We start from the raw sequence: 71892 nt of genomic DNA, 5'->3' as shown, positions 1-71892 counted from the left end.
CAAGTACCACATGAGTGCACCAAGAGTATGTTACCTGAAAAGACGCCACAATGATGCTACTGTCTGAATCTGTCTTGAATATAACGATGAGATTAACCAGTGAAGCATGGTAACATGCAACGTAGCAAGCTGGATAATGTCAATAAAGAAAGAAACTGGAGTTGTCAGACCTAAAATAATTCCAGAGACTGCAATGCCTTGAATTATATGCCTCAGGTAGCCTCCCACGAAGAACCAAAGGGTAGAGTAAATTTGAACAGCATTAAGAGAAATCATGCCTAAGAGCTCTGCTAACTCTGTATTCAGCTTAAAACCAGCTGGAACACCCATCAGCCACACACAACCAGATCTCAAAATTCCTTCTGTCATGTGGTGGACGAGAGCAATAGTCCAAATACAAATAGTCTCTGTATTTAACAAGAATGCTGCTCCAAGGACAGAACCCATCAGGAGATCCACAATGATACTTGACCACAAAGCATGCTTCCGTATTGCAGCTTTGTGTGCATATTCGACATTCACAGTGGAGCTGAGCCGATAATAATTAAGTGAAGCTTAGTATTTTCAATAATCTGCACTTGAGTATATGATAACTACTATGTACTGAATGTAAATGCACTTGAATATTCATAATACAAAGATTACATGAAACAACAAAATGGAAGTGAACCAGTAAACTCTCTTTTGCATATTAAAATAACCATGTAAGATTAGTAATAACAGAATCACTATGTTATTGCCTTGGTATATGTTAACTTATAAGGATAGCACAAACTTTTATGCCAATATGACACAACAGATTAAAACGGCGACTAAAGTTACAGTACAGATTAAGAAGCTATGAATCCATTATTAATTTACCTTAGGGAAGCATCTTGGAGGACAATTGGCCAGTAGAGAATTTGACAGCTGCGAAGATGAATGTTATTCCATGAATGTCTGAAAACCTTATTTAGCATCAAGTACTGGGGCATATGGCTTAAACATTTCCGGAACATTAGAATCATGATGTAGAGAATAGTTGATGCTGAAGCCAAAAATATCCCCACGCAGTGCCATGTTACTTGAACTAAGACATCATATCTGAATAAGCAAGTAACAAGGTAAGAGCAGATAAAAGGAGCAGAGTGGAGAAGGTTAACAATAGTGCTTACACAGATGCAAAGATGAAATAAGCCCCAGAGCTTGTGGTAGAACATTCCTGAGTGTCTGGCAGTCTAGCTGCATTTGAACAATTAAGCGCCAAAACAATTGAATCCTTCAAACAAACATGAACTGGACTTAATAGACCATCTAACAAAAAAAAAGGAATAAATAACAAGCAAAACCACTCATGCACATACCAAATCAAGAAATGCTGGTTGCTTTTGTAAATCATTTATCCAATTTGGCTTTTTGAATGAAACATTCAACTTACGAGGTGCATCCAAACCCAGTGAAAAATGGTTTCTGCCGATGGTCGGAACCTCATATAGTATGACCTAGAATAAATTGGAATAAAATATCTCATCAATTTGTCAGAGCAAAAGGAAGAATAACTAAAGAGGCGTAAAAACATGACAGTTCAAAAAATTGTTAATACAAGGATATTATAAACAGAGCCTTGACTTACATACGTGGCAACGATTGTTTGCAATCTGTTGGCCATCAAGATACAAATGGTGAAGAACTGGAACTTGATTCAGGTTGCTCTTAAAGTTCTTTCCAAACTTCCAACACAAGTGCACCCAACTGCCCTCTTTGACTGCAGACTTTCTGCAAGCATCCAGAAAACCATCCAACACATAACAATCGCATCCCCATGTTCTATGATCATAACTTGGACCCTGATCCCCATTCCCAACTGATCCAATCATGGCATTATTTCTTCTTGTGCCAAAATGTTCTTTCTGAACAAAGTTTGCATCCAAGGGCAGCTGCTCTAATTTATTAAAGCAGTATTCTTCTAACTCTTTAGGGGGGTGTCGGCCACAATCCCCAAGAATGGTAAATGCAGCAGATTCTTGCAGGCTTACTGGCATCCTTTTATTTGAGGAAAGGACGATGGTCTAACATGAGAGACAACATTGAGAGAAGCTGTGAAAAATATAAGCAACCAAGATAAACATACTCTAGCAGCAGTTTTTTTTTTCTTTTGGAGAGTTTTAGCAGCTACATCAGTAGATGAGCAAAAAAAACAGAGGTTCTGCCTTTCAACATGCATGTTGCAAAATTAAATGAAACAGATAAACATAACATGATTTCAGCAGTAGATTACTAGAGTTCCCCCCAAGCAAGGAAAAAGGACAAGCATTACATAGCAAAGCAACCTCTGGAGTTGATGAGATGGGCCTCAAAACAAAATCTTTAACAACTCAAGAAAAAAGTAAGTTAGTACAGATGCGTGGTAAAGATAGGACCAACTTTAAAAAAAAAATGCTATGTGCTAAGCGCCGCCTAGACACCACTGCACCAGAGTTCATGGAGGAAGCAGGGGAGGACCAGAGGAGAGGAAGGAGGAAGGTGACTAGGTGAGAACAGAGAAGAGTGAACGAGGGGATGTAGGATGAAAAGGAAAGACCATGACAAGGAGGAAGTGGCACTTGCATGAGGAAAAGCTATCACCAGAAGAAGCGGCTAAGTAGTATTTGCATGAGTAGAAGTTATCACCAGTAAAGGTAGCTAACTGTCACTTTCTAAAATTATTGTAGCGCTAGAGCTTCAACGTTTTTTTCATGCTAGAAGGAACCAAAATTCTGCTGAAAAACACAAGTTTGGAGGATTTGATTTATGCATGTCAAAATAAAAAACAACATACAGGACAGGAGCCATAGCCCTTACGATTCCTAAGCCACTTAATTCCCTAACCCCCTCCCATACCTCGACTGTTGTGAAGCACAACTCTTTGTTCTTTAACAGCAAATCAACAAATATAACAGAACATCAGCTGTAGACACTCAAGCAACTAGCCAAATCAACTTGGCCTTGTAGTAGCACACAGTCCCACTTTATTCTTTTATTACTGATGGTGGGTGGCTTTGAAAGGAACAGAAAACTCCTCTTGGGTGCACATTTACAATAGATACCAGAATTCGCCCCTTTGAACCTTATTACAATAGGTCTATTTCTATATTAGAGAAAAAATAACTATATCATTAAAGAACCTACAGTAAACTGGATTGGACATCTAAATGACAGCACAACATTTTTAATGGCTAATTTCCTCTGAACAGAAACTAAACTTATAACCGCACCCAAAATCTTCATCAGTTACATTTAATATTTTAAATTGGATTAAAGCAGTTCGTTACTTTGGGATTAAAATACAAAATGGACCACTTCCTCACCTTCAACTAAGATTTTACAAGAGAATCTCACAATACTGCATTTGGCACATAGATTACTGGAATATGAGTTCATGCATCTACCAAAAAAATACCCAATAATGAAGCAACAATGGTAAACTATGTTTAACCTGAATCATCAATACTGACCTGGAGGGTGTCGAGTGTGGCAAAAGAGCGCAGGATGTGATCTTGGGGCACAACTGCAGAGATGACGATGTCGATAGAACCAGCACTGCTGAAGAACCATCCGAACAGGACGAGCCTCAGTGAGAAAGGCTTGTGCTTGAGCTTCAGCTCCTGGCGTGGCCACCATATCCTGCATCGCTCAATGTCCATCGCTGCTGTATCTTGGGGCTTGGGGCTTGGGTCCTGGGTGAATACCATCAATTACGGCAAAACAAAATGGCAACAAAACCAACCTAGAGGTTTGCATATGTGCATCATCCCAGACAAACTCATGTTTATTGTTTATTTATTGGATAAATATGATGGGATAAGTCTATATTGGCTGGTCTTTGTGAGGCTGCAGCATATGGTCCTTGTGGCCCATCAAGGACAGCATCAAGGACAGCATCCTTGACTAGCTAGGATAGCATCTTAGCATCTAGGACAGCATCTTAGCATCTAGGACAGCATCTGTTTTTAGGACAGCATCTTAGCATCTAGCATCTTGGCATATGCTTGGCTAGCAGCCTATAAATATGTATCCCGTCCCCTCAGGTTGATATGGCATTTGTGTGAGAAATAAACCAGAAAATTGCCCCAACTCCTAGTGTCATCCTCTCTCGATGAGAGTAAGAATTCTGCTACTACCAAAAATAAGAATTCAGCGACTAACAACTGGTATCAGAGCCGTACTATCCTGTAGCCTGAGCATCTCCTGCTCATCTCCTTTCCCAGCCTCGCAACAGCCCCAGCTAGGAGCAGCAGCAGCTCCGGCCGCTCCTGCTCACTCCTCTCCCTCTGCGCAGCTCGTCTGAAGCAGCCCTCTCCCCACGCAGCAGTCCCCCGGTAGCGCGTCATGTCCGCAGGACAGTCTCAGCGCTCGGTCGCCTCGAGCACGCGGCGTCGGCAGGAGGCCGAACTTGCCGCGGCAGAGGAACACGAGCGAGCGGCGGCAGAGACCGCTGCGGCGGCGGCAAGGGCGTCGAGGCTGGCAGCGGCGAAGCTGGCAGCAGCCAGAGCGGAGCCGGAAGCGGCGGCGGCGGCGGATGCAGCGCGTGCGGCGGCAGCGGAGGTCGAGGCTCTGCGCGGCAGCATCAGCAGCTCCATTTCTGCTGACGACAGCGCCGACGCGGACCTCGAGCTGCTGGGGAGGGAGGCAGCGCGAGCGCGGGCGGCGCAGTGGGCAGCCGCGCACGCTCACAAGCGCGGCGGCAGCCCAGACAGGCGCGGACGCGCCGGCGGCGCTCCTGGAGTAGGCGCGCACGGCGGTGGCGCTCCTGGAGGAGGCGCGCACGGCAACGATGGCGGACGGGTCGATGGAGAGCGCGGCCTTCACAGGCCGCGTGGCTCTCTCTCCCCAGATCGGTACCGTGGTTACCACGGGCTCCAGGCTGTTGTCAGGGACGTCGGCCCCGGCGGTGGTGGCCTACCCTCACTAAGACCAACTACGTCGAGTGGGCTGCGGTGATGAGGGTAAAGCTCCAGGTGCGGCACATGTGGGAGGCAGTCCGGTACGGCGACGTCGACTACGACCAGGATCGACAGGCGCTGGATGCCCTCATCGCTGCAGTCCCGTCCGAGATGCAGTTCTCGCTTACCAACAAGCGGACTGCCAAGGAGGCTTGGGACGCCATCGCTGCGGCACGCATCGGCAGCAACCGCGCCCGCAAGTCCACACTGCAGGCACTTCGCAAGGAGTGGGAGAACCTGGCCTTCAAGCCAGGTGAGGACGTTGATGACTTTGCTCTCCGCCTCAACACTCTGTTGCAGAAGACGGTGCAGTTCGACGATGATACCTACGGCGAGGAGAGAGCTGTCGAAAAGCTCTTCCGCTACGTCCCAGAGAAGTACAAGCAGATGACTCGCTCGATTGAGTCCCTGCTGGATCTCTCCACGATGTCGATCGAGGAGGCGATAGGTCGCCTCAAGGTCGTCGACAGCGATGAGCCACAGTCTCTCTCGGGGCCCATCACTACTGGCGGGAAGCTCCTTCTCACTCGGGAGCAGTGGGCTGCCTGCCAAGGTGACCGGAAGAAGGGGAGCCTTCTTCTGCGACAGGCGGCCGCAAGCGTGGCAAGCCGCGCAAGGTGCGCAGAGACGCCCAGGCCGGGGTGCGAGGACGTGCCGAGGGTGATGCCCGCGGAGGCGCCCAGGGCGGCGCCGCCGACAAGCACAAGCCGGCACGAGACGACACCTGCCGCAACTGCGGCCAGCTTGGCCATTGGGCCAAGGACTGTCGACAGCCACGACGCGGCCAGGCCCACGTCGCACAGGCGAAGGAGGAGCCGGCTCTGTTCATGGCACATGCAAGCATCGAGCTACCTCCAGCGGCACCGGCAGCAGCGGCTCTCCACCTTGACGAGCCAAAAGCACACGCCCTCCTCGGCGACGGCTCCGGCAACGACAAGACTGACGGGTGGTGCCTCAACACCGGCGCCACCCATCACATGACCGGTCGACGGGAGTTCTTCACCGAGCTTGACTCTAGCGTCCGAGGCTCCGTCAAGTTTGGGGATGCCTCCGGCGTGGAGATCAAGGGCGTCGGCTCCGTCATCTTCACCGTCGTGTCTGGTGAGCACAGGCTCCTCATCGGAGTCTACTACATCCCCGCGTTGAGGAACTCCATCATCAGCTTGGGACAGCTGGATGAGAACGGTTCGCGCGTGGTGGTTGAGGATGGAGTCATGAGGATTTGGGATCGTCGTCGCCGCCTTCTTGCCAAGGTATCCAGAAGCGCAAATCGACTCTACGTCCTTAACGTGCAGGTGGCACAACTCCTCTGTCTCGCTGCTCGTCGGGATGACGAGGTGTGGCAGTGGCACGAGCGCTTCGGGCACCTTCACTTCGAGGCCCTGAAGCGGCTCAGTGCCACGGAGATGGTGCGAGGCCTGCCGTGCCTCGACCATGTGGAGCAACTCTGCGATGTCTGCGTGTTGACGAAGCAGAGGCGACTCCCCTTTCCCCAGCGGGCGACCTTTCGAGCCAAGGAGAGGCTCGAGCTTGTGCACGGGGACTTGTGTGGCCCGGTGACACCGGCCACACCGGGAGGACGACGCTACTTCCTCGGCAGCAAGGGATGGTCCTCGGCAGCAAGGGAGAGGCTGCGGACGCCATCAGGCGCTCGCAGGCTGCTGCGGAGGCGGAGTGCGGCCGCAAGCTACGCGTGCTACGCACCGACGACGGCGGCGAATTCACGGCGGCTGAATTCGCGTCGTACTGCGCTGATGAGGGCATTCAGCGCCACTACTCCGCGCCGTACAGCCCGCAGCAGAATGGCGTCGTCGAGCGGCGCAACTAGACGGTTATGGGGATGGCTCGGGCCCTTCTCAAGCAGAGGGGGATGCCGGCTGTCTTCTGGGGAGAGGCAGTGGTATCGGCCGTCTACATCCTCAACCGCTCGCCTACCAAGGCACTCGACGGTAGGACGCCGTACGAGGCTTGGCATGGGCGCAAGCCGGCGGTCTCCCACTTGCGGGTCTTCGACTGCCTCGCGTTCGCCAAGGAGCTTGGCCACATCAGCAAGCTCGACAACAGGAGCACTCCGGGAGTGTTCATCGGCTACGCGGAGGGCTCGAAGGCCTACCGCATCCTCGACCCGAAGACACAGCGTGTGCGCACGGCGCGCGACGTTGTGTTCGACAAAGGGCGAGGATGGGCGTGGGACAAGGCGGTGGACGACGGCTCGGCTCCGACGTACGACAACTTCACTGTCGAGTACATCCACTTCGAGGGAGCTGGGGGAGTAGGCAGCTCTTCTTCGACGAGCGCGTCTACCCCAGTCCCCGAGCCTCCATCGACCCCGGCGCCTGCTACTCCGACAGCACCACGCTCTCCAGCCAGGACCTCGGCTACGATGAGTTCTTCGCCGGCTCCACCACAGCCGGCACCGCCACGCACTCTAGCACCGACAGGCACCTCTCCGGGCACGTCTACTCCAACACCAGCTCATGTCGAGCACAGCCCGGTTGAGCTCGCTACTCCGCTCTCTCACGACGAGGAGCGCATCGACGCGTACCACGACGGCGAGCCGTTGCGGTACCGTACGATGGAGAACCTTCTCAACGACCAGCCGGTGCCGGGGCTGGTGCCTCACGACCTAGAGGCACAGTTGCACCTTGCGTGTGACGACAGCGAGCCTCGGTCGTTTGCAGAGGCCGAGACACGCGGCATGGTGCGCCGCGATGCAATTGAAGATGGATGCGGTTGAGAAGAACCGCACCTAGGAGCTTGCTGACCTTCCTCGTGGTCACCGCGCGATCACCCTTAAGTGGGTGTACAAGCTGAAGAGGGATGAAGCCGACGCCATCGTCAAGCACAAGGCTCGCTTGGTGGCACGAGGTTTCGTGCAGCAGGAGGGGGTCGACTTCGACGACGCCTTTGCTCCCGTGGCACGGATGGAGTCCATGCGACTCCTCCTTGCACTAGCTGCCCAGGAGGGCTGGCGTGTTCATCACATGGACGTCAAGTCGGCGTTCCTTAACGGCGACTTGAAGGAGGAGGTCTACGTGCACCAGCCGCCGGGATTTGCGATCCCCGGCAAGGAGGGCAAGGTGCTCCGCCTGCGCAAGGCCCTCTATGGCTTGCGGCAGGCACCGAGGGCGTGGAATGCCAAGTTGGATTCCACGCTAAAGGGGATGGGCTTCGAGCAAAGCCCGCACGAGGCGGCCATCTACCGACGGGACAGTAGAGGAAATGCTCTACCGGTGGGTGTCTACGTCGACGACTTGGTGATCACCGGAACCAAGGATGCGGAGGTGGCGGCGTTCAAGGAAGAGATGAAGGCCACCTTCCAGATGAGTGACCTGGGGCCTCTCTCCTTCTACCTAGGAATCGAGGTGCACCAGGATGACTCCGGGATCACGCTTCGACAGACCGCCTACGCCAAGCGCATCGTTGAGCTAGCTGGGCTCACCGACTGCAACCCAGCTCTCACTCCCATGGAGGAGAGGCTGAAGTTGAGCCGCGACAGCACGACGGAGGAGGTGGACGCTACGCAGTACCGGCGTCTTGTGGAGAGCCTTCGCTACCTCGCCCACACACGGCCGGACTTGGCAGTCTCCGTCGGCTACGTTAGTCGGTTCATGCAGCGACCGACGACAAAGCACCAGCAGGCTGTGAAGAGGATCATCCGCTACGTTGCGGGGACTCTCGACCACGGCCTCTACTACCCTAGGTGCCCTGGGGCGGCACACTTCGTCAGGTACAGCGACAGCGACCACGCCGACAACATCGACACCAACAAGAGCACGAGCGGGACCCTCTTCCTCCTCGGCAAGTGCCTCGTTAGCTGGCAGTCGATCAAGCAGCAGGTGGTGGCCCTGTCCAGCTGCGAGGCCGAGTACATAGCGGCCTCCACCGCTTCGACTCAGGCGCTCTGGCTCACTCGACTGCTTAGTGATCTCCTCGGCAGAGACACTAGAGCGGTGGAGCTCAGGATAGACAGCAAGTCCGCTCTGGCCCTGGCAAAGAACCCCGTTTTCCATGAACGGAGTAAGGGGGTGTTTGATTGCCCCTCCTAAATTTTAATCGCTGTCCTATCGGATGTTTGGACATATGCATGGAGTATTAAATATAGACTAATTACGAAACTAATTACATAGTTTGCGACTAATTTGCGAGACGAATCTTTTGAGCCTAATTAGTCCATGATTTGACAATGTTTTGCTACAGTAAATATGTGCTAATGATATATTAATTAGGCTTAAAAATTTTGTCTCGTGGAGTACTAACGGATTATGTAATTTGTTTTTTATTAGTATCCAAACACCCCATACAACATCCTCCCGACACACCTCCTAAATTTTAGTAGCTGGATCCAAACACCTCTTAAGCACATCTGGATGAGGTACCACTTCATCCGAGGCTGTTTAGAGGAAGGGAGCATCAAGGCGAGCTACATCAACACCAAAGACCAGCTTGCGGACCTGCTTACCAAGCCTCTTGGGAGAATCAAGTTCCTTGAGCTCTGCTCCAGGACCGGGATGGTTCAACTTTCCCACAAGACGACGCACAAGACTTAGAAGGAGAATGATGGGATAAGTCTGTGTTGGCTGGTCTTTGTGAGGCTGCAGCATATGGTCCTTGTGGCCCATCAAGGACATCATCCTTGACTGGCTAGGACAGCATCTTAGCATCTAGGACAGCATCTGTTTTTAGGACAGCATCTTAGCATCTAGCATCTTGGCATATGCTTGGCTAGCAGCCTATAAATATGTATCCCCAACCCCTCAGGTTGGTATGGCATTTGTGTGAAATAAACCAGAAAATTGCCCCAACTCCTAGTGTTATCCTCTCTCGATGAGAGTAAGAATTCTGCTACTACCAAGAGTAAGAATTCAGCGACTAACAAAATAATCATCTGAATTCTTATAAACAAACGAGAAATGAAAGTACATGCAGAACAGGTGCAGTTTACTGACAAGAAATAGATAAAACATAAGTTATGAAGGGCAAAAGGAAACAACAAAAAGAAGAAAATCCTGACCATTGTATACAACCAGGGCAATCCATTTACCGTACCTACAGTAGTTTCGTTTCTATTTATCACACCCACAGAAATTATGTTTCCATTTAACACACAGCACAACAATTTTGCTTCCATTTTTATAGAAACAAATGAAAAATTTGTCATGCCAAGAGTACAGAACGGAGGGGAACAAGGGGGCTCACTGTGGGCAAGGCTTCGTCCACCACAGGTGTGGATGAAACCGTCAGGGAGCAACAAGCAGACTCAGGGAACTGGCGCCATCGGCTCTGCTTCTCAATCTGGAGGCTGCAGGGAGTCAGTTCTGAATCAGGGACGACGGTGCAGGGTGCAGTGGAGATGCCACCACGCAGTAGAGGTGCAGAATGAGGCGATGCGAGGGGTGAGGTCGCCTCAAAATGCTAGCCACCTCTAAGTTGGGTTTTGTTGCCAATTGTTTTGCCATAGCCAATGTTATCCACTCAGGACCAAGCCACAAGCAAAATGAGGACTGCATCACAGCAAGTATCTATTCACCGGTAGGCACAAAAAATTAACAGATCAACCAATTGATTTTCACTATAACACCCCTACAGTAGGTACCTAACAATTATACAATTTCTTGAAGTGTTAGGGTACGAAGAGCCAAGTCTCTTAATATATATAATAATTTGGTATAATCCAAGGAATATGAGTCTTATATAGTATCCTTTTGTGTTTAGTTGCAAGTAGATGTTTTCATTATAGTCTACGTTAATGACTTGACCTATATGCCAATTCAGGTGACTTTAAAAACAATACAAATATCATGCAACCACCTCATATGTAGAATATTTTTATGATAAAGTGGGGATTTTAGGCCTCACCTATGTGAAGCAGTCCTAATGGATGAATTTTGATTGCAATGCATAAGCAATTGCGGCTGTAGTTTTGTTCCAGAGAGAAGTAGTTTGCTGTTTTTTTGTAAATTCGGGTATATTGGGAATACCCGAACCTGAATTATCGGGTACCCGAAATTATGGGTAGTGTTTTTTCATGACAAATATCGGGTAACAGTTTCCATTACCCGAATTTTGAATTACCCGAATTATCCGACCCGAAAAAATCGGGTAACCCGAACACCCAGGCCTAAACACAAACTACCATACTGCTTTCCCATAACATGATTATACCTCATCTTAACATCCCACAAAATATGACATCATTTCTAAGCATATCAATGGATGATGGCAACAGTAAATATGTAAAACAAAGTCTTATGTGAAATGAAAAGAACGTAAACTAGCATACAGTAAGGAAGTTCCCGATGTTCTGACCATCAGCCCTGTGGTAGTTATTGGTTTGTCTGGTAACCCCAGCAGCAATCTGCTTGTTCACATTAGCTTTTGCAGCAGGTGGTTTCTCAGCAGGTGGAGCACTTGCAGCTGGTGCCACTGCCGGTTTGGGGGGCTCACCGCTTCCAAAGAGGTAGCCCAGAGAACTTTGACCACCACCGGTGCTACCACCACGGCTCATCTTGGTTATTGAAAAGAGAAACTATACAAGGATTTAATCAGGTACCAAGCATTATTTCAACACACATTGTACAAAGGAACAAGAGAGACAATGCAAATCGATTTCATTTCAAGGGCTAACAGATAAATACTGGAAATATCAAAGTCTGTTTGGATCTGCCAACAACACTTGGTGAGGATGTAGATCCGCCGCAGCCAGGGGCCCCGGGGAGGGGATACCCTGCGGATCGACGGCGGTGGCTAACAAACGCCAACAGATCCGCGTCTACCGACAGGCAGCGGAGGCTCGGAATCCAGAAATGGGAGCGGATCTCACATCGCGGCTAGATTCAGGCGCTTACGGCGCAAATCAGGGCAGGGAAAAGAGACGACGGACCGAGGCTAGAGCGGGCAAAGGTGGGAGGGCCTTACCGAGAGGCAGCGGCGAGGAGATGGATGGCGACCGGCGGCGGGATCGGCGGGGTCAGCACCTCCAGCCGGCCGTCCGACGTTTTGTATACAGGAGGGGGACGGTGGGCCCAGGACCCCGGGGATGGATGGGCCCAGCACCTCCAGCCGGCCGTCCGATCTCGCCACTGACGGTGGAGATGGCTCCGGGCGCCCGCGTGAAGGAGGAGGAGACGCTCCTCGATACTCCCTGCCGGCTGCTACGGCCGGAAACGCGTAATGGGTTTTTATTTCTTTTTTTCGAAATACTTGCTAGCGTACCTGTTGCTACGGGACAACTAAATATTTGTTACGAGACAACTAAATATTTGTACTAAAAACACATAAATCGCACGATAAGATAACAATCTTATAAAATTAAATACCGACGTTAAAATAACATTTGATCCAAAAGGCAAATTTCGTAAAATTAACATAACTTTTATACTAAAAACACACGGATCGCACGATAAAATAACAATACTGTGAAATTAAATACCGACGTTAAAGTAATATTTAATCTAAAAAGCAAAGTTTGTAAAATTAACACTCTCACAAAGAGCGCGGCGTCGCAGACTCACCAACTCTACTGTATAGATCTTTCCGTGCGTTGCAACAGGATCAATAGTGTCCTAATAATTTGAGCATGAACGTGTTGTATTGTTAAAAAACAATAATGCGAGCATGGCTAAAACTCTCATCGATGGTTTATAATCGGTCAAGGTATGTATTTATAGTATTGTATATTTATGCATACGCACATAAAAGTTCATATAACTGTAACAAGATTAATCGATTCATCAACCTTTTAAAACTAACCATCTTCGTGAATTATCAGTTTGCTTCGTACAAGACTGGTATACCAAGGTCACCCTTCTTCATATTTTAGATAATAACATAACATACCTTCGACCATATGCCCCTAGTATTGAATTATGATCCAGTTTAGTATGTCTTTGCCGCTTTGAAACATTGTTCCATTAATAACTCAATGAGATGTAGGCAATTATTTAATTCAATATAAAAGACTTGTAACGAACAGACTATAATTCTATCATACTATAATGGGATTATCATACTTAAGAAGTCACATATCATGAAATTACAACAAAGCTATTTATCCTTTCTGGAACACAAGTAGTTACAGGAGGCAAGCAAAATTTCGATGCAATTCAGATTTCAGAACTCGGTGTTGTATATAGAAGAAGGGATAGACACTGTAGTCAAACAAGAAGCATCTCTTTCTATTTTTTTTTGTAACTTGAATATTTTTCAGTGACTCTGGAATAGGAGATGATCAGCCTGTTCGCTTGTTGGTTTCAGCTAGGACTTATCAGTCAGCCAACAGTGTTTTCCTCTCACAACAAATCAGCACCAGTCAGGCTTATCAGTCCAGAAACCAACCAGCGAACAGGTCGAATCCCTGCAGACGGCTTCCTAAGCTGCCATGGCCCCTGTTCACAGCCAAGTTTTATATAGTATTATGCAAAAAGAAAACTTAAAATATAGAGGTATTCCTGTGTCCTTTCTTATCTCCCCACTATCTAGGTAGATTAAAATATATCTGGCAAGAAGGTATTAACTACTTAAAATCACTACTTGCTATAAAGCTGATCAAAGTATAGCTCATTCTGCATGGATAGCCTTGACCGGACATCGACGAGGCGTGGAGGCCTCCACTCTCCTCTAGGCTCTAGATTTGGCGTTCCACGGCGGCAAGAACTATAGCCTAGCGACCTACTTCCAGCCCCGCAACATTAAGTCAGTAACCGGTCGGGAAACCGCCCCCAGAGAAGAGATCACAAACAACCCATGACCACACAAAACCACATATCAGAGCAAAGACGATGCCTTTGGGGACCAATGGCGCGAGGGGAGCCGAATCCGGTGTTAAGATCACACCTTTGCGTGTCCCAGCGGTTGCGGCGGTGGAGGGAGGGAGACGATGCCGGAGAAGAGGATGCGCGAGTGCTACGTTACCGGGCGGACGCGAGTGCCATGAAGTTTGCGCCCGTCGGCCTAGCGCGGCCATTCGGGGCAGGATCGCCACTGCTTGATCTGAATACCAAAATGATGCATATATTTCCCCAAAAGAAAACGAAATGATGATATACCCTCTCTTAAGCATGTTCATTAATTTATCGGTAGGAAGTCCACATAAACTAAATATATACTACTAATAACACTAAAACAGTTACACACCACGGGAACCGCCACAACAATACCAGCTATTGCGACATTCTTGCTCCCAGTAGTATAGCCTCTGCAACACGAAAACTATATGTGGATTAGAACAAAAATTCTAGGAAGCTCCAAAAACACAGAATTTGAATCATGAATAAATTGCATTGTGCTTCTATTCGCAAGATGACTCAACTACTGAACTAAAACAGAACTACTATGCTCTCCTGCTCTTATGCCTTATGATCAAGCAAATAATATTGCAAAGAATAATTAAATAGAGCATATTAATTCCTGTAGCTACTGCCCTGCCATCTGCTGGCCAAAGCTCCAGCATGCACGGGGTCGACATAAGCATGATGCATGAACAATTAAAATGTAATTTAAGAGATGTTCAGAATGTTTGTTTTTTTGTAAATTCGTCTTCATGATGCGTGAACAATTAAAATATATTTTAAGTTTTAGCATAAAATCGAAACAATCTTATTTTTTGAAGAAATCAAAATAATCTTATTGCAAATTGCTAGGACAAAACTCGATCTTAATATGTCACCTGCAGCTGTTCTGTTTATGAAAGTATGGCCCTGCATATAAACAATTATTGTTTAAAGCTAAAGTAACATTAATTATCATAAACAAAAATATAAATTTGTATTGCGGTACTTGCTCTTAACTGGCTTGTTTAGTTGAATGACATAGAACCTAAATGGAGGCCTAAAAAAAATGAAAGCGGGAGAAGCAACCTAAATACTATAGGAAACGTCCAAACAGGAATTGCACTTGAAAGCTGGAGAAGCAAACTAAGTACTAACCAAGTGACGATTGGCCACAAAAGTTTTGGAGACATATATACCTGGGTGATGACGCGGTAGGCGGGGTTATGCGCGGTTACACCTAGTACTGCCGAGATTGATGGGTGCGGCGGCCAAACTGTCAAACCGACGAGGACAATGGACTTTGCCCTACCAAGAGGGTAACAACGGTGGAAGACGCTGGCGGAGACGTACTGATCCTTTGACGACGGCGAGCCGGTGGGGAGGGCCTGGCGGAGACGCACGCTAGCTGTCCAGTTGGCCGCTGGACGCTGTTCCTTTCCTTCCTTCCACGGGCAGGACAAGCTGAACGGCGGCTTGCGCGATGATCGATGACGGCCAGAGCGACGATGGTTTGTGGTGGGGTGGGGAAGCAGGATATGGCGTCTGATCTCGTCCGCCTCTCTTTTGTGCGGTTGTCGCTACGAGGAAAGAGAGGAGGAGAGAATATGAAAATCCGGGCTTGCATGTAATGTGATTTTAGGAAAGAGAAGTGACGTATTTTTTCGCAAGTCTTAATTACGTCGGATGGACGTTCGTTTCTTCCCTTCCTATTTGGCCGGCCGGAGACGTGAGATTTTTTTTTCACGAGCGTTAATTACGCCCAGATGGACGTCCGTTTCCCCTCCTTCTTATTCGGCCAGGCAATTTGAGATTTTTTTCACAAGCGTTTAAGACTGGTGGCCGTAGGTTTCCGTCTATTAGTGGCATATGATGAGACGTGATCACGTGATTCTCGCGTGGAGTGGCATTTTTAGGGAAGAAGCGTCGTGTGGGCCATTGTGGGGGCCGACGACGCCGGGTGGGATAACGAGCATGGGATCGCACGCAGGCATACCGACGACCCGACGTTGGATTGTCACACCAAAATGGTGTCCACTTTTTAGTCTTTTTAGACGTGATGAGAGAAGAGATTGATGAGCCATGCTAACGTGCCGTTTGTGGTTGGTGTGGTCTTTGACGATGACAGTTTCCTTCTTGATTGGTTGCATGGCTGCGGGATTGAAGAGATTGGGTGTAGGAGCGAGGGCTGTGGGAACACAGCAGGCAGGACTATGGGCCCACGTTGAAATGTCGCACCAAAAAGTATCGCGCTTTGTTTTTTTTAGTTGTAGGAGAAGGAGAAAAACATGCGTCGGCATAATGGTATTCAATAGTTGCTGCCTCGGTTTGCAAACGTTTAACGTTTGCCACCCATGCCCATCAAACAAAAAAGAACGTTTGTCACCCATGATATTTTCCAGCAAATATCTGACATTGCATAATCTCCATTTATTTCTCAAATATTCATATGAATTTTCTAGAAATATGAAATTTAGCATTCACATAAAGTTGGAAAAACACCCCCGTATTCCAAAGAGCTCGAATGACACCGAGGAAGGTTTCCACACAAGCACAGTAGACAGTAGTACAGTACCCATCCACAGCCATCAACATGTCCCTTGTTTTTCATTTCATGCGGATGGCAAAGGGAAATTCACCCTGCTGTAAGATGTGATGTGATTGCTTCCAGAACGGTGAAATGCATTGAACTAAATCACACAGATCAGATCCATGGGAGCTTTAAACACACCACAAATTCACCATCGTTGTAAAAATTACATCAAGGGAAGCGTTTGATACACTTCGTGAATCGTGAGTATATATAATAAACACCAGCGATCATGGGTTCTGTGCGGGAAAAGGGTAGGAGGGGTCAAGTCAAATAATACGCACGAAGCTACAAATCACAACAAAATGCCCTTGTTTCCCCTGCAGTAGCACATACCAACTTCCCATTACAAAGTAAGGATACACACACAGCTACCCCTTAGCTAGTCGTCCTAGTGTACATGGAAGGGGGTGAAAGTGAAACAACTAAAACGTCCTGGAATACTTCTTGATTTCGAACAGGATGGAGGATATGGACACCAGGTCCTTGTTGAGGGCAGAGCCGCCGTTGATCCTCTTGACACACTCGGTGAGCCTGGTGTAGTATAGCAGGAGCTGCGCGAGCGTCGCCCTCAAGATCTCCATCCCGCACAGGAAGTTGCTGAAAGATGTGATCACATCATAGTGCATCAGCTCGATCGCGGCCTTGTACCGGCTCGCGAAATCCTTAACCAGTGGCTCAACTTCGGCAATGCTGGCCTTCTCCGAATTCGTAGCCGTTTCATCCGCTGATACAGTTTTCAAGGATGAAATGTCATTCGAAAGTAAGAAAGAAAAAGGGCATACAGTTGCCAAGAGATCTCAACTCACCTGGACGAGATTTGACGAATTTGATCAAACCACTGAACTGCTCCAGGAGCAACTCTTCCTGCAGAAATATGCATGCATTGTATCAAGAAACTTCGGTAGAGTTTTTTTAGGAAATGCTAGTGTATTATTAATGCGTACAAGAAATTGGACATGACATGAACGTCACAGAAGTCCTTGAATGAACAGAGACAAACTGCAGCTCCTTCTAACGTCATTAGCATTAAACACATGAATTTTTATGTGTTGCCACTTGGTAATAGCAGTCAATGGGCTTATCCTAGTTTACTTTGTACAAATTTGCCATATTTCATTCTGTCACGAAGCCTTGGCAGTCGTATAAGAAGCCACTACCCCAAGTAGATTTATGTATTTATTTGTTTGAACTCTGGAAGTTCCACCAGCAAGCTAAAGAAATGCAGTAAGTAGTATTCTGCCATACGTTCAAGCTATATTCATTTCAAAAAAAAAAAGGAAAAAGAAAAGAAAGATGTTCAAGCTATAAAACTGCATACCACATATATTGCGATGTTGCTCTTAAGAACCTCCTCGAAGTGTTGTTGTGCCTTCCCACCCTCAGTTCCAGCTTCCTTTATGTTGATGATAAGGTTAAATTTGAATAAGGCAATTGTAGTATCATTTTATAAATTTCTAACATACTGGGAAGTTACTATAACAGAAAAGGTTGCCATTTAAAATCAGGCCAAGAATTTCTACCTTTAAAATGGAAATTGTTAAATCATAGTTATTTATCAGAAAAATAGTTTGCAACTTCGGTTTAGCAAACATCTTGGCCAACTTAACAAGCAAGTCCTCAATTGCCATCCGCAATCGCTCCAAATTTAAATCAAGCTGCACATAGAAGCCAAAATTTGAAATTTCGATGAGCTACAGAGTGTACTTATGGCATGCGGTGTGGGTGAAAGAAATTCTGCAGACAGTAAACAATTTTGTTTATGTGATCAACTAACCTGACCGTCCCCATGTTCAACATTGAGATGAGCTAGAGAAGCCGTAAATTCAGCATATCTCCTTGTAACATAGTGCGGATGGACATCATCCTCCCAAAGAGTCTTAATATTTGCATTTCGCAAGCTGTTCAAATGCAAGTCGAACACCATCTTGAAGCGAGGCCAGAGTGACATATTAACCTGTCCATTGTCCATAAATTGTGCTCTGTCATTCAAAATAATGGAAATGGAGCAGAGGAAAGACTCACATAAGGAGCTAAGAATGGATTCAGAACTAACCTTGTCTAGGTAAGAGTCCAAACATGGGATTCGCCGCTTAAACATGATGAGCTGCACAAAATACATATTCCATTGAGATTTAGCTAAAACTAGACCAGCTGCTTGCACCAGTTTATGCACTAAATGAAAGCAAATAAATTTTCCGATTAAATATAATGTTTAAAAAGAAACACAAAAAAAATACAAAAAAAGGGTAGATTTTCAACTACATGGGACTGTAAGACAATCCAATACATACAGTTTAATCTACTGTCTCAAACTAGGTGAAAACTGATAGCTTCCAACCAACCAAACAGAGAAATTGGATGGGTGAATCAATATCTACCACAAAATTGATCACAACTCACAACCACTGTGAACAGAAAACACAATTGTCCCCGGCTTTATTCTTAATAAGACATATAAATGTCGATATCACTAGCTGTTCCATCATAAGGTAAATCAAAGTTCACCTGGTGCTGATGAATTATTCTGATCATAAGCATTATGCCAATTGCATCATAACAGTTCAGGAGTACAGCATTGAAATGTTCATCTACAACTTGAATCGGTCCTGAGGGGGGCAAAACAGAAACAGACAACTAAAATTAAAAATCATTTGCAGTCAGCATAACAGAAAATATGCTAATCTTTCTACAGAACTTAAAAAGACCCTAATATGCTCCTTAATGGGGAGAACTATATTATGATGAAAATAAGAAACTCGGCTTAGTGATATGGTAGCTAAAAAAAGTAAAAAACTCATAGATAATGCAACTAATCAGATCCTGTTTTTTCTCCTCACTCATTGGATGTATGCATGAAACTTTGATACGTGTATCACGCATATGAGATTGATACATTAATGCAATTGGTATGTTTGGAAAAATAGTGCATGAAAGCAATATTGGACACGCAAGGTAAGGGCAACATGCTAGCAGTTAAATATAGGTGTACTCTGCACAAGATAGAAATAAAAGTGAAACAAACTTGATGGAAGCAGGATGAAATACCTGCAAATATATCATGGAATATGGATTCTTCGCCAAAGAAATCATCAGTAAACAGGTATCTGCAGTTTGTTTATATATGTCACACTAGCACTTTATCATCATGAATATAATAAAATGTGGACTAGATGGCAACCCAAGGCTTACTCTGAAGTGGCAGTATCAATAAGAAGTTTCTGCAAGCTTCTGAAAAGAACTTCATATGAGTATTTATGTGACTTCGCTTCAGCTATATGAGGTATCAATGCTGGCTGATCGTTTTCCTGGTATAATAAAGAAAGCGAAAAACAGAACTTACACTACTATGCTTGGTACTTGGTAGTTTGAGCAAATAAATCCTTCAGCAACAATATACAGTTCAAAAGATTAAAAATAAATAAATGCAAGGCCACATTGCAATAAACCAATAAAAAATGCTTTATCTCAAATCTTTAAACAGTTATATTATTATAATTACTACCGCTTTGTGGGTGTAAGTACAGATACAGGCAAGCTGAAACTACAGATATGTAAATAATCAAACAGTTTGGTTTGAGCATAATGGCCTAATGGGCTATGCTCTGATGGCAAATGCTAAACTTCTATTGGCAAGCTTTGTCCACAAATTAAACATCTTATTAACAGGTGGAAAGTTCTAATTAGTTGCCACTACCACAATAACTGAGTTAAGCTCCCACTACCATGATTGAGCCACTTATGAACTTCAACTTCAAAGCTCTGAACATTATGTCATTATCTGAATGGAAGTGGTAATAAGTTCACCTTTAAAATGTTTATTCGTTCACCCAGAGCAAACACTGAAGGACGGGTTTTCAGAGGTTCTTTTCCAATGGAGAAAATGAAGCCGGTGCTTCTGGTTTCAACACCAAGCAAGTCGGTCGAAGTTGCTATGTCCATCTGTAGTTTCTCCAATGCTTGTATGTAAGCCCAAAAATGTGCACTTAGCACCTGAAAATTGGTAGGAATAGCAAAAAAATCTAAAAAACGTCAAACAACTAAAGTTGGTCATGCACACATGTATAGGTCTTTTATTGTTCCCTTTTCTGCTACATGGTAGCAGACTTACAAAGTTTCAAGTGGAAATTAGAACAACGCTGACGTATATGAAGGTTGGTGCCAGAAAACTAAAACAAGTAATTAGCACAGGAGCAGAAAGAAGCAAAGGCAGGCAGGAACAGATGCCAATGCTCCAGGTCCCAAATTGGGTAAAGCGGTATATCCTCAACCCCCAAGTGAAGCAGTCTATTCAAACACATAGCAACCCCCTCTTGCTTTGATCAAGAGAAGTTTATAGTCTAAGTTTGAACCCTTAGGCATTAGCGGTCAGCGGTGAAACCGAAAAGAGAGGGGGCGTTAGGAACCCCCCCCCACCCCCACCCCAAATTTGCAAGCCCAATACGCAACACCGACCCTCCAAGTCCCAATAGGAGGCTGCTGGGAAGGCGCACAGTCACAATGCCACTGCACAGCAGGCTGATCCATAAGGATTGGTTGAACCTTCTCATCTCACTTCAGAAAACCATGACACAACCAAAGGGATAACAGCTAGCAGGGTAGGGTGACTGTGGAGGCAGGTGTGCAGTGATGGATGGTAGCTTGCCTTCAACAGCGATTGATGAAATCACGAGTCATGGCACCAAACAAGTGCAACATACTGAAGTCAATCCGCAGTCTGGTGCTTATCGTGCTCAGCCTCAGCAAGTAGCCCGTGTGGATGAACTAAGCCCATGTTTATCCCAAATTCAGTTCTCTATTTTCTTAATTAATGCAAGGATCTGCAAGTTATGTATATCTACAAAGCATGGTTAAACAAAAAGTAAGACACAGACACTTTATTCTTTTTACCAGAAGATTGAAGGTACTGGGTACATTTGGTGATGTACAAGGGCAAAATAATTTGGCCCATCAAAATGCAAGTGCTTTGGTAGCCAAATGTGGTCTACATTGCCAAATGCGGGATTGTAATCTTGATAACTGGTTCCACTATTTTTTTGACCCGAAAATACAACAGGGGAGACCCCCACTGTAAGAGATTTTTATTAATTTTAAAAAAGAGGAAAAAAACTGTACAAATAAAAGAGGGCTAAAAGAACTAAGCCACACAACCAGCAAGAGGGCAGGAGAAAAACTGGTTCCACTATTGTTAGTACTTTCTACTTTTGGAACTGCAAGCATCATAAGAAACCTCCACACTACCTACTACCAAATGCAATAAGAAGACTGCTCAAAAATCAAAACACAATTGGACAAGGGGGTTACGTTGACTGTGTGGTACTCATTCAGATCACATTGCCTTTAACGTGAGATTCACCTTATTCATGGTGTCAATATACGCCGCACGAACTTCTGCATATATCTCCTTAGCATGTTCCTTAAGGAAAATTATCGTGTACCTGCATTTGGATAGCGTTATGGCCAAAAGTTAGAAATTACACAAAAAGAACATAATAACACAGATACAGCACATAGCTATGAAATAATTTAACCACATGGGCTTCTGCAACATTCGAAAAATTTTATATTCGCACAATAAAGGTATAAATAGGAGCTAGCTATTAAAAATAGGCCGGCAAATAAACTGGTGGAATGATTTGTTGAATGGTTCACTAATCCAACCGGTGGTTCATAAGCCAAACCTGGCAGTTTGTTGATACAATGTTAGCATTTAAATATGTAATTCATACTTGTCAACAAATGCTACCACTTAAGGTTTTTATTCTCCACATAGACAACAAGATCTAAACTTTAACAAGCTATCTGTCAAGTTTTTGTTCAGTCCTCCATGAGTAAGACACTACTGATGACAGCCTATGCATGGTTACCGAAAATAGTAGTATGACTTTTCCATAGGTATATGTAGACACACATACTATCACCGCAATCTAATGCGCCTTTGATGCAACCTCCCATACCACCATTGTCTGTAATGTCCCTACAGATATCTTGAGGTGTTTCTGAGACCTTTGTACATGAGCCTACATGTATGAGTGGTTTCCATAACCATAAGGAATGATGCGGAACTTTCTCCACAAGTTAAAGTTGGTAATTTAGTAGGATTTTATACCACAAACAGATGAAACGACCTACATTTTTACAGAGTTGAAGATTATGTAGTACAGATGAATTTCTACTATTTCTAAACCGAGTGATTCGGTGGTCCGTTTACGGGCCTGGGCTGATTTGCTTTTGTCTGTCTGTTTTGGTCCTGGGCCAATTCTTCATCACCATCCATGTCTCCTCCAAGCAGTCTCAGCCACCGCTTCTCCTCCTTCCCTACGACCGCTACACTGAAAAGATCTGCGCCACTGCCCGTTGCCCTGCAGCCTACCCTTTCCTTCTTCATGAATCATGATTATGAGGATGCGCCATCTCAGAAGCAGCAGTGGCATGAATTATAATATTGAAACCATTATTTAGTTCACAGAACTTTGCAGAGACATGGTGAGCGAGACAGGTACCGAAAACATAAACAACAGTACAAGGCTACAAGCCAATTAGGTGTTTGATAAGAAAAATTGGCATACTTGTATTTAAGAAGAACACTCTGCTGTAGAATCTGAATATTAGTCTTTGGTTTTCTCAAGGCATAGAACTTTTGGATGACAAACTCGAAAATCTGCATGAAAAGTTGGACATGCATCAATAACTCTGTGCTGTAGCCTTATACTATTTAAGAAGAACACAGATAAATAATCAGTGAGGAAAAGGTTCAATCATAGATTCCATAATAACTGCCATGTATTAATGCAAATTAAACGAAATATCAAAAAATCATGCTTATTCATGATAGTGTATTAGAAGGGCGGGCCTGGTGCAAGCGGTAGAGTCTTACCGCCTGTGACCGGAAGGTCCCGGGTTCGAGTCGCGGTCTCCTCGCATTGCACAGGCGAGGGTAAGGCTTGCCACTAACACCCTTCCCCAGACCCCGCACAGAGCGGGAGCTCTATGCACTAGGTACACCCTTATTCATGATAGTGTATTAACTAGTATGGCTATTATGGCTTATAAGTGACACTCTCCGATAGTAATCCATTTGGTTGCAAGATATTTTGCTGCTCACACTTCACCATGAACGAACATAGTGAAGATAAAAATTCAAAGAACAGCACAGGAACTCTAATCAGAAAGGTTTGATAACTCATTATCACTCCAGATCATAGCATCTCACTGCAACTAATTGTCCATCATCACTTGCATATAACAATTATAAGTTCCTCATCCTGCAAAGAGATTGCAAGTTGGAACTTGTAGCTATGTGCCACTGGCCCTAGGCTCCAATTGTCAGTGACATGTGTTACCCAATTCATATACTACTGCAGTGCTACTAAGTTTGTTCCCTTTTCAATATGACTTAGATACATATGGCAAGTTTACCATATGATCTGTCAGTTAACAACCATCATGCATCAAGACAGCAAGATGCACTAGCTCTGATAGTCATATCATGCTGACAAAGCATAGACATGGGAAACCACAGAAGGAAAATAAATAAAGTGGGTAGATGATTGGCCAACAGAACTTAAGAACCAACAATTGTTTTTCAGACCTTTGAGACAGCTTTCTGTCGTAGTCTCTCAACCTCAGGCTGAACATCTTTTAGAGCCTTGGACGATTTAACCATGGGATCAGCATCAATGAATTTGATTTTTTTGCTTAGAGTCTCAAGTGTTTTCATATATTCATCATTGACCTGCATGGTTGTTGAATAGAATATTTTCATAAGTCTATTAAAGAAAAGCTCATGAACACTGCTCCAACTACAGAAGAAGCTATGCTGGTGGAGCAACACGGTAAATCCGTGTGGCTTGTTTTTTTCTCTTAACGTAATCCATGTGACTTGTGATATGTCAAAACTGACAAAGAAAGTCTTGTATAGGTAAAGAAAAACAGTGAAAGATTGAGCGAACCAATATATGCAACAGCAAAAATAATGTCACCAAAACAGATACAGTATCATCTAAGATAAGATATGCTTCACTAGTAAAATGGTAATTTATAGGTTTCTTAGAGAAGCAAAGGGATAAAATAAATGATCCCATCATTTAAATTTAACACACTAACCCAAATAGCAGAAAGTTGCATTATTCTTATTCGTTGCAAATGAATGCTATACTAATTCCAGAAAGGACTTTGATCATAGAATAGAATAAACTAAATCAAATCAACACTGTAAAAATAAACACAAAAACCAGTAATGTCGAAAGTTGGCATAATTAAAGAGTGTAAGTAATAACCTCTCCATCAACAATTATGTCAATCATTCTTGGAGGTACTATTATATCCTCAACAAATTTTGACAGTTTAGACTCTGCAGCCTGCAATTTGTTTTCCAAAAGAGAAGAGCCAACATAAGGATCATAAAGATAGCTGAACATGAAGAAAAGAAAAATATTATGCATAAAAGCTATGAATACTGGGACCATTTCGAAAATGAACTATTTATGAGTTCTGATGGACCAGAGGATAGTGCCTCCACTTGAAATATTATGGAACTATTGCTTCATATGATTTTAAGACATCTCATTTCTAAATTCTAATAAATGTGAGCCAGAAAGCAAAATTGTGTTATATGTGATAGTAGCACTTATACTTAGTCATTGGTAAACATAACACCTAATAAGAAACATCATCTAATCTAATATTTTCCTAACCATGTCACTTTCGTAGTTGCGTGCACAGACTAGAACACCAGCTAAAGGGATAAGAAAGGTAAACCATAAAACATGGGAGATGGACAACATCATGTCCAGCATAAAGCAGCCTTAACAAAGGAACTAATGGCAAATGAAACCTAAGAATGAAATATACAATATATGCAGTGAACCAGACCTTACGATTTTTCAGCTTTAATCCCATGTCCATAGATTTCTCCTGAAGGACCTTTATCTCCGAACTTATGGAACCAATTTCTGTCTACCACAGAAGTCCAAACATTGAAATATGACTTAGTAAAGAAAGGAGGGCCAGCATCTTTTATCTAAAGGTGCATACATACAGAGAACCAGTAAAGCCTGAATAGTCTGGCATTAAAAAGGGTATTTTCCATTACATTTAAAACAAATTATAAGTCTCGAACCATTAATAATCCAGAAAAGGTGTCATCCAGAGTACATCACTGAATCCGCTAAATGGATCACATAAATTGAAATTATAATCCTTACATAACTCATGGAATGCAGAAGATAAAATGCAGAACGTGTTGTGCATAGCTCCATCTCTATTATAGTTACTACATGACATGTTCAATGTAACAATCTAAGTTCAGAAACAATTAATTGAACTGCTAACAACAAAAAAATGCATAGCCCAAATTTGACATAGGTTGTGCACAGCTACTCTCTTGGCTATCCAGCATGTACAGGAATGTCTCATGTAGTATTAACACAAAAAAAGGGATATGTAATTACCTGGAATCCAGTCAGAACCGTTTCCATTTGTGACAAAATATTGTCACAATCGTGAATTTGATCATGCAGAGAAACTAGATTTTCACTTTCCTTGATGTAATCCTACAAACAAAAGGAAGACAGAACTTCTTAATGCCAAGACAGTAACCACTAGTGATTTCTTTTTCAGCAGCGCTATGAAATCTCAGTAGTCCCAAGTCCATTGTCTACAACATAACTTCACTACTCTTGAACAACTGCTTGGTGATTCAGCATAAAATATTGATTAAGAGAATGATCATATCAATTCAACATAAAGTTATTCAACAAATCAGGTTGAGATTCTATCAACATTTTAATTGCCCAAAGCATAATTGGCATTAACTACTTAACAAAAAAGAGATAAGTGATAACAATGCCTAAAACAATCACCTGTATAGAATCCAGCTCGATTTGGCGTATGTTATTCTCGACGCCTTTTGTGTATTCACGCAGTTTGATGCCATTGGCCAGAATGTTTGCGACTTCCTGCGTATGTTTAGAATGAAAACAACAGTGATCATCAAGAAAGAGGCAAGGGAACATGTTTCATACAGCGTGCTGGTACCCAAACATTGCGGCAAGCTCAAAATGGCAGCAATGCAATCCACTTACTTCAAGGTCTCAGTAAGGAGTAAGCTGACTATCTAGTACTATACAGATATCATATATTGTAAGCTGGAGTAAAACACGACACCTGATCATTCTTGCAGTTGTCAAGCTCCTGCTGCAGCCCCTCCAGGGACTCGTCGTCACTGGCAACGATGAAGCAGCGCACACTTTAGAATTGCAGTGGTAGAACGATAGGGACAGCAGACAGCACACGACGCAATCCGAGACAGAAGAGCTGGCGATCGTAGTACCTGGTGACTTCCTCGTCGACGGCGAGGTCGCCTACGAAGACCCCGAGATCAAACCTGTCCTTGTGCCCGTCGAGGGTCTCCGCAGCAGGGACGGCCGCCATCTCGGGTCGGAGATCGCCGGGGCGGGCGGCGGACGGCGTCGGCCGGCTGGCTGGCTGACTAGCTCCGATCTAGATCTGCCACCGGTAGCGGGGACGAGGGCTGGGATCGGATCGGACGGGTCCCCGTGAAATGGAGGAGGCCCGGACGACCTGTCGTCGGGTGGGTGGGAATTGGAACTTGGAAGGATGTGTTGGGTTGCACTTGGGCCTGTGGTCTGTGCCCGTATCTAACTGCAGACCACGCGGCCAGTTAATTCTTCCGGCCCATATAACCGTATGCTTAGTTAACATATTTGGCCATTTCAGCCCAAGTTCTTTTTTTTTATTTTTGGTCTTGATGACTGAATTTAATTTTCTCTTTTTTCTTTCTTGTTTATGCCTCATTTTAGTTTGTTTATTATTGAATTTTAATTACTTTTTGCAAAATATAGTGTAGACACAGTTCTCACATACATGTACACAAGCTCATTTTTATGAACGCACGCACGCGTCCAGACTCTATGAGTACTTTTGAAAAGGCTAATACGACATGTCTCAAAGTTGACGAAGTTACCATAGGAACCTCACGATAGATGGGCATGTCGCCTAGCGGCTATGATTATACGACGCATATGCAGTAGATTTGATTGTAGTACACGAGAGCCACAAAGTTTAATAGACTAGATAACATATGGAATGTTTTTAATTGAAAACATGTTTATTTCTTTCCGTAGTTGGTTTCTTTCTCTCTCTTTTTTGTTAGCTTATATATTATAAAAAAAACATATAACATTGCATGTGAACTAATGCAACACCAAATTTTAACATCATAAACTAGTGGAACATTCAAAACATTTTAACAAAATATCATATGAAAAATACTATATGAGTAATAAATAGGTAGACTAAGCGTAGCTTAGTTAGTTAAGCTGCCTACCAGGCATCCATCGATGGATAATTCCAAAGTACAGATGCTAAGAAGCTTCAAATTTGTCGTCACTTAACTTGAGAATAGTTTTAACAACTGTCACAACGAGATTCACTTTGAGATATACAGATTTAAGTTTTCAGCAATAATGTAACCAACACTGGTGTCAGTACTCAACTCACTCATGACATGGGCGGGTCGGCTGTTCAATGACCTAGAGCTGCTTCTCGTCAGTGCATAGGAACCACCCACGTTCGCGCTGGCCGAGCGCGATGCAAATTGGCAACGGGCGATGTTGGAGGAGATGAAGGCGATCGAGGAAAACGAGACTTGGGAGCTCGTCGATCCACCTCTAGGATGTCGTCCGATCGGCCTGAAGTGGGTGTACAAGGTCAAGCAAGACGAGCGCAGCGCCATTGTCAAGCACAAGATGCGCCTCGTCACCCGAGGCTTTGTCCAGCGCGAGGGCATCGACTTCGAGGAAGTTTTTGTGCCGGTAGCGCGCATGGAGTCTATCCGACAGCTGCTGGCTTTGGCAGCAGCGAAGGATTGGCGCATCCATCACCTGGACGTAAAATCGACCTTCCTCAACGGCGAGCTACCAGAGACGGCCTTCGTTAGGCAACCTCCGGGTTTCGTCGTCAAGGGAGCAGAGCACAGGGTGCTCCGACTACGCAAGGCACTCTACGGGCCACGGCAGGCCCCGCGAGCGTGGAACGCCAAGCTTGATGCCACACTGGGCGAGCTTGGGTTCACACAGTGCGCAACCGAGCACGCGCTCTACATGCGGCGATGGAGGAAGGAGGAGCTCGTCGTCGACATGTATGTGGACGACTTGATCGTCACCGGCGCGCGTGCGGAGGACATCAACAACTTCAAGCACGAGATGGCACCTCGTTTTTGAATGAGCGATCTCGGCGCGCTCTCTTACTACCTCGGCATCGAGGTGAGACAAGGGAAGGAGGCGCTCATGCTCAGTCAGAGCGCGTATGCCTCGAAGCTGATGGAGCGAAGCGGCATGGCTGAGTGCAAGCCGTGCGTGACTCCGATGGAGGGGCGGCTGAAGCTAACGAAGGCCAGTACCACGGCAAAGGTAGATGCAACACTCTACCGGAGCATCGTCGGCGGTCTGCGCTACCTAATCCACACGAGGCCGAACATTGCGTTCGCCGTGGGCTACGTCAACCGCTTCATGGAGGATCCCTGAGAGGATCATTGGGCTACAGTGAAGCGGCTGCTGCGCTACGTCAAGGGGACGGTGGATCAGGGGATTGTCTTCCCCAAGACCGGCAGAAGTGGGCTGTAGCTCACTGTGTTCAGTGATACAGACATGACGGGGGACATCGACGGACAGCGAAGCACCTCTGGCGTGCTTGTCTTCCTCGAGTCGGCTCTAATCTCATGGTTGTCGCTGAAACAGAAGGTGGTGGCGTTGTCCACGTGCAAGGCAGAGTACGTGGCGGTGGCCACAGCGGCGTGCCAAGCTATGTGGCTGCGCCAGCTGCTAGGCGAGCTGACCGGTGTGGAAGCTCACCCACCAGCACTGATGGTGGACAACCAGCCCGCCATCGCCCTCGCAAAGAATCCAGTTCTCCACGACCGGAACAAGCACATCGACGTCAAGTTCTACTTCCTTAGGGACTGTTTTGATGGAGGGTAGATCATCATCAAGTTCGTCGAAACTAGTCGGCAACTCGTGGACGTCCTCACCAAGCCGCTCGACTGTCTTCGGTTCATGGAGCTAAAGAAGATGACCGATATGGAGGAGGTTCTAGGGTTAGCAGCAGGATTAGGGGAAGAATTGTTAAGTAATCTACTGCTCTCCTGTGTGAACACACGGTAGGAGTAGGCACCGAAAGGCTCTCCTATCGCACTGTAGCCGCTGCAGGGGCAGGCGCCGAAAGGCTCTCCTGTCGCACTGTAGCCACGGCAGGGGTAGGCGCAAAAGTCAGCCCCGCTATCACATCTAGTCACTGTAGCAGCTTGATAGCCTAATATGTCTATGTACTAGGATTAGATGGGTAGAGTTATATATATAGTTTCCCACTACAACTCAGTAAAGTAAGTGAGTTCAGTTTGCCATCCTCTCTGTAGAGCTCCGACCAATGCTGGTGCTTGTGCTGTGTGCACGCGCTCTGTTCTCCCTCCCTTCTTCTATCTCTAGCCATAGTGTGTGGTCGGTAACGCCGGTGAGTGGCCAACTCACCCCTAGCAGAGATCCAGGGGCCAACAAACATGTCATCGTCGATGCAGAATCCTAGGCTCCTAAGCCTATTCCTCCGGAGCATGTACTGCCCTAGTTCGACTAGGTCGGTGTACTCCACGAGTATAGGATCCGGGCAGGTCATCGCCAGTTCGTTCTCACCCAACATCCTGGGGGTGTCGTGGTAGAAGGATTTGTCGTCGAAGGTGATCGAGCATCTGCAGGACGTGTGGGACGCCGGTCATCTTCTCCACCTAGGCCATGACGCTGTATATCGTATCGTCGGAATCCACCTCCAGCGTGTTCTGCATCGTCTTCTCTCCGTTTTCGTATGCCATCACATTCATCAAAAAGATGAATGTGTCCTTCAACATGATCATCGTCTTCATCTCGTCGAGTCCATGAGCTGGTCCCTCGCTCGCTTGCCTTCTTGATCTAGTACTACTCGCGTGTCGCTCACTGAGTTGTCTACGAGATTGCCGGCTCGCCTTTCTTTCTTCTCTCTATATATAATCGTGTCACTGCAGCCTACACACAGATTAGATTTAGAGCGTTTGTAGACCCATTTGTACTAGATAGTCGATTTATTCATATATTATATCCTTTCTTGTTAGATTCATCGGCTCAATGCTTTACATCGGTAATATCTACCTAGCTGATGATTGTACTTATGTCTGCGTGCATTGTACTTGTCATCATAAAATCAATTGCAACCCATGAGTTGTATAGTCCGTAAACAGTCAATTTCTTTGTGTATCGGCTATTTAGTCGATTTTCCCGTCTGGCTGCTCCTATAGCAGCACACTTGGAACTGTCTAGGCAAAACCGGCATGTTCAACCTTAAATTATTGATGAACTTTCTCTCCTTGTCAATTACATGTCAAATTGAATGGCACGCCTTCGGGAGGAATTCGTAGGATCGACTAGCCCTACGTTGAAGCCAAGTGGATCTCTAGCCTTGCTCCATCAAGCAGATCCTTCCGGCTTGCTGTGTACTAGGCGCATTGACATGTTTTTGCGCCGACATCGTGGTAGAAGGATTTGCCATCGAAGGTGATCGAGCATCTGTAGGACGGGTGGGACGTCGGTTATCTTCTCCACCTAGGCCATGATGCCATAGATCATATCGTCGGAATCCACCTCCAGTGTGTTCCACCTCGTCTTCTCTCCATTTTCGTACGCCATCATGTTCGTCAAAAAGATGAACGTGTCCTTCAACATGATCATCATCTTCATCTCGTCGAGTCCACGAGCTGGTCCCTCGCTCGCTCGCCTTCTTGATCTAGTACTACTTGCTTGTCACTCACCGAGTTGTTGACGAGATTGCCGGCTCACCTTTCTTTCTTCTCTCTCTATATAATCGTGTCGCTGCAGCCTACAAACAAGATTTTCATCGAGGTTTTTGCCCTAGGATCGGGTGAATTTATAAAGGGGTTCGAGTCCCTCGCATAGATCCATATAGGTGGTGTCGGGTTCATAAACCCGGGGTCCCTTAGGGACCGGCTTCCCCGCAAAAGCTTGGCCCAAGCAGACAGCACGCAACTCATGGGCCGGCCTAAATACCTGAGTGACAGGCTGGAGGAGTGATCCAATCCAACCAGAAGGCTAGACCAAGGAGGAACAGCGCCCGTTCACCGACTTCAGCCCACCTCTCCGACCGGAGCACGCGCTTCGGTCTCTAGCCTGCCTCCGGATGGCCTCTTCAACCGAAAGGCCTGGTCAAAAGCATTGCTTTCGACTCCGACCCCACGCTCTTCGACCGGGGGATACGCCAAGCACCTGCTCACTGTTCTTCTCCAAACTGGCACAATCAGAGCTGACTGGAACCAACCGACCGGGGACGCCCTCTCGGAAAGGACTAGGAATGAACGGAGAAAGCAAGGCAGGACGCGCAAGTCAAACCACGATACCAGGACCATACCCTATACACCTACAGAAAACCATACTCTGCAGCTTCCCTGGCACAAACAGTTTTGTAGGCACCAACATTTCCCCCTACAGTATTGTGGGCACCATTAACTCCCATACGGTAAGGCACCCCACATGCCTCTGAGCATCGATAGTGTTGTAGGCATCGAGATTTATCGTACCGAATGAACATGGTGAAACTCCTCACGTGCCTCTAGGCATCAACAGTATTTGTAGGTACCGACACCTGCCATACCTGAAAAAGGCAACGCAACCTCCCACATGCATCTGACATTCTACAGTGACATCAACAGTGTTGTGGGCGCCTACCATTATCTTATACCCGCCGGCATGGGCAACAAAGCTCAGTAGCATACATACCCTCACCCTCTCACTTGTAAAGCCATCCCTTTATCTATAAAAGGGGATGCGCTCCCTCCAATATAACTCAGTCCCTTTAGATTCATTATATCGACCAAGTTCACTAGTCCACAACCGTAGAACCACCAGGTTCGAACCTCAAGCACACGCTTGAACACTTAGCTCGTAGCAGAGCTCCTATCGCTCTCAGCCCTTCCGACCGGAGTCCGACTGGACCTCTCGTACACCCCACCCTATCTTTCTCCCTCTCGTTTGTAACCCCATTGCAGACTTCGAGCACCTAGGCTCAGGAATAAAGTCACCGACCGACTCAAACTGGACGTAGGGCACGTTGCCTAAACCAGTATAAACCCTGTGTCATTGAGTGCTAGGCCACCTCTGATCACAACGTACGATAAAACTACAAATATTTACGTGTTGGTCACTTTCTGCACCGATAGTTGGCGCTATCCGTGGGGAAGACACTATACGTTCAACACTTTTTGGTCATCGGATGGCCCACTTTTCCGCCACCTTCGCCATGGCGGGCTCTGGCGACACAATTCGCTTCAGCTCACTAGAGTTTCCCGCGCTCCCACCTGTTGGGACGTGGGTTCCACCCATCTTCGAGCCATTCCAGGCCTTCCTCCTCGGAAGACCGGACTTCGTTGCTAACCGACTCGGCATACTACACCTCCACGAGGAGGCACTCGTTCTGGCACTAGTCGGAGGGGCGCCCTCCATCGAGTCTGAGACGTACGACTTCGACGACGCGACATCTATGCTTCATTCCGAGCAAACTCTCTGCTCAAACCCTGCTGTAAGTAATATGCGTACTGTTATTTATTCTTTATTTACTATCTCCCACCGATCATTCGGAGGGACCATATCGCCTATGCCACAAACAACGTACGATCGGTTCCCCTATGGCCTCGCGTCCTCCACAGATGCGTACGCTCGGGGCTCTAAAGGATGCTGGTGCCATCCCCCCTCACATCTGAATTCGTGGGAATGGCAAGTTACGCTCCTGCCGCTTTCCACAAACTCCCAGATGATGAGGGCGAGAGCGACGGTTCCAGCATCGATGATGTGGCACCCCGCCACCGTCTGTCCTGGGAGTGCGCTATGGCGGACGCTCCGGAACAGCCGCCGGTGGTTGTGGAATCTGCACAGACTCACACCCCTCCAGACCCATGTACGGGGGCTCTCACGTCTGCGCAAGCGCATGTCGAGGAATTACGACAATGGCGGCAAAACCAGCCTGCGCCGGCGCGCTCGGTGCAGCACGCTGCGCCCTAGGTGCATAACCTGGCGGGCGGCGCCTGAGGTCGTGCTCGCCAGGTCCAACACGATATCATGAACGAGGGGAACAATCTCCCACAGTTCGCTTAGGCTAGCTAGAACATCGCTGTTGTGGCAATGCTTCTGCGCGGTGTTCCTGAGCCCGTCGACCCCTAGGAGTGGGTGGTCTATCAGAACCTCTGGGTCCTGGTAGAAGCCACCACTGTTCAATAGGCAGAAAGCTCCGCATCATGACTCCAACATGCACCCTCTCTCCCCACTGGGGGAGCGGGGATGCGCCAGACGGATCGTTCCATCCACTCGCCGCTACAGCCGTCGGGTGTGGCCAAGGATGCAGCAGCCATGCCATGGTCCGACCTAGCACCTGCCCCACACTGACTGCTGGTGCATGAATGGACCGGTCCGCACTAGGATGCTCACAACATCGTCAGCAACTGGCATCAGGTCCAGCATAATAAGGATGCCCACCGGGCGGCGGTAGGAGCAGGCAACACAATCCCGGCCGGACCATCAAGGGAAGCGGTGAAACGCGCCCTAGGCGTGGTCGTCGGCCAGACGACCAGAGTCCCAGCCCTGAGGGCCTAGGACCATGGGCCTTCGGCCGACGTATCTGGAGAGCACTATTCTTGCAGCATTTTCGACCACCCACCAACATCACCAAATACAGGGGAGACAAACCCAGGCATTTGGCTCGAGACTTCCGGCTCGCCTATTGGGCCGGAGGAGTGGATGATGACTATTTCATCATTCAGTATCTTCCCATTTGCGTGGGGGAACATGTTCGGGCATGGCTTGAATTCCTCCCGCACGACAGCATCCGTGACTAGACGGACCTCAAGAGGGTCTTCATCAGAAATTTCTAGGGGACGTATGTCTGCCCTGGAAACTCCTGGGACCTCAAGAGCTACTAGCAGGAGCCTAGCAAGTCCCTACGGGATTACATCCATAGGTTCTCCCAATAATGCAACTCCCTCCCTGATGTCGCCAACGCAGATGTCATCAGCACATTTCTCTCCGGGACGAACTACGAGTCCCTGATCCACAAGCTTGGCTGCCTAAAACCTCGTACCACCCGTGACCTGCTCGATGTCGCCACTAACCACGCCTTTAGCGAGGAGGCAGTCAGAGCAATCTTCAATGGAGGCTAGGACAAAGGCAAGGCCAAGCGCATGGACCAAGACGAGGGCCCCTCCACACAGAGGGGCAATAAGAACAAAAAGGATCGGCGCCGATCAGACAACACCACGATGGTCTCTATGGCTGATCGCACAGGCAAGCAGCCCCAACAGGGGCTGCCTGACCACTTCAACAAACTCATGGACAGTCCATGCACCAACCACGCCTACCCCATCAAACACATCTACAAGAACTGCGATGTCCTCAAATGTTTCCTTCGACAGGCCAGCGGGCCAAAGGAGGGAGACAGCAAAGAGGCGACAGCCAAGAAAGGAGGCACGACAGGCAAGGATGAAGATGGCTTCCCCAAACCTGAGGAGTGCATCATGATCTTTGATGGGTCTGACACCATCTGGATGAAATGCTAGCACAAGGTGCGCTACAGGGAGGCATGCACCGCCGAGATGGCCGTCCCCTCCTTCCTCAGCTGGTCGGAATCTCCGATCACCTTCGATCAGAGGGACCATCCCTCCCACGTCGCAAGACCAGAACGCTACCCGCTCATCATCGACCCTATCATCCGTAAGAAGCGCCTCACCAAGGTGCTAATGGACGGAGGCAGCAGCCTCAACATCCTCTACGTCGACACCCTCGACGCCATGCGCATTCCCCGGTCAGAACTCCACCTAGCGGGTTCTCCCTTCCACGGGGTGATCCCGGGAGGGTAGGCATACCCACTCAGGTAGATCGATCTGCCCGCCATGTTTGGCAAACGAGCCAACTTTTGCTCGGAGGTCCTCACCTTCGAAGTGGTGGACTTTCCAGGGTCCTACCACACTATCTTGGGGCATCCATGCTATGCCAAATTCATGGCGATCCCCAACTACACCTACCTCAAGCTAAAGATACCGGAGCCAAATGGTGTCATCACTATAAGTAGTGCCTTCTTGCACACCTTCACGTGCGACCACGAGCATTTCGAGCTCGCCACCGCGGTCGTCAACTCGTTCGAGCTCCCGTGGCTCAGGGAGTCGTCAACCCCAGTAGTCCCGGACTGCAACAAACCGACCTCCTCGATGGCCTTCCACCCGCTCGAGGAAACCAAGGCGATGGGTGTCGACCCCACTAACCCAACCAAGATGGTGTGGATCGGGACCTAGCTCCCAGCCAAATAGGAATGCGAGCTCATTGACTTCCTATGCGCCAATCATGATGTCTTCGCATGGCAGCCTTCTGACATGCTAGGCATACCACGGGAGGTCGCCGAGCACACATTGTGCCTCATCCCAGGCTTGAAGCCTACCAAGCAGCACCCGCGTTGCTTCGACGATGAAAGACGTAGGGCAATAGGTGAAGAGATCGCCAAACTCCCGGCAGTTGGATTCATCAGAGAGGTATTCCACTCCGATTGGATTGCCAATCCCATTCTTGTTAAAAAGAAGACCGGGAAGTGGAGAACGTGCGTTGATTATACTGTCCTCAACAAAGCATGTCCAAAGGATCACTTTCCTTTGCCGCACATAGACCAAATAGTCGACTCCACCTCGGGTTGCAAGATCCTCTCCTTTCTGGATGCATACTCAGGCTATCACCAGATCGTGATGAAAGAATCTGATCAGCTCGCAACCTCATTCATCACCCCGTATGGTTCATACTGCTACATGACCATGCCTTTCGGCGTGAAGAACGCTGGTGCCACCTACCAAAGGTGCATGCAGCAATGCTTCGCCGACCAAATCGACCCCGCTCGATCAGCCTGATCAAGCCGAGCGGCCAAAACCGACAATCGCCGTCTATGTTGATGACATAGTTGTCAAAACAGCTCAAGCTTGCGACCTGATTGCAAACTTGGCCACGACATTCGTGAACCTCCGAAGGTTCAACATCAAGCTGAATCCCAAAAAATGTGTTTTTGGGGTTCCAAAGGGGAAGCTGCTTGGATACATCGTGTCCGAGCGTGGCATCAAGGCCAACCTCGAAAAGATCATGGCCATCTCCAACATGGGCCCCATACACAATGTCAAGGGCATACAAAGGCTCACTGGCTGTCTGGCTGCCCTGAGCCGCTTCATCTCTTGGCTCGGCGAACGGGGGATGTCACTCTACAAGCTCCTCAAAAAGACGGACACCTTCGTCTAGACTGATGAAGCCTAGTAGGCTCTAGAAAGCCTCAAAGCGTCCCTAACGTCAGCCCCAATCCTTGTCGCTCTAGAACGGGGAGAACCCCTCCTCCTTTATGTTGTGGCAAGCAACCTTGTGGTGAGTGCCACCCTGGTCGTCGAAAGGGAGGAGCCAGGACACCAGCACAAGGTACAGCGACCCATATACTTCGTTGGGGAGGTACTTACTGACCCCAAGGTTTGGTACCCCTAGGTGCAAACACTCTTATACGCTGTGCTAATGGCAACCAAGAAGCTCCTGCACTACTTCACTGACCACGAAGTTGTGGTCGTCACTTCATACCCGCTCGGAGACATCATCCACAACCACGATGCCGCAGGGCGAATCTCCAAGTGGGCACTCAAACTCATGGGCCATGACATCAGGTATACCCCTCGTACCGCTATTAAGTCTCAGGCTCTCATGGATTTTGTCGCTGAATGGATGAAGGTCCAGCTACTGACCCTAGACGTCACCCATGAGTACTGGACAATGTACTTCGATGGGTCTATAATGGCGCTTGGCTCGGGGGCTGGAGTGGTTCTAATCTCCCTAGATAGGAGTAGACTCCGCTACGCCATCCGCCTCCATTTTTTGGCCTCAAACAACACCACGAAATACGAGGCCCTCATGAACGGACTGCGCATTGCCATCGAGCTCGGCGCTACGTGACTCTATGTTCGCGGTGACTCGGAGTTGGTCGTTGATCAAGTCATGAAGAAATCATCCTGCAAAAGCCCCCTCATGGCAGCGTACTGCCAGGAGGTGTGCAAGCTCGAGGACAAATTGTAGGGGATTGAGCTGCACTATGTCCCCCAAAAGGACAACGATGCCGTCGATTTTCTTGCAAAATTAGCCTCCAGGAGAGACCCATCCCCAAGCGAGGTCTTCATCAACGACCTCCATGAGCCATCCGCCCGCATCCTGGAAGGTCCGACCCAGACACACCCCGACGCTAGACCAGCGCCCGGGGGCTTCGACCCCGGCGCCAAGCCAGCACTTGAGGGCTCCGATCCCAGTACCTCCATGACAGCGTCACCCACCGACGTCGCTGTATTAGCACTCGATCAAACCGACTAGCGAATGCCGCTACTCATCTACCTCCTCGAGGAGGTTCTCCCACCCGAAAGGACTAAAGCTCGACAGATCGCTCAACGCGCCAAAACCTTCGTCGTGCTCGGTGACGTACTCTACAAATGGAGTCCATAAGGAGTGCTCATGAAATGCATCCCCACCGGCTAGGGAAAGCAGCTCCTCCTCGAGGTCTATGTCGTGATTTGTGGACATCATGTGGCCCCAAGGTCGCTGGTCGAAAAAGCCTTTCGCCAAGGTTTTTACTAGCCCACCGCGCTACGAGATGCAGACTAGGTCACCCGCAGATGTGAAGGATGCCAGTTCTACGCTCGGCAAACACATTTGCCGGCATAGGAGCTCCAAACCATCTCCATCACCTGGCCATTTGTGGTCTGGGGCCTCGACATGGTGGGACCCCTCAAAAAGGGCCCAGGCGGTTTCACTCACCTACTCGTAGCAGTCGACAAGTTCACCAAGTGGATAGAGGCCAAGCCCATCACCAACATCCACTCAGAAGAGACAGTCAAATTCTTCCTCGACATTATCTACCGGTTCGGCGTTCCTAACTATATCATCACTGACCACAGAACTAACTTCACCAGAAAGAAGTTCCTAGACTTCAGTGATGGATACGGCATCAGGATCAACTAGGCCTTGGTCAGACATCCACGAACCAACGGTCAGGTCGAGCGTGCCAATGGAATGGTCCTCTAAGGACTCAAGTCACGCATCTTCGACTGACTCAACAAATACGCCGGACGATGGGTGGCAGAGGTCCTAGCGATCCTCTAGAGCCTAAGAACGACCCCGAACCGATCCACAGGGTTCACACCCTTCTTCCTAGCTTATAGAGCTGAGGCAGTGCTGCCCTCCGACCTCAACCACGGTGCCCCAATAGTGAAGGCTTTCGACCGTGACTGAGCCGTGGAGGCTCAGCAAGACGCAGTCGACCTACTTGAGGAAGCCCGCGAGATGACCGTCATCCGCTCCACTCGCTATCAGCAAACTCTCCGCAGGTACCACGCAAGAAAGATCAGGGGGAGAATCCTCGAAGTTGGTGATCTCATACTCCAGAGGACCCAATCGACAAAGGAAAAATACAAACTCTCTCCACCATGGGAAGGACCCTATACGGTGATCGAAGTAATCCGACCAGGCACCTACCGACTGGAGGACGACAGCGGCAACGTTCTCACCAACACTTGGAACATTGAACAGCTACGTCGTTTTCCCCTAAAAATTTGGTCTTACCGCTTTTTTAGTCAACACTTGCTCATGTAAAGCACCCCGACCTGAACAATTTCAGCCCAGGTCGCTCGAGGGCTCCATGAGGGTATAATACCGAACATTACCTCTCTTTTTTATTATCACATGGTAAACAACTTTGTCCCCGAATGGAAGCGCATTCCTTTTCCTTTGACTGTCCTACATAACTTTGTTCTTACTCCTAACTGAACGCACCCCTCCACAACCTACGGTTACGAGCAGCCGAGTCCCGTGGGCCATGCCCAGGTTCTTAAAAAAGCTAGAGCCTACGGAACTAATGGGCAGGTGCAAAAAAGAAAGGACAAAAACAATAGCTACGCTAGGATAAAAACAAGGAACAGATAGTGATTCTATCACAAAGAACAGGACTGATGTATTCATTGATATAAAAAATGTTCACACAGGGGCTCACCCACGAACTCAACTATTACATTTTTTGCTAAAACTACTTCCATTCCAAATACTACTACGGCTACTCGACGACATCGCATGACGCCAAAGGAAAACAGCACTTGGCGCCAGACATAACCACCGCTACAGGGGCCCCTGCCTGGTTCCGCTCTCGACTTCGGCGAGCGCAATGGGTACCTCAAGGGACCCACCCGATTCTGTTCCCTTGACTTCAGCAAGCGCAACGGGTACCTCAAGGGCACCGCACCCATAGATGCTCAGCAGGAGAGCATGGGACTCCGGACCTTCTCATGCAGTCGAGGCAGCTCCTGGGCAGGGACACCTCCACCGAAGTATGGCCACCATGGCTGAAAGAGATCTCATCAAACTTTATGAACTGGCCCACCTGAGCAGCTACAGGCGCGGAACCCTCCACCAGCATGATCCTAGGCAACTTCCCCTCCGCATATGGCTCCATCCCAAAGAAGGCCTCGCAGATGAATCTAGCACGCCACCCCATTAGCGGAAGCCGCCCCTTCTTAGGCAAAGATGGCCAGCACCGCCCCGAGCAGCCTCTAGCTAGATATCGCCCTCCAGATTCACAAAAGGATCTATAAGTCCTCCCCCTCGCTTACCATCTCTCTCACTTAGGAACCGCCGTGGCATACAGGCACTCTCGGTGAGGAGGAAGGAGGAGGAGAGACAATAGTTGGAGAACAAGCAAAGGACCACGACGGAGAGCCCTCACCCTCCCCCTATTTAAGGAGAAAATGCGATAGCTGAAGAGGGGCAAAAGATCAAAGCAAAAAACTCTCTCCCTTCCCCCATTCAATGCGGATGGGAAACGATGGGACACACCCTGACCACTAGGACGCACACTGACCGACGGAACGCCGCCCGGTCAGACGGAACGCCGCCTGGTAAGACGGGACGTGGCCTGGGTATGGCCCACCACTATCGCACGTAGGGCACGAAAACCAAAGCGTCACCATCGCACAGGCAGCTCTCCGCCTCCCCAGGCGGGACTTGGAAAAACCTGAAATAGGATCTCCGCCAGGAGAGACCATCGGGCTTCCTAAGTCGATCGAACGGCTCAGAAAAAACACACCGAGAGACAGGTAGGAAGTGAAGGGACGCCCCATGTAGGCCATGTCGACCCCGTCACAAATGACGAGCACGGGTCCCGGTCAGACGTTTTCGACAGAAGATCTCCAAAACCCCGTCACTCAAGTCATCAAGGTAAAAACTACCAACCCCCTCTATTTCTTCATAATCAGTTCATACATCCATACGCGCATTCATTCCATATGCCCATGCCTCTCAGACGATTCGGGCCTTGAACCGCCCGAGGCCCAAGAACTAAGCATTGCACGTGCAGCGAAATGCATCACAACGCTCCGTGTTGCGTCTAGAAGCAGCAGTTGCCTCATTCGACATGAGCAACAATAGAGCCAGGGGAGAAAAATGCAGATGAGCCCCGTGCGGCCCTCACCCAGTCTAGAAGATAGGGTCATTGAAAGGATCAAGATGCCCAAGAGGGGGGGTGAATTGGGCTAATTCTAAATTTCTTTGCAATAAATAAATCCTACGGTTAGCCCAATTAACCTCTTGTGCCTAGAAAGTGTTTCTATTGATCTAACGCACAAAAGTTTAGCAACCTAAGTTCCAATCCTACTCTAGCATGACAATTCTAGGAATGTAAATGACAAGAATTGAATTGCTCAAAGTAAATGCTCAAAGCAAAGAGAGAAGGAGGAATGCGGCAATGTTTTGCCAAGGTATCGGAGAGTCGCCACTCCCCACTAGCCCTTGTTGGAGCACCCGTGCAAGGGTGTAGCTCCCCCTTGATCCGCGCAAGGATCAAGTGCTTTTTACGGGTTGATTCTTCGATACTCCATCATGGTGAATCACCCATAACCGCTCATAACTTGAGTTGGGTCATCCACAAGCTCTCTGGATGATCACCAAGCTCCCAATCACCACCAAGCCGTCTAGGTGATGGCGATCACCAAGAGTAACAAGCACAGACTCTCACTGGACCACGACAAGCCTAATGAGAAGGGTGGATGCACACTTTGCGACTCTTGTTCTCACTAATGAGGGCTCTCTTTGGGATTCTCAAATCTCAATCACCTCACTAGGACCTTGCTCTTCTTGGCACTCTCAAAGGTGTTTCTCAGCTGTTGGAATGAGCAAAAGTACCCCCACACACGAGTGGAGGTGGTATTTATAACACTGGCTAAAAAACGAACCGTTATGTGCCTCTGCGGGGTGATCGGACGCTCCGGTCATGTTGACCGGACGCTCCGGTCAGTTCACCCCGAACTTCAGCTCTCAGCGTTCGGTCGCACCAGACAAACACACTTTGGTCAAATGAACTGACCGGACCCTGAGCCAGCATCTGGTCAGTATTTAACCCTCCATTCACTTCCAACTCTCGATCATACGTGAATGAAGTTTGCTCCATTGGATCTAAGGGCTATTTTGGAGCTACCTAGTTCTAGTTTTAGCAAGTGTGCACCACACCTAACTCACTAGACTCACCTAGGTCAAGCTACCCATCCATACCCCCCCTTAATAGTATGGCCAAAAGAAAAACAAAGTCATAAACTACTCTAAGTGTCTCTTCAACTCCAAACGACACTTAGAACTAGTCCATCCTTAACCTTGTCGTCCATCCTTTGAAAACCAAAATGATTTCCATCGTAGGGGCATGACCACCTTGATTGCCCAATCGATCTCCATTACCATGATCTAACTGAATTGCCTATGCAAAACACATGTTAGTCATAGTAATCATGTATTGTTATTAATCATCGAAACTCAACTAGGGACCTAGATGCTTTCAATCTCCCCCTTTTTGGTGATTGATGACAATACTACCTCGAGTATGTGAAAGAGATGAGGTTTTAACATGCTTGGATCATATAATCTTTTGGCAATAAGAACAAAAGTGTTAGACAAGCTTATATGACCTAAGCCAACATGATGTACACAAAAGATATGAAATAAGCATGAGTACAAGTAATAAAGCTCATTTGCATCAGAGTAAAACGCGGAAGCAAAAGCAAATGAGCATAACACAAGTGATATGACATATAAAGGATTCAAAGTAGAGAGCACACATGTCATTTATCACGATCACATAGATATCACTGTCACATAAATATAGTTTGATGCATGAAAGTAAACACACGATGAATGCATAATAGTGTATCACACATAAAAGCTCTAAATGTAATAGATAAGCTAATAGATAAACTAAGCTCCCCCTAGATATGTCGCTCCCCCTAAGACTATCATACTCGAACCCTCTCCCCCTTTGGCGTCAAACACCAAAACCTAAGGGTCGGTCGGCGGGGCTGTAGTGGACGAGCCAGGCGCTGAGGTACGAGGAGCGAGCTGGAACTGAGTGCCATCATCATCTGACCTTGAGCTCTGAGCAGTCTGACCCTCTGTAGCTGGAAGCGATGCTGAAGTAGTCTGGGTCAGATCAGAGACTAGAGCTGCTATAGACTGTGCTGGTATGACTGATGCAGGCGGCTCTGATGATGCAACTGAAGAAGGGAGCGTCTCTATAGTCCCGGTAATAGGTGCAACTATAGAAGGACTTGGGATATGTAGATATGGAGGAGTAGGCTGCCCTATCAACTCACTAAAGGAAGCTCCAAGGCTCCTAGACACTGTAGTCTCTAGCACTAGCAGCGAGAAAGTCTGAGCCAGTGTGAAGCCCGTCTAAAGAGGTGTGAACCGCGGGGCTAGCACTGGCGAGGCAAACCACTAGGACACCTACTCCGTGGGAGAAGCAAACTGTGCTGGTGGCTGTCCTTGACTCTAAAGCCCACTAGGCTATAACATTGGAGTCATAGAAGTGGTGGCAGTCTGACCAAGCTGGGGCAAAGACTGTGGCGGTGGAGCCCCAATAGCTATCACAACATGCTGCATAAACCCAAGTAGCTGCTACTGCATGAGGAGCTGCTGCTAATGCATGGCCTACTGCTGCTGCTGCTGTAGAGCCTATGTTTGCTACTGCATAGCCAACTGCAGTCACTGGAACTTGTCATGCCGAGTCTAGAACTATGCAAAAGTGGCAGCGGTCTCCTAAGCCTGGCGAACTTAATCCTGCCTCATCCGCTCAAGTATGGTAAGTAGAGCGAGGTCTGTCTACGGTGCAGGTGGAGCTAAACTAGAGCTACCAGCCTCATGGTCATGTCAACATGTAGGCATTTGAGGAATGTCCCGGTAGTCCTCATCTGAGCTGTCACTGGGGTTGCTCTCGACCATCCCCTCCTGTTGAGCATCTAACTGCTCCTCCTCAATAGCTGCTAAGCCCCTGGTAGTATCATCCTACTAGGCTATAGTCTCTGGCACCTCTAGACGATGGCGCGGCTAGCTAGGTGCACTCAGTGTACTATGGAGGATCATCTGAGTGAGGTTGTATGCATTGAACTCTGTCGTAGCACCACTATACTCAGCTAGCATCTCAGGTGGCCTCACTGTAACTGCCCTGTGAATAAGAAATGTGATCCAGTGAGCATAGGGTAACTAACAGTGACCTCTAAACCCCTCGGCAATAGTATCCTCCATCTCTGATAGAAGGAGATCCCAAATGTCAAACACAGTCTGCTGCATCAGAGAGTTCAGAAGCCATAGCTGTATGCGAGTCAAGCCCTCGCGATACCCCATCCTCGAAATCAGGGTCCTCCTCATAATAGCATCCAACACTCTAGCTGTAGGAGTGAGATCATTAGGAGTCCTGCTCGACCCCTCGCCAAAAGGCTCTTTGAAGCAGTGGTGGACTAGATCTGTAGGAGGTACCATACCGCCATGAGGGCGTCTAGGAGGCACTGTCTGTCCATAGAAAACCTCATGTAGCCTGATAGGCTACTCTTGAAGCCTAAGAATCTCCCTGACCCTAGTGCTCGTCAGTCTGTAATCTCTGCCTCTAAATGCAAAGTGAATATATCTGTGCTGTGGGTCAATCCAGAGAGTAGCATAGAACTGACGGACCCAAGATGGAACATATAAGCATATCCATCCAAGTAAATATGTCAGCCCTGGTAGATATGCTAGGTAGGGGTGAATCTGCTCTCCAGCTACTGCTACTATGGACTCAATGTTGCACACCCTCTGTGACCTAAATAGTGCCCCACTGTTAAGATATGCATTGTAGAAGTCTTTCTATAGTGGTGTGTACAAGCCCTCTGAAGCTATGTCATCCCTCCTCGGTGGGAACCACTGCTCAAAGTCCACAAACCTGAGCTGCTGCACCTACTTGGCTGTGGTGGCCCTTAGATCTAGATGTGTCATTGGAGGCAGACCCTGTGGTCTAGGCGGTGGATGAGAACCCCTCCGCTGTGTCTCTAGCCTCGGTATGACTGGAGCACGGGTACGACCAGAGTGGCGTAACTGAGGCTGAGGTGCCTGCTCTGTCTCCTTGGCCTGCTCTCCCTCTTGAGTCTGCTCTGCTGGCTGTGGCTCCTGCTGTGACTCCCCCTGAGGCTGACTCTCATCCAAGACAACTCACCATCCCGCAACCATGACAGTCCTAGCTAGACCACCATGACAGCACTCAACCTGCTCAAGTGCATCTCTTGTCGTTGGTGGAAGCTGATCTGCAATAACAACACCACTGCGAGCACCTCCTCTCTCGGCACGATCTACGGCCTCTGCAACTGCGGCTGCTCTAGCTGTATCTATATCTGGATACTTGCACTTCCTTGTTGCTAGCTTCTTTGTTGCCTTGCCTTTTGGATCTGCAGGCAAGCGAGGCGGACGCCTTAGATCCTCATCACTTGGACCACCTCCGGTGTTCTTGACATGAGCCATCTAAAGGATCTGAAAAGTACAACTACCGCTGACAAGAAACAACTGCCAACTGTCACTTCTGAGGCTTGGCCTCGATCCGTACTCGCGAGCTTGGCCCTGAGTTGACTGACAACTGCAAATTGGACCACAATGGCACCGACTCGCTGCACGATAAAATAGATAGGATATATGAATAAATACAATATATCTAAAGATACGAAACCCTAGGAAGCAAGCAATTAGGTATGAAATTGAATCGAGGGCTTGCTACCTGACGAACCGGCGAAACAACGAGAAGAGGAATGGATCGAGGAACCACCGGGTCAGCAACTGGAGAATAGGGTTTGCAGTGGCGTGGATTGGCAATGCAATGCGATGAATCGGCCGTGGAGAAGCGATGTGGGCACTGGCACGCCCTGGTGAGGTGATGCTTGGTGGTGCTAGGGCACGGTGGTGCTGGAGTGGGGCACTGGCACGGTGGCGCATGGGAGCGGCGAGTGGAGCACGGCGCGTGGGAGCAGGGCGCTGCTTTGGCGCGGAGATGGCATCGAGGGGCATAGTAGCGGTGCGCGAGCATGGGAAGGCACGTGGTGGTGTAGCAGGCGGTGAGACACGGCTGTGCGATGGTGGAGGCGAGCTCGACGACACTAGGGTTAGGGCACAACGAACTTGAGCACGGATGGAGGAAAAGATCACAGCGCGGCGCAATTTATGGTGGCCCCCAACAGAGTAGAAAAGGAAACAGAGAAAGAATCCAGGTCCCGCATATTTTCTACTGACCGGACGCTCCGGTGGCAGCGACCGGACGCTACCACCCAGTGTCCGGTCGATTCTAGAGAGGTCCAAATCCCCTAGAATCATGACCAGACGTGTCTGATCACCACTGACCGGACGCAGCCAGAGTCCGGTCGATCCTGACTTCGTCTTCTTCGCTTGACCGAATGCTAGATCGCCTTCTGACCGGACGCTGGGAGAACACTGTTTCAGCGTCCGATCACTCCTTCTCAGCAGCAGGTTCACCTCCTGTGAACTGACCGGACGCTGGACTTTAGAGTCTGGTGCAGCGTCCGGTCACTCTTTTTCCAGCAAATCTTCAAAGTCCTTCGTGCTGCCTGTTCCCAATCAAGTCCCAACTTCAATAAGATCCAAATAAACACCAATTGGGACTGATGTGAGTGACCTCTCTCAAACCCTCATGTTTTTCAAAAATATTTTGCCTTAGGCTATAATTCTTTTAAAAAAAAATAGGCAATAAGAGGGCAATTGAAGATAAACGACAAAGCAACATTCATGCATATGCAATGCAATACTTGAAAGTAAATCTAGTTGCTTGTCAAGTTTGATCCAAGGTTAAGCTTCTTCACACGCTTTACGGGCGGTTATCTTAACCATGTTAGACAAGCCCTATATGCATTACCAAACATTAAACATGTTGTATATTACAATGCAATGCAAGGGACAACACAAGCTCAACTTTTAGTAAAGTTGCTAAAATCAGGAACATTGAGCTCATTCTGCAATCTACAAAAATATTGCCTCATCTAGCGGTTTAGTGAAGATATCCACCAATTGATCCTTGGTCCTTACACCTTCTAGTGAAATATCATTCTTAGCAACATGATCTCTAAGAAAGTGATGGTGGATATCTATGTGCTTGGTGCGAGAGTGTTGAACCGGATTATTTGCAAGTTTTACCACACTTTCATTGTTACACAAAAGAGGTACTTTTTCTAGAACTACACCATAGTCTAGCAAAGTTTGTTTCATGTAAAGTATTTGTGCACAACAAGCATCTGGGGCAATGTATTCCGCTTCGTCGTGGACAAGGCCACACTATTTTATTTCTTGGAGGACCAAGACACAAGTGATCTACCAAGCAAATGGCGCCCTTCGGATGTGCTTTTTCTATCCACTTTATAACCAGCATAATCCAAATCAGAATAGCCAACTAATTCAAATATAGCTCCTTTGAGATACCAAAGGCCAATGATTGGTGTGTGCTTAAGATACCTAAGGATTCTTTTAACGGCAATTAAATGAGTTTCATTAGGATTAGCTTGAAATCTAGCACACATGCACACACTGAACATGATGTTGGGCCTATATGCGGTTAAGTATAACAAGCTACCAATCATAGAATGGTAGAGAGTTTGATCAACCATGTTACCTCCATCATCTAGGTCGAGATGTCCATTAGTAGGCATTGGTGTCTTGATTGGCTTACATTCATCCATCTTGAATCTCTTGAGAAGATCTTTTGTATATTTCTCTTGAGAGATAAAAATCCCTTCTCTCATTTGCTTGACTTGAAAACCAAGAAAGAATATAAGCTCTCCAATCATTGATATCTCAAACTCCTTCGACATCAATTCATCAAACTCTTTGCAAGAATCTTTATTTGATGATCCAATGATGATATCATCAACATACACTTGACAAATGAAGATATGCCCATCAAGCTTCTTGGTGAATAGTGTGGTGTCGACATTCCCAATGGTGAAGCCCTTCTCAATGAGGAAGTCCCAAATACGCTCATACCAAGCTCTTGGGGCTTGCTTAAGCCCATATAATGCCTTGGACAACCTATAAACATGATTAGGATATCTAGGGTCTTCAAACCCGAGAGGTTGATCAACATAGACTAGTTCATTAATAAAGCCATTTAAAAATACACTTTTCACATCCATTTGATATAATTTCATTTCATGATGCGATGCATATGCAAGGAGGATACGAATGGCTTCTAGTCTTGCAACTGGTGCAAAGGTCTCTCCAAAGTACAAACCTTCAACTTGAGAGAACCCCTTTGCAACTAGTCTTGCCTTGTTCCTCACAACAACGCCTTGATCATCTTGCTTGTTACGGAACAACCACTTTGTTCCAATGACTCTTGCACCTTTTGGCCGCTCTTCAAGAGTCCAAACTTCATTGTGGGTGAAGTTGTTCAACTCTTCATGCATGGCATTTATCCAATCCAGATCTTGAAGAGCTTCTTCTACCTTAGTAGGCTCAAAGCAAGAGACAAAAGAGTGATGAGCAATAAATGAAGCAAGTTTTTGTGAGCGAGTCATTACACCCTTTGATGGACTCCCTATGATGAGATCTTGTGGATGATCTTGTAGTAGAGGTGTATTTCTTCTATTGACCACTTGAGGAGGAGGTTGTAGAGCATCAACATCTTGTGCTTGTACCACTATTTGATCATAGGAGACATGAGTATCTTCATTTTCTACTCTCCTATCTTTATCACCATCTTGTGGCACACTTGATGAACAAGGTGGATCAATCACTTGTACATTATCTTCATCATCTTTAGGCTTGATGTCTCTAACTAGAATGTTCTTCATAGTCTCCATCAATGGTTCATCACCTACATCATCAAGATTCTCATGTGCTCCTTGGGAGCCATTAGATTCATCAAATTCCACATCATATGTTTCTTCAACCAAGCCGGTGGCATGATTAAATACTCTATATGCTTTGGACTTTGATGAGTAACCAACAAGAAAACCAATATCACAATGTCTTTGAAACTTCTCTAGGTGTTACCACTTCTTGTAGATGTAGCATTTGCAACCAAACACTCTAAAGAAGGAGGCGTCTGGCTTCTTCCCATTGAGCAACTCATAAGGTGTCTTGCCAAGGAACTTTTGAAGGAATAGGCGGTTGGATGCATAGCATGCGGTGCTGATAGCTTCTGCCCATAGAGCTTCGGGGGTGTTGTACTCATCAAGCATTGTTCTTGCAAGAGTAATCAATGTCCGGTTCTTCCTCTCAACTACATCATTTTGTTGAGGAGTATATGTTGTGGAGACCTCATGTTTGATTCCAACTTTATCACAATAGGCTTCAATGTTTGTGTTGTCAAATTCCTTCCCATTGTCACTTCTAATCTTTTTGAGCTTCACTTCAAACTCATTTTGTGCTCTCTTGGCAAACTTCTTGAAGCATGATGCAACTTTGAATTTGTCATGAAGGAAGAATACCCATGTATACATTGAATAGTCATCAACAATTACAAGACAATAAAGATTTCCTCCCAAACTCTTATAAGTTGTTGGCCCAAATAAGTCCATATGAAGGAGTTCTAGCACTCTTATGGTTGACATAAAAGCTTTGGTTGGATGAGTATTTGCAACTTGCTTGCCGGCTTGACACGCACTACAAAGCTTGTCCTTCTCAAACTTCACATCCTTCAACCCTCTCACCAAATCATTCTTCATTAGCTTCTTAAGTGAGCTCATCCCAACATGAGCAAGTCTTCTATACCATAGCAACCCAAGTGTTGTTTTGGTGAATAGGCAAATCTTCAAATTTGCATCTTCGGAGGTGAAGTCCACTAGATATAGGTTGTTGTATCTAAATCCTTTGAATATCACTTGATCATCATCCTTCTTAGATACAACAACTTCCTTCTCGGTAAACAAGCATTGGAAGCCAAGATCACACAATTTTCCAACGGATAGCAAGTTGAAGCTCAATGAAGCAACATATAGCACATTTGAGATAGAATGATCATTTGATATTGCCACTTTTCCCAATCCTTTAACCTTGCCCTTTGAATTATCTCCAAATGTGATTCTTTCTTGTCCATCTACTTCTTCATCTAGTGAGGTGAACATACGAGGATCATCGGTCATATGTTGTGTGCTACCACTATCAATAATCTAATGACTTCCACCGGTCTTGTAGTTCACCTACACACAAGAGATCAAACTTTAGGAACCCAAACTTGTTGAGGGCCCTTCGCCTTCTCAATAAGTGACTTTGCTACCCAAATTTTCTTAGGCCTATTCTTGTTGGGAGGTCCTAAGAACATGACTTTCATTTTCATACTAGAATCCTTTCTAAGCATGTAGTGAGCATTGAAGGCAAAAGGTCTAGCATGCTTGGACAAGGGTTGTGGTGGTGGAGTTTGGCACTCATGGGCAAAGTAGCCTTCTTGTCCACACTCAAAACATCTCTTTGGCTTTGGCTTTGACTTGTGTTGTTGTTGAGCTTGAGCCTTCTTCTCTTGGTTTGCCAAGTACCCAATGCCATTTCTATCCATCTTTATGATGGTGTTCATAAGTAGCTCACTTTGAAGATGCTTGCCTCTAGTGAACTTGCTCAATCCAATCTTGAGGTGCTCTTTCTCCAACTTGAGCTTCTTGTTTTCTTCCTTGAGAGCATCATTGTTCTTCTCTTCCTTGAGCTTCGTGTTTTCTTCTTTTAGCTTCTCATTCTCAAGAATCAAATCACTATCATGATCAAGAGTTTCTAGCACAATAGTGTTATGGCTTTTGATCTCTTCAAGATCTTTCTTAAGCTTTTTATTATCATTCTTGAGCTTGACAAACTCATCATAATCATTAGCCTCAACCACTTGCTTGCCCTTGCTACTAGAACTTTGCTCAATGCTCTCAATGATCAAATCATCACATGATGTAGCTATATCAATCTTAACAACATTGTTAGTAGCATCATGTGGCTCATTGGATAAATATTCTTGAGCAATAATAAGGTTATCATGATTAATCTTGAGAGTAGTATATTCATCTTTTAGCATGTTGTGGCTAGTGATGAGCTCATTGTGTATCCTCTCAAGTTTATCATGTTTTTTCTTTAAGCTCTTTCATAGAAGATTTGAGCTCTTTGAGTTTGGATGATATAGCATCATTTGCTTCTCTAAGCTCAACATTAGCCTTTTCCGCTATATCACATTTTGCTAAAAGTGAATCATTCTTAGCTTCTACCTTTTCATTCTTAGCTCTAGTCTTTATAATGATCTTAGTGTATTGTTTTAGCAATCTAGCAAGACCATCATAAGAAGGTGATTCATATTCATCATCATCACTATCGCTATCATCATTACTAGCATGTTCATCACCACTACTATCATCATCATTTGATACCTTGCGTTCACCCTTGGCCATAAGGCATAGGTGTGTAGAGGATGATAGCGGTGGTGGCGGTGAAGATGATGAAGAGTCAATAACAATGGATGAGCCACTAGATGAATCAATGTCCGTGAGCCAATCACCGATGATGTATGCCTTTCCACTCTTCGTCTTCTTGTGGAAGTCCTTCTTCTTGCCATCTCTCTTCTTGTATGGCTTGTTTTTCTTCTTCTCATCTTCTTCTTCATTACTTGAGTCATCTTTCTTGCCCTTGTACTTGTTCTTGAACTTGTCTTTCTTGGGCTTGGTGCATTGGTGTGCTAGATGACTAAGTTCTCCATAATTGTAGCAATCCATCTCGGAGATTGGCTTCCTTCTAGAGCTTATAAAGAACTTCTTCTTCTTGCCATCAAACTTGATGTCACTCTTGTTGAGCTTCTTTAGCATCTTGGTGGTTTTTCTCACCATGAGAGCAAGACTTGCATCATCAACTTCATCATCACTTGAGCTCTCATACTCAAGTCTTGCTTTGCCCTTCTCTTGACTAGTTTTGAATGCTAAGTCCTTGTCTTTCTTCTTAGTAGAGGATGAGCCATCTTGTGGTGTGATGTGCATGTAAATCTCATGAGCATTAATCTTTCCTAAGATTTATGTCGGTGTAGCGATGGAAAGATCATCTTGATGAAGCACGGTCACAATATGCCCATATTTGTCAATGGGGAGGACACTCAAAATCTTTCTTACAACATTGGATGGTTGCATTTGAGTGAGTCCAAGCCCATTGACTTTCTCTTTAAGAACATTCAAACGTGAGTACATCTCATTAGCACATTCTTTAGGAAGCATTTCAAAAGAGTTAAGCTTTTTCATGATAAGATGATAGCGTTCCTCAAGCTCACTCTTTGTTCCCTCATGGAGCGCACAAACGTCCGACCATAGTGCATGGACATCTTTATGGTTCCTCACCCGGTTGAACACATCTTTGTAAAGGCCTCTAAAGATGGTGTTTCTAGCCTTTGCATTCCATTTTTCATAATTCAACTCATCGCCTTGTGGGTGTGCGGCATCCCGAGGTTTTAGGAAACCTTGTGAGGCGGCTCTAAGTATTCCAATGTCTAGAGCTTCTAGATACGCCTCCATGCGGATTTTCCAATATGGAAAATCATTCCTCTTAAAGATAGGAGGAGGTCTATCCCCGTGAGATATCTTTCACTAGGCGGTTAAGCCTAAATACGTGAGCATGAGGCTCTGATACCAATTGAAAGGATCAAGATGCCCAAGAGGTGGGGTGAATTGGGCTAATTCTAAATTTCTTTACAATAAATAAATCATACGGTTAGCCCAATTAACCCCTTGTGCCTAGAAAGTGTTTCTATTGATCTAACGCACAAAAGTTTAGCAACCTAAGTTCCAATCCTACTCTAGCATGATAATTCTAGGAATGTAAATGACAAGAATTGAATTGCTCAAAGTAAATGCTCAAAGCAAAGAGAGAAGGAGGAATGCGGCGATGTTTTGCCAAGGTATCGGAGAGTCGCCACTCCCCACTAGTCCTCGTTGGAGCACCCGCGCAAGGGTATAGCTCCCTCTTGATCCGCGCAAGGATCAAGTGCTCTCTACGGGTTGATTCTTCGACACTCCATCGTGGTGAATCACCCATAACCGCTCACAACTTGAGTTGGGTCATCCACAAGCTCTCTAGATGATCACCAAGCTCTCAATCACCACCAAGCCATCTAGGTGATGGCGATCACTAAGAGTAACAAGCACAGACTCTCACTTGACCATGACAAGCCTAATGAGAAGGGTGGATGCACACTTTGCGACTCTTATTCTCACTAATGAGGGCTCTCTTTGGGATTCTCAAATCTCAATCACCTCACTAGAACCTTGCTCTTCTTGGCACTCTCAAAGGTGTTTCTCAGTTGTTGGAATGAGCAAAAGTACCCCCACACACGAGTGGAGGTGGTATTTATAACACCGGCTAAAAAACGAACCGTTATGTGCCTCTACGGGGTGATCGGACGCTCCAGTCATGTTGATCGGATGCTCCGGTCAGTTCACCCTGAACTCTAGTGTTTAAAGTGTGATCGGACGCTGGACAGCGTCCGGTCAGCTCTGACCGGACGTGTCTGGTCATGATTTTCCCTCTCTGGAACCTTACTAGAGTCGACCAGACGCTGGCCCTCAGCGTCCGGTCACTTCACCTCTCAGCGTCCGGTCGCTCCAGACGAAAACACTTTGGTCAAATGAACTGATCGAACCCTGAGCCAGCGTCTGGTCACACCAGAGCCAGTGTCCGGTCAGTATTTGACCCTCCATTCACTTCCAACTCTCGATCATACATGAATGAAGTTTGCTCCATTGGATCTAAGGGCTATTTTGGAGCTACCTAGTGCTAGTTTTAGCAAGTGTGCACCACACCTAACTCACTAGACTCACCTAGGTCAAGCTACCTATCCATACCCCCTTAATAGTACGACCAAAAGAAAAACAAAGTCCTAAACTACTCTAAGTTTCTCTTCAACTCCAAACGACACTTAGAACTAGTCCATCCTTAACCTTGTCGTCCATCCTTTGAAAACCGAAATGATTTCCATTGTAGGGGCATGACCACCTTGATTGCCCAATCGATCTCCATTACCATGACCTAACTTAATTGCCTCTACAAAACACACGTTAGTCATAGTAATCATGTATTGTCATTAATCACCGAAACTCAACTAGGGGCCTAGATGCTTTCAGTCATCTCAACCTTCTCGTTCGATCATAAACCTCTTGCCAAGCCCATAGAATCTCCATCGAGGGGAGGCCATTAGGCCACCCGGGTCGGTCTCTAGAACAACCCAGGCATCTACCGGGTTGCAGGTAAAGAAGTAGTGGAATGTCACAAGAGGGCTATGCCAACCCCGTCACGAACGACGGACCTAGATTCAGCTCGATCATACCCGTTAGCGAACTCACCGAGCGCGTCACTCAAGCCCGAGCGATCGGGACAAGCGACAAAACTCAGCCCCTCCGGTTGTGAGGAACCGAGGACGGGGTAACGAACACAACTCACACTGACCCCTACTAAGGCCCACCAGGGCTCGAGGGCTCAAGACACAAAACGCCTGGGTCTGCGACCCCGAACTCGCCCCATCTGGCTATGCTCCGACTACGCTCCAAAACATCTGGGTCTGTGACCCCGAACTCGCCCCATCAGGATCCGCGAGCACCGCCTTGTCGCCTCGCCTGATCCCTAAACTAACAAACTAACTGCCTCGGCTGCGCGGGCTGCACCGAGGCCAGGATCTACGAGCACCACCTTGTCGCCTCGCCTGATCCCTAAACTAACAAACTAACTGCCTCGGCTGCACAGGCTGCACCGAGGCCAGGATCCCCCAAGCACCGCCTTGTCGCCTCGCCTGATCCCTAAACTAACGAACTAACTGCCTCGCCCGATCCCACGGCATGCACCGACGCTAGGATCCGTGAGCTCCGTCTCATCCGATCCCCAAACAACTAACCGCCTCGGCTGCACAACGACGTCTTGGTTGACAAACTCCGTCTCGACTGAAAAACACGCACAACACGCCCGCTGGCAAACACCCCCAAGCCGGTTCTGCCCGAACCGCCCGGGGGCTCAGGAAAACAAAAACCTCCCCCACTGGCAATACGAAAACACCCCCCAGATGGTTCTGCCCGAACCGATCGGGGGCACGGGGGCTACACCCGTGGGTGCGCTCGTGCGCACCCGCCATCAAGACAAAAACCCCCCAGACGATTCTGCCCGAATCACCCGGGGGCTCGGGGGCTCCTGTCGGGTTCATAAACCCGGGGTCCCTCAGGGACCGTCTTCCCTGCAAAAGCTCGGCCCAAGCAGACAGCGCACAACTCATGGGCCGGCCCAAATACCTGAGCGACAGGCTGGAGGAGTGATCCAATCTGACCGGAAGGCTAGACCAAGGAGGAACAACGCCCGTTCACCGACTCCGGCCCACCTCTCTGACCGGAGCGCGCGCTTCGGTCTCCAGCCCACCTCCGGACGGCCTCTCCGACCGGAAGGCCTGGTCAAAAGCACCGCTTCCGACTCCGACCCCGCGCTCTCCGACCGGGGGATACGCCAAGCACCTGCTCACTGTTCTTCTCCAAACTGGCACAATCAGAGCCGACTAGAACCAACCGACCGGGGACGCCCTTTCGGAAAGGACCAGGGAACGAACGGAGAAAGCAAGGCAGGGTGCGCAAGTCAAACCACGATACCGAGACCATACCCTGTACACCTATAGAAACCGTACTCTGCAGCTTCCCTGGCACAAATAGTGTTGTAGGCGCCGACATTTCCCCCTACTGTATTGTGGGCGTCATTAACTCTCATACGGTAAGGCACCTCCACATGCCTCTGAGCATCGACAGTGTTATAGGCGCCGGGATTTACCGTACCGAATGAACGTGGTGAAACTCCTCACGTGCCTCTAGACATCAACAATATTTGCAGGTACCGACATCTGCCATACCTGAAGAAGGCAACGCAACCTCCCACATGCATCTGACATTCTACAGCGACATCAACAGTGTTGTGGACGCCTACCATTATCTTGTACCCGTCGGCATGGGCAACAAAGCTTAGTAGCATACGTACACTCACCCTCTCACTTGTAAAATCACCCCCTTCATCTATAAAAGGGGATGCGCTCCCTCCAACATTACTCAGTCCCTTTAGATTCATTAGATCGATCAAGTTCACTAGTCTACAACCGTAGAACCGTCAGGTTCGAACCTCAAGTACACACTTGAACACTTAGCTCGTAGCGGAGCTCCTGTCGTTCTCGGCCCTTCCGACCGGACCTCTCGTACACCCCATCTTCTCCCTCTCATTTGTAACTCCACTGCAGACTTCGTGTACCTGGGCTCAGGAATAAAGTCACCAACCGACTCAAACTGGACGTAGGGCACGTTGCCTGAACCAGTATAAACCCTGTGTCATTGAGTGCTAGGCCACCTCCGATCACAACGTATGACAAAACTATAAATATTTACGTATTGATCACTTTCTGCACTGACAGGTTGAGACTCGGGAAATCTTTAGAGTCCAGTCCGACTACATACTCGCTGATTATGTCTCTCTACCTTCATAACCTCTTTTGCTACCATAAATACTATTTATATTTTCTTTTTATTTTTATTTTTTCTTTTATCAAACTTAATGAGTACTTGTGCCTAGCTACCGGGGAAAAAGAAATTCTCTGCAGTTATGCGGTTAGCCACCAGGAAAAAAGTTCTCTGCATGCGTGTCATGGAAAATCTCTCATGCAACAGAGCAACACCGGTTGTATGCCATCTGATTCTTAGATCCGCCGGTTGTTTGTATGCCACTGATTCTTAGATCCATGCATGGTCGAGGCTGCTGCCTGAACTTTCCACGGAGCACAGTGCTCCATCAAGTCGAGTTAGGACCGGTTGATGGCAGCAAAACAGTAGTATTGCCTGTGAGATTTTCTACATCACATATGCAGATTTTTCCCCCACGCAAATGCTGCAGTGAACATGCATTAAGGTTTTTAAACTCTTAAAATGCACTTTTATGGTTTCTAAACTTGTTTGAAAGTCCCATAGGAATAAATGACATCCTCAGCAGGGTCGTATTTCTTATTTTTATTTAAGGGCCGCGAACGAATGATCTAAAGTGGAAAATTGGACAGCTCGCTAGAACGCTACGACTTCTCGATTGTCGATTCGTATACATTGTCAAAATATCACCAACGCATAGTATATCAAGTTAATAAAGCTACTCGGCTTTTTGGGTAAGCAAGGTCAGGTAGCCCCAAATATTTGAAAAGAAAATATCCTGCTACCATGGGTGCCAGCATGCCACATACCCGCCATCTGCAAAAAGCTATTAGCGTGAACCAACAATGAGGTTTGACCAAGGCATCTTTGCAGCAGAGCATGAGTTCTTTTCTCTCACCCATCAGTCTAGTTGGTAAACACAGCTAGCACACAAGTGTCAAATAGCAGCACCATAATCGTGCAAATCCCATATAACTATAAAATTACAGCTGACTTAAAATCTCGTACCGCTAATGTTAAAAGGAAAAAGGCTCCATGAGTGTAAAGATGACCCTCCCTTGCCTCCAGAACAGTCAACCACCACTATAAAAAACCTCTAGTGAAACCAAAACCGCAGAAAAGAACTAAGGTTCATTCAAATGCAATCGTCATGGACCTCTGAAAATATCAGCAATTGGTGAGATCTTGTTCGTAAATCCAAACTGCAAATCAAAACTATAACAAGACATGGAATGTATGACAATCATATGAGAAAATGGATCAGCTCAAATGTGACAACTCAAGTGGTATAAAAGCTGATGCATGCATGAAGGTTCCAGTATGACAGCTGAATACTCCATCCCTTCCAAAAAGAAAGTCATTCTAGTTTGCCCTAAATCAAATCATCTAAAACCTGACTAAGTTTACATAAAAAGTATTCATATTTAGTTATTTACAATACAAGATAAGTATCATTAGAGTCATCATGAAATATATTTCATACTATGCTTATTTGGTGTATAGAGACGAGCATGACCAGATAAAAATTGGGTGGCATGCGGTAAAAATTTACTATTTTTGCCATATTAGTGTTGCACAAAAGATGGGACAAGAAATTTCATCATGTTGCTAAATTAAGCAATAAAAAACAGAAGGCTAATGCAAAACTTCATTGAATCACCTCTTTGGTGCACACTGAAGGACAGAAACATAGCAGTGCATCCAATACTCTGTAATACCAATGTTCATCCAGGGAAATGAGGGAGACGGCTGCAGATGCAGCGATGAAGGCACCCTGAAGAAAGAAACAAGGAGTTTAAAACAAATGCCATCAAAAGGGTAAAAATCAAACTGATAGATTACCTTTCACCGCTAAGGATCCCGTATGCCAATTGTTTGCAAAAGGAGTAACCAGTCCTGTTGAAAACTCTCTCGTAATTTGATCTGATTACTTGAACTGCATATATCATCCTTTATGTTAGGAAGATTACCAGCAAGTGGAACAGCAAAAGAGCAACTGCAGGCTAGTGCCTCTGCAAGACGCATTCTATTGACAAAAAGTAAGCACAGTATTGGTGATATGAACATAAAGCTAGGCTGCAAAATAGAACTATTCGAAAGTTTGGCAAGCTATTTACATTTGGGCTTCAGTTTGTTCTAAACTACACGTCTTAATATATATATATATATATATATATATATATATATATATATATATATATATATATATATATATATATATATATATATATATATATATAATTCAAATAAACAGAAACTAGGCATGTAGAACAACATGGACATGTTGCTGCTGACATTTATTGTAGAATTAGGTATCGAACAAAGAATGTATCCACCATTCAACTAAGAATGGTCTAAGCAAAAGTCAAGAGAAACATTTTACCAAGAGTGGCATAGCTGCAATGAAGTTCTGAAACTAATGATTCTGATAGTTTGTCGATTAGATCCTCCTTTCTCCTTTCATTGCAATATCTGATTGGATGGGCTGATAGGTCGCCATCTTCAGAAGTATGTCCACTTGATGGCACATGAAGGAAAAATAATCCAGCAGGAAATATGTGCCTCCTCATCATCCATAGAGTTAACTCAGCATAAGGAGTGAATTGGATTACAGCGATGACAATTTCCAGCACCACACACACCCAGATAACCGTTGTTGTCAAGATAGAGAAGAATACATAGAATACAGAAGTTGTAGGTATAAGAAGTAGGACTGGTGTAAACAGCAGGGAACCAACAACGTGCTGTTCAACTGTGTAGTCATAACTATCTAACCTCTGCCTAAGAGGATTCCATTTGCGCCCTCTGTTACGGCATAAGCAAGTGTTAACAAACTTACGAAGCAAATATGAAGAAAAAAAACTGACAATAAAAATGATAAGAAAGAAACAATATTAAAAAAATTAGCTAATGTTTATGCTGCAAACATTATGGTTTTACACACATTAAGTTATCTGGCTCCATTACTAGCTTCTATACATGAAGAGAAGTGAAAACTAATCACAGTCAAGCTTATCCTTCTTGACATAGTTGTAATCTGGCAAAGAAAATCTGCAATGTATCCAGTGCAGAGAGCTGCCGCTCTGTGCGGGATCTAGGGAAGGGTGTCAGTGACAAGCTTTACCCTTGCCTATGCAATGCGAGGAGACAGCGACTCGAACCCGGGACCTTCCGGTCAAAGGCGGTAAGACTCTACTGCTGGCACCAGGCCCGCCCTTCGGAAATTGGTTCCAGAGCATCAAAAGACAACCGCTTTCAGAAATACCATCAATCAACATTCTGTAAGATACCATGGCAAGAATGAGGCTTTCCAAATTTACCACTCCATTACTTTTGCTCCTAATGGTGTTAAATCAGGCAATGCTAGCCCTCGCCTACGGAAGCACATCTCCCTGCTGCTTTCTGTGCCTAGGAAAACAGCCAAGGCAAGGAGCAGGCAATACGCATAACCGCATCCTCTTCCTCCGGCTCATCCTCATGGTAGTACTCTCCGTGGGCTCGTGGCAGCCACATCACAATCAACGTAGTCTGGGTAACTGCAGCCGATACTCAGCAGACGTGCATGCTGGGCCAAGAGTGTGTGGAACTACTAGATCTCAGTGGCGCCAAGCACCGTCAAGTACCATCTTCTCGTAGACAAAGCGGAGGATTTGGCAGAACTCCATTTTGACATTAGCCATCTTGCGCTGCCGGCAGGCCATGGCCTCCTGGCAGCGCTGGACATTGAGGGGCTCATCAAACTCAGCCCACTGTGCCGATGCCACAGACTGCCACCGCCTCCGTCTCCAGCGGCACCGCACCCTACTCCTCCAGCCACACTGTGGAGTCCTCCCCCTCCTCATGATTCCCTGTGATTCACTTCTCCGTGCATCATTTGAACCCCATTTACATTGATACCCTCACAGACAGGGGCGGATCCAAAGAGGGGGCTGGGGGGCTCCAGCCCCCCTAATGGCTTGATTTCAAGCCTAATCACTGTAGCAAAAGCTTGATTTCACCATTAAATCTTCATACAAATCAACATCTCCATTGTTTTAGCCCCCCTTATCCCGCATCGTGCATCCGCCACTGCTGACAGACCACGCTGGAATTGAGGATGACACTACTGCCGTCACGTATTAGTGCCGCTACGGTGCTACCGACCTCTCCTTCGAGCCACCAGCCCAGAGCCTCCCCCTGCAAATCATCAGCACGGCGAGCCATGTCGGTCGCTGGCTGCCGTAGGGGTCGACATCACCGCCAGTGAGTGCAGCCATGGTCAATCTGTTTTACCAACCCGTTCTCAATGCTCAAGTTTCAGTGCAACGACCAAAGGGCAAAATCTTTCCCTTATCCATCAGCTCAAAATGGAGCAGAGAACAGCCTGCAGTCTTGTGCGAGGTAACAGAGTGCTAGAATTTGAAACGGACTCATTATGTCCCTTGTATTTTACAGAACACCAATATCTGATGGCAATATCCAAAGTGATGATCTTTTGATGCTATGGAACCAATTTTCCCATTCCTATTGCTAAATTCACGGAAGTTGTCTCATTAGTTTGGGAAAGTGATCTAGCCAGGGGTTTTACTTTTATATTATGGATGATTAGGATTTTAGCCAAGGCTGTGCCTTCACTTTTCCATGTACACATAACTTGGCAGTTCCCTCAACCCGAACCTTTTTGTTTCCCAAACTAGCTCAGCTCTGTCATGTTAAGGATTTAAGACCTACAAATTTAGGTATATTCAAACCCCTCATGTTTCTGTATCAATAAAATAATACAGTCAGACAGGCGCCAAAATTCAAATAGACAAGGATGCATTCTGTACTATTTATTTAGTATAACCAAACATATTTGTCGAAGTCAAACTACAGAGAAAAAGGTGATATAAGAGCTAATGTTTAGCGATTGATCAACTCGTCAGTCGTTCAGTAATAAACATATGTTGCACTTACCCTCTTATTCGACAAGTACCACATGAGTGCACCAAGAGTATGTTACCTGAAAAGACGCCACAATGATGCTACTGTCTGAATCTGTCTTGAATATAACGATGAGATTAACCAGTGAAGCATGGTAACATGCAACGTAGCAAGCTGGATAATGTCAATAAAGAAAGAAACTGGAGTTGTCAGACCTAAAATAGTTCCAGAGACTGCAATGCCTTGAATTATATGCCTCAGGTAGCCTCCCACGAAGAACCAAAGGGTAGAGTAAATTTGAACTGCATTAAGAGAAATCATGCCTAAGAGCTCTGCTAACTCTGTATTCAGCTTAAAACCAGCTGGAACACCCATCAGCCACACACAACCAGATCTCAAGATTGCTTCTGTCATGTGGTGGACGAAAGCAATAGTCCAAATACAAATAGTCTCTGTATTTAACAAGAATGCTGCTCCAAGGACAGAACCCATCAGGAGATCCACAATGATACTTGACCACAAAGCATGCTTCCGTATTGCAGCTTTGTGTGCATATTCGACATTCACAGTGGAGCTGAGCCGATAATAATTAAGTGAAGCTTAGTATTTTCAATAATCTGCACTTGAGTATATGATAACTACTATGTACTGAATGTAAATGCACTTGAATATTCATAATACAAAGATTACATGAAACAACAAAATGGAAGTGAACCAGTAAACTCTCTTTTGCATATTAAAATAACCATGTAAGATTAGTAATAACAGAATCACTATGTTATTGCCTTGGTATATGTTAACTTATAAGGATAGCACAAACTTTTATGCCAATATGACACAACAGATTAAAACGGCGACTAAAGTTACAGTACAGATTAAGAAGCTATGAATCCACTATCAATTTACCTTAGGGAAGCATCTTGGAGGACAATTGGCCAGTAGAGAATTTGACAGCTGCGAAGATGAGTGTTATTCCATGAATGTCTGAAAACCTTATTTAGCATCAAGTACTGGGGCATATGGCTTAAACATTTCCGGAACATTAGAATCATGATGTAGAGAATAGTTGATGCTGAAGCCAAAAATATCCCCACGCAGTGCCATGTTACTTGAACTAAGACATCATATCTGAATAAGCAAGTAACAAGGTAAGAGCAGATAAAAGGAGCAGAGTGGAGAAGGTTAACAATAGTGCTTACACAGATGCAAAGATGAAATAAGCCCCAGAGCTTGTGGTAGAACATTCCTGAGTGTCTGGCAGTCTAGCTGCATTTGAACAATTAAGCGCCAAAACAATTGAATCCTTCAAACAAACATGAACTGACTTAATAGACCATCTAACAAAAAAAAAAGGAATAAATAACAAGCAAAACCACTCATGCACATACCAAATCAAGAAATGCTGGTTGCTTTTGTAAATCATTTATCCAATTTGGCTTTTGAATGAAACATTCAACTTACGAGGTGCATCCAAACCCAGTGAAAAATGGTTTCTGCCGAAGGTCGGAACCTCATATAGTATGACCTAGAATAAATTGAATAAAATATCTCATCAATTTGTCAGAGCAAAAGGAAGAATAACTAAAGAGGCGTAAAAACATGACAGTTCAAAAAATTGTTAATACTAGGATATTATAAACAGAGCCTTGACTTACATACGTGGCAACGATTGTTTGCAATCTGTTGGCCATCAAGATACAAATGGTGAAGAACTGGAACTTGATTCAGGTTGCTCTTAAAGTTCTTTCCAAACTTCCAACACAAGTGCACCCAACTGCCCTCTTTGACTGCAGACTTTCTGCAAGCATCCAGAAAACCATCCAACACACAACAATCGCATCCCCATGTTCTATGATCGTAACTTGGACCCTGATCCCCATTCCCAACTGATCCAATCATGGCATTGTTTCTTCTTGTGCCAAAATGTTCTTTCTGAACAAAGTTTGCATCCAAGGGCAGCTGCTCTAATTTATTAAAGCAGTATTCTTCTAACTCTTTAGGGGGTGTCGGCCACAATCCCCAAGAATGGTAAATGCAGCAGATTCTTGCAGGCTTACTGACATCCTTTTATTTGAGGAAAGGACGATGGTCTAACATGAGAGACAACATTGAGAGAAGCTGTGAAAAATATAATCAAAAGTTAGCATTCCATCATGATGACTCGATCATCAAGGCACTATCTTTTCCGCTATTTCGGTCATCTCCACGATCCATCGTTGTTCCTATTATAGTATACGTGGACGCAACGCAAAGACGCAATTAATCAACGGTAACCACAATTCTTATATATATGATTACGCTTCGCAAACTAACGAGCTAGCTCTAATGACTAACATACTAAGCCATGTATCCACGTGGTAAAGTGAGGCTCGTTCCTGGAAAATGTTTTCGTTCTACAAACCCCAACTAATTTTTGACATTTGATTGATTAAATATATATTTTCGTACTAGGGCTCATTTAGTTACCTTAACAAACTAATTCCTATGAAGCTACAAAAATTACAGTGAGCACCTAATAATGTTAGGAATCTACTATAAAAATTTCATAGCCAACACTATCACCAATTTATCACAACAATTCCTACAAGTTTATATTTTGATAATATTAAGTATCTTAAATTAATTATATAGCTCCTAAGAATATTATAAAACTATGTGAACAAAACATACTAGCAGATAGATCATAATTTTAGGAACCTAACAAAATTGGTTTCAAAATTTTTGGACATCTACATAAATTTATATTGAATTTACAAATCTACTCTAGAGACTAAATTGGAAATGGCTAGAAAACGAAAAGGGCTGGCGGCAACTAATCTAGCCTAGCAACCCCACCGCGGCCCACGCAGGCGTGGGCGCGCACCAGCAGGCTGGCCCAGCAGGCCCGCTTCACGAGTGCACCTGCGCTTATTGCAAAAGAGCCCCTACGTTCTTAGCGAATCAATCAGTACAGCGAAGCACTATTACCCTAGACTCACACTTTGCACCAAACACCCCACGAAGTGTTGTCTTTGCAACAGGGCAGTCCACGACGACCCTACGCACGCTGGCGCGGCTCCTGCCAGCACTGCGCCTCTACTCCGGCCAAATAAGCGAGGCACCGGTCAAAGTAACAGGCCGACGAGCATCGAGGAGCACAAATGGAACCCTGGGCGATGATTAGCAGTTAAACCAGTAGCCCTAATGCTCTGCTCATGCAGGTGGACCGACTACCACGGCGATGCGCCTGTTCTGACGAGCCTAGGGGCTAACGATGCGATAGCGATTGCAAGGGAGTAGAAGTGGCTTACCACGAGGATAGCCGTGCAACTGGTTGAGGCTGGGAAAGCCTGAGGAACCCTGGCCACATGCAAGCTGGTGAGGCGGCGGTGCTCCAGAAAGAACACCAGCGCATCACCATGCTCCCAACGGTTATCTTAGCCAACAACGCGAGCACCGGATAGAGGGAGTCAAGATGAGCTTGGGGACATGAGCAATTGAGTCCTCGGGCCTTACTCCCATTACTACTGACTCAGTGGCATACCCTGCCGGCGGTGAGTATCATGCCAAATCGCCGGTCACCAGTGCATGAACGATCGTGAGGGGAACCGAATGCGTAGCCATCTCCCTAAGCTACTTGCTTGCACAAGAAAACGAACTAGAAAGCCTTGAGGTGGGCGAATTGGAAGGGCGGAGAACGGTGTGCTGGCATGCGGCCATGGAGACAGGGCACATGAGCCAGCCAGGCTAGTTAAGATGAGCGGCTCCGGCTGAGGGTGGCGGTGCATATGCGTGCGCCCAGATGACGGGACGTGGGACTTGACGCGACTCGCGTGAATTGGAGCGGCCAAACCGAGCGGGAGCCACTGGCGTCGACTAGCGGGCAAGTAGGGCAGAGACACATCCCCTCATCACTGCGACCGGGGTCATCAACCACGTTGCAACGGTAGATGGACATGCTCAGGGTTACGATGAGGTAGGTGAAACGAGAGGCGGAGGAAGCACCACGATGACCACGCAACGGTAGCCGTGGCCTTAGCTCGGCCCTTCGCGTGGCACAACGGCTGACCTCCCAAGCATGACGCACACGCGACGGAGCAGGGCAGGCCATGTGTGGTGGTGGTGTGCGCGCAGCAGTGCAGCACGGTGATGCATGAGAGCACAGTGGCGGCAGCGCAGCGTGACGACAGGGCGAGCAAGGTAGACCACGAGCGCCAAGGCATGCGGTGACCGCGCACACCAGGCCAAATGGCCAGAATCGTGCGTTGCGCGAATGTTAAAGCGCGCTCAAATTCTAATCCAGCTCGGTTAAGACTAGACCATCTCAACAAGGCTCAAGAAGGTATATACGGCTACTAGTAGTAGCAACAACTCAGACAAAGATGAACTAGAGAGGAAGATAGAGACGTGCCAACTTGGGACTGCCAACCAGTGCACAAGGTCAAGAACTAGCTGTCCAACAGCTCGTTCTAGCTATTTAATGGCATTTAACTAGTGATCAAAACAAGCACTAACCAAACCACCCCCTATATCATCACAAAACACTCATTAAGATGCAAACCACTGAGAAAAACATGCCACTAGTGTTTAATTAGATTTTTTAGAATTTAATTGTCAAAATGACATTAACGTCACCATTCTGGACTTAGGAAATTCTAGGGTTAGGTTATAACTGACAGCCATTAGCACTTTTGTCTTAACTTTTAAATGATCTAAACCCTAATAACTTTAACCAACAATTATTTCATGCAGAAGCACATACTGCATACTAACCCATAGGAGCAAAATATTAAAGCACTATCTAAGTATGTTTCATAAAATAATTTACTGAAGATAACATTCTAAACATTAGTCATTAGGTTGCCAACTTAACCGTGAAGAGTGGATTAAATTTCAATTTGATTTCCCTCCCCCATCAAATGAGACACTCAAGTTGGTTACCATCCCCTACGAGTTTAAAATTTTAAAACCTGAGAACTTGTCTTTGTTAACTTATTTTAGACCTTGGTCTAGGTTCTAAATGAGCTCGTGACACCAGAGGTGTTACAGCATCTACCTCGGTCACCTCCTCCTTCAGCAAGCCATAGTCGACTAGCTGCTTGCCGACGAAGATCGGCAGGACGCCGCCCATCCTTCCCTACATCCCCAACCGTGATGCTGGTTGTAGTTGTAGTCGCTCACGAGGACCTCTAAATAGACTTGGCAAGTAGTCGCGTGTTAGATGTCACCGAGAAATCCCTTGCTATGTTTTCTGTTGCCCAGTACGAACCCGATGCTTGGACTTTGTATACACAGTGTGGACGAGGCGTCGAAGTTGAGTCCGGACTCTATGTAAATGGTCCGGAGTCTGGACACTGTATACAAGTCTGGCACCAGCCCGCTCTTGGCTAAATATGGCAATGGGGCCCCGATCCCTGATTCCTCGTGGGGAATTCACCTATTAGGGGACGGGGATGGTAGCAGTTTTATCCCATGGGGATTGAAACAGTAGAAGATTGATCCCTGACGGGGGCGGGTGATGAGTACAGGCCCGATCTTCCAAGAGGTAGCTGGTAAGTTCGATTTGTGGAGATCTCGACGTTGGCGATCCGGCTTCAAATCAGACGCGATTCGAACCCTGCAACTGTTACACCACTGCTCCGTTGGTTATCAACCAAGCACAACTTGATTGACCTCGCCAAGAAGGCTTTTCCTGCAAGCGAATCGAAGAGCACAAGCAAGAAGGTAAAACACGCAATCTGATATTGCAAATATGAATGACGCGAATATCAATAGAGGGTTCAAGAACTCGGTTCCAAAGAACTAATCGACACAGTGGAGGAGATCAAGAACGGGGGCCCTGGATCACTGTAAAAGGATTTGTCACCACAGTTACAATGAACGATTCAGTTTCTCGATGGAAAACTAAACTCTAAACAAAACCCAATTGTGTAGCAGCGGCGGCGGCTGTGTTTATAGTCTAAGACTCGACCTAGGGTTGGGGACGGCCAGGGGTTGGGCGCCCACAACTTGGGCTTAAGGCCCGACACGATACATGGCCAAGTTGGCCCAAATAGGTGACGCAGCACCTTGCCGTGGTCACACAGAATGATCCACGGACCTTCTGGAGCTGGGACCAGATCCAAAACGACGGCGTCGTCGTCCCCTTTCCAACGCATCCAAGAACGGCCCGTTTTAATGTCGTATGAGAAAGTTATGACCGAAACAGTGACGACGTGTCTGCTGAATCCGAGGGCGACGTGGCAGCTGAGTTGGGAACGAATTGCAACTTGGGGAAGACCATGGCGTCGGTGTGTCCAGCGTGGCGATGTCCTCATCATCCTCCCCTTCTCGAATTGGAGTCGTCCTCGACTCCATCTTGGCGATGTCCTCATCATCCCCTCCTTCTAGAATTGGAGTCGTCCTCGACTCCATCCCATCATCAGCGAACTCCTGCAAAAGGTTAGTGACAGCAGGCAATGCACCAGACATAAAATGTTGACAAAACATAGTATAACATGGTGCATCAGGATTATCACATAACTCAGCAGTAGCAGAAGTTGTAGCAAGAAAAGCACCTCCTTTTAACTTAATCCCATTATTTTTAGCAATGTCTGTTGGAGGTTTATTTTTAATCTCATTAGCATGTTTAATAATATCCGTAGGAGACAAAGGCAGCAATGTAATTTTCTTGTCCTTATGTATGATAGTGTATGTATTAGTTCTTCCATGGTGTAAAGCATCATTATCAAATTCCCATGGTCGACCTAACAAAATGGAACAAGCTTGCATAAGGACAACATCAAAATCAGCAGTATCATGATAAGAGCCTGTGAAAAAGCTAATGCGTGCTGATTTAGTTACCTTAGTCTTACCACTATTATTGAACCATTGAAGTTTATATGGATACGAATATTGTCGTGTGGTCAAGCCAAGCTTGTCAACCAAATCTAAACTCACCAAGTTGTTGCAACTCCCGCCATCAATGATAGTGAGAACACGACAACCCTGCACAATGAGATACATGTGGAACAAATTGTGGCGTTGGATCTTCATCTCTTCTTCATGTCCCACACGTGTACTCAACACACGCTGCACAAGAAGGCTAGGGTAGTCCGCGACAGCAGCCACGGAGTCAATGGTGATGGCCTCCTTGTCTTGATCGCCCTCGGTGGGATCTGCATCAATGTTAGCAGCAAGGGCTAAATCATCTTCAACATCACTAGCACTTACATATCCATCCTCGGTAGCAATGAAAGCGCGACGACTGGGGCACTCCTTCATGACATGTCCCATGCCTTTGCATCGGTGGCAAATGATTTTAGAACTGGACGAGGAGGAGCTAGTAGAAGCACCCGGAGTGGCACCTTTCTTCAGCTGTGGAAACTGCACATTAGACAATTTACTTACCTCGGAAGAAAATGGAGGTGTAGATGGCTGTGGTGCAACAGGAAGCTTGGGCGTCGCCGGCTCGGAACGCTGCTGAAAATTCCTCCCATTGTTAGACCTGAAAGGCTGGTGTTGTTTGCGTCCCTGTACTTCTCGTTCTGCCTTAATAGCAAGATGATACAATTGGGAAAAATTGCGCCATTCTTTGTAATCAAGTATGTTCTGTATATCATGGTTTAAACCACCAAAAAATCTAGCACTAGCATCATTATCATCTTCATTTATACCACAACGTGCTAAACCAATAAGCAATTCTTGATAGTATGCTTCTACTCCTTTATCACCTTGTTTTAAAGTTTGTAGTTTCAAACGTAAATCACGTTGGTAATAAGGAGGAACAAAACGAGATTTCATACGTTGCTTTAAAACATTCCAAGTTTGAGGCACAGCAGCAGCATTATTGGCATTGCAAAGATCACTCCACCAGAACAAAGCAAAATTAGTAAACTCACTAGTAGCAAGTCTAACTCTATGCTCAGCAGGAACATTATGAGAATCAAATTTTTGTTGAACAGCAAGCTCCCAATCTAAATATGCCTCTGGATCAACATTACCAGTAAAAGGAGGTAGACTAAATTTAATTTTAGCAAAAGGATCATTATTACCATGATTATTACCTTCCATACCGCGACGATTGAAGTTGAGGCGGCGACGGCCACCACCGTCAGCATACGCATCTTCATCACCAAAAGCATCCGCATCTTCATCATCAGCACGATAAGGTGGAGGGCGTTGCTCAAGCTGTTCAATGCAGGTGACCAGATTGTTCATGTTGCGCGTCAGCTCGGTCATAAGATTGCGTTGTTCAGTCATGAACGTTGTAAGCTCACCCTTGGACATGCACTCATTGAAGTCCATCGGAGTTCCTGCCATGGTTAGAAGATAGAAAAAGACAACACCAAAGTATTATCCCTATCAACTAAAAGGAAACAAGTGGTGGTGGTGGTGATGGTGGTGAAAGTGGAATGCAAAATCACAAGCGGCTTACCACCATCTTGCCTGTATTCTTACCAACGCCAAACAGGAGCAAAACCAAAGTGGCGAAGCAATCTATTGTGGAGCGTGGGTAACAGTTGCAAGATGAACCTGTGCTGATAGAAGAATATGTGGAGCTATGGGTAGGCACACAATATGACAGCAAGGATTAGCAATTAACGAATGCAGATTAATGATTGTTCAATCTGGATCCAAAGTACAAATCATAGGTGCTGGCTAAGACGTGACGAGACGTAGCGCAACAAGGTGAAAACAAAGGACGATCGAAAGAACTCACAGAACAAGCAGCCTGGATTTCTCCTTTTTTTCCCAAAAGGCACTAATAGGAAACGAACTTTTTTACTTTTTTTCACTATTTTTTATATACTTTTCTCTGAACAAGGATCACAAAAGATGCAACCACAAAAATTGGCACCTACAACTGAGGTGGGATGTGGTCTACAGAAATTCAGCACGTTCTCTGAAAAGCGTGCAAAAACTTTGACAATTTTTTTTCTATATTTTCCCGATTTTTTTTGGCAATTCTGATGAAACCAAATAGGGCAAAGCCAAGTTTGGGTCGGCTCCAAATGGTGTCAAGAAGCTGCTGAAAAAATTTCAGATTTTTCGGATAAACGAGCGAAAAGTTATGCCTGTTTTACCGAAGGTATCTCAAGGTATGTTTTCCGGGAGGCACAACACGGCGGCGGCAGTTAGGGCAAAGCATCCCGAAACTCTAACACCGATCACAGGATCGTCACTGTGACTAACAGCAGTAGGTATTCGCCTGATGATGTAAGGAGGGCTGCGATGCAGGCAAAATAAGAGCGGCTGGCAACCTGTCTAGGGTTTGCGCGGCGGCGAGAAGTTACACAAGGCGGCTAGCGGGGCAAGTCGAGTAATGTGGTGGCTTCGACTTGTTGTTTGGGAACGGTGGATGGGATAGCGGCGGAAAACAAAATTCACAGCAACGGGCGATTGAACTACGACCACGAACACAATCCTAAACCAGCAACAAGACTCGACCACGGACACAAACTCAACAACACGAATCTAAAACGAAATTGCAAAGGCACAAAGGGCGATAGGACAGCGGAAATTGAAATATTTTTGGGCTTTTTGTAGACTCTTGGTAATGAACAAATATGAATCTAAGGCAAACGAGATTATACCTCGCGGTAAACCTGAAATATCTGATACCAATTGATGAGTACAGGCCCGATCTTCCGAGAGGTAGCCGGTAAGTTCGATTTGTGGAGATCTCGACGTTGGCGATCCGGCTTCAAATCAGACGCGATTCGAACCCTACAACCGTTACACCACTGCTCCGTTGGTTATCAACCAAGCACAACTTGATTGACCTCGCCAAGAAGGCTTTTCCTGCAAGCGAATCGAAGAGCACAAGCAAGAAGGTAAAACACGCAATCTGATATTGCAAATATGAATGATGCAAATATCAATAGAGGGTTCAAGAACTCGGTTCCAAAGGACTAATCGACACAGTGGAGGAGATCAAGAACGGGGGCCCTGGATCACTGTAAAAGGATTTGTCACCACAGTTACAATGAACGATTCAGTTTCTCGATGGAAAACTAAACTCTAAACAAAACCCAATTGTGTAGCAGCGGCGGCGGCTGTGTTTATAGTCTAAGACTCGACCTAGGGTTGGGGACGGCCAGGGGTTGGGCGCCCACAACTTGGGCTTAAGGCCCGACACGATACATGGCCAAGTTGGCCCAAATAGGTGACGCAGCACCTTGCCGTGGTCACACAGAATGATCCACGGACCTTCTGGAGCTAGGACCAGATCCAAAACGATGGCGTCGTCGTCCCCTTTCCAACGCATCCAAGAACGGCCCGTTTCGATGTCGTATGAGAAAGTTATGACCGAAACAGTGACGACGTGTCTGCTGAATCCGAGGGCGACGTGGCAGCTGAGTTGGGAACGAATTGCAACTTGGGGAAGACCATGGCGTCGGTGTGTCCAGCATGGCGATGTCCTCATCAGCGGGGATGGTTGCATGTTCCCCATCCCCGATCCTCGTATCCCCGGTTGTTTCACGCGTATATGCCCTCACCAACTCAAAGACATGAATGGGCCCATGAAGGCCCATCCATCCAACATAGTATATATTTGCATCGCTAACCCTAAATCTACCCCAACCACCACAATGTCCAGGTTCCCAAACTCCTAGCCCCACCGTTCGTGTGCGGCACCGCACCGGAAGCATCCGTGTTCGTGTGCGGCACTAAGGCCCCTCACCGGCAGCATCTGCATCCGCTTGCAGCTCCCAAGGACGGAAAGCGAAGTACGCGCGTGGCTCCCCACTGACCCCACGGCAACAACGGCGTCCGTGCATGCCTCCGCATGCAGCACTGGTGTCCGCGTGTGGCTCCCCGGTCCCCACAGCAGCAACGACATCCGTGTGT

At 46.6% G+C, this 71892-nt stretch overlaps 3 protein-coding genes across 13 annotated transcripts in view; all 3 read right to left on the bottom strand.

Moving 5' to 3' along the window:
- LOC136541051 (phosphatidylinositol N-acetylglucosaminyltransferase subunit GPI1-like) overlaps positions 1-12104 on the bottom strand; it is a 16008-nt gene extending 3904 nt beyond the window's left edge. Inside the window, exons 1-8 of one of the 7 annotated variants that reach the window (XM_066532986.1) lie at positions 11880-12104; positions 11245-11490; positions 3474-3695; positions 1617-2048; positions 1344-1481; positions 1155-1258; positions 862-1083; positions 35-529 (exon numbers count right to left, since the gene is read on the bottom strand). In XM_066532986.1, coding sequence (XP_066389083.1) covers positions 35-529; positions 862-1083; positions 1155-1258; positions 1344-1481; positions 1617-2048; positions 3474-3695; positions 11245-11469 — 1838 coding nt within the window. In that variant the 5' untranslated portion in view covers positions 11470-11490; positions 11880-12104. Of the gene's footprint in view, positions 1-34; positions 530-861; positions 1084-1154; positions 1259-1343; positions 1482-1616; positions 2077-3473; positions 3696-10160; positions 10293-11244; positions 11491-11879 lie in introns of those variants that run through there. The other 6 variants (XM_066532982.1, XM_066532983.1, XM_066532988.1 and 3 more) reach the window with 6 other exon arrangements.
- Positions 12105-16414: 4310 nt separating this feature from the next.
- Positions 16415-26891, bottom strand: LOC136541035 (vacuolar protein sorting-associated protein 52 A-like). Its single transcript, XM_066532981.1, has 19 exons — positions 26653-26891; positions 26487-26544; positions 26183-26278; positions 25772-25873; positions 25194-25277; positions 24599-24679; positions 23911-24054; positions 22889-22980; positions 21676-21757; positions 20127-20312; positions 19512-19627; positions 19368-19426; positions 18828-18928; positions 18376-18426; positions 18097-18276; positions 17843-17977; positions 17641-17715; positions 17129-17186; positions 16415-17046 (listed from the first exon to the last, which is right to left on the bottom strand). Exons 1-19 carry the CDS (start codon positions 26751-26753, stop codon positions 16745-16747), a joined length of 2103 nt encoding a protein of 700 aa, XP_066389078.1. The 5' UTR covers positions 26754-26891; the 3' UTR covers positions 16415-16744.
- Positions 26892-57016: 30125 nt separating this feature from the next.
- On the bottom strand, positions 57017-62916 carry LOC136493329 (uncharacterized). Of its 5 annotated transcripts, none has more exons than XM_066489403.1 (9): positions 62740-62916; positions 62542-62605; positions 62280-62383; positions 61987-62208; positions 61160-61654; positions 58562-58983; positions 58021-58114; positions 57839-57952; positions 57017-57336 (listed from the first exon to the last, which is right to left on the bottom strand). In XM_066489403.1, the coding sequence occupies exons 1-9, from the start codon at positions 62769-62771 to the stop codon at positions 57327-57329; spliced, it is 1557 nt and encodes a 518-aa protein (XP_066345500.1). In that variant the 5' UTR covers positions 62772-62916; the 3' UTR covers positions 57017-57326. The 5 variants fall into 5 exon arrangements, with proteins under 5 accessions (XP_066345500.1, XP_066345513.1, XP_066345526.1 ...); XM_066489416.1 differs by having other exon boundaries at positions 57018-57336; positions 62736-62870; XM_066489429.1 differs by lacking the exon at positions 62740-62916 and having other exon boundaries at positions 57020-57336; positions 62469-62560.
- Positions 62917-71892: the final 8976 nt, after the last annotated feature.

This window comes from Miscanthus floridulus, chromosome 1 (genome assembly GCF_019320115.1).
Source record: "Miscanthus floridulus cultivar M001 chromosome 1, ASM1932011v1, whole genome shotgun sequence".
NCBI lineage: Eukaryota > Viridiplantae > Streptophyta > Magnoliopsida > Poales > Poaceae > Miscanthus > Miscanthus floridulus.
This window is presented reverse-complemented; position numbering and strand designations above follow the sequence as displayed.

What these genes read in the sequence shown, in the direction of transcription:
- LOC136493329 (XM_066489403.1), bottom strand. Translation starts at nt 62,771, where the DNA reads ATGGCCAACAGATTGCAAACAATCGTTGCCAC. An exon ending in ACTGGGTTTGGATGCACCTC is followed by an intron (nt 62,384 to 62,541) that starts GTAAGTTGAATG and finishes GTTTGTTTGAAG; the next exon opens with GATTCAATTGTTTTGGCGCT. An exon ending in CTCCAAGATGCTTCCCTAAG is followed by an intron (nt 61,655 to 61,986) that starts GTAAATTGATAG and finishes TTATCGGCTCAG; the next exon opens with CTCCACTGTGAATGTCGAAT.
- LOC136541035 (XM_066532981.1), bottom strand. Translation starts at nt 26,753, where the DNA reads ATGGCGGCCGTCCCTGCTGCGGAGACCCTCGACGGGCACAAGGACAGG. An exon ending in AACGAATAAACATTTTAAAG is followed by an intron (nt 19,628 to 20,126) that starts GTGAACTTATTA and finishes TTATTATACCAG; the next exon opens with GAAAACGATCAGCCAGCATT. An exon ending in ATTCGTCAAATCTCGTCCAG is followed by an intron (nt 17,047 to 17,128) that starts GTGAGTTGAGAT and finishes AAACTGTATCAG; the next exon opens with CGGATGAAACGGCTACGAAT.